Here is a 65,684-nt window from a genome sequence, read left to right on the forward strand (position 1 = left end):
CATCTGTAGATCGGTCCCTTTGAAGTTGACCGCTGTTGCCTTCCATGGACCAGCGCGCCTGGTGCTCGGCCACCTTGTCCTTGCACGCTGCAAATAGATACGATCGCCACTGCAGCATCTGCCCAAACGGAGTCTCTGCCATGTCGTGGCAGTAGGCACGGCACTCTTCCTTGAGCCGAGGCAGGATCCTTAGCTCGTTGTCCCTGCATGCAAAGCAGACCGAGTCAAAGAGCATCAGCTGGGATGTCCAGATGAGTGCCGACAGATCGCTGTTCAAGTTCCCGGGCTCGCGCCACTTGCAAGGGCCATGAGGATCGACAGAGCCGTCGATGCGCTGTACCAAGGATCGACTGCGCATTGCACAGAAGCTCAGCAACGCCGACTGGAACGGCGGGCTTCCCACCGGACAGGACATGAGCGATACCAACAGCTCGCGGATCGCCTTCTTCAGTTGCTCGTCCAGCTCGGCGCTGGCGTCCAGCTGGTCAGCGTCAAGGTGGTAGTCGTAGTCCTCCTCCTCGTTCATAGCCATCGCATTGTCCAGCGCATCTTGCTGGCGCAGCACCTCGATGATGGCGTTCATTGCCTCCAATTGCTCCGCAGAAGGCTTGATCACGTCCTGCGGAAGCGAATGGCCCTCCGTGTTGCTCGTAAAGTGGCCGTCGACGCCGGTAGACGACGCGGTAGTAGTACGTGAGCAGCTGCTTGGTCAGCCGAAAGTATGTTGACCAGCGTCCTTTCGTTCTTGATTAGCGGCGCAAGTAGGACCCTCTCGAGTTCGGCTCTTCACTTGCATCGCCCAGCCGGAACTGGCTGAGCGCGATTGCACGCTGCTTGCGTCAGCTTGTACCGCGCACTAGTGTCGCTGCACAACCGGTACGCGTCTCGGAGGGTGTGCTCGGCTGCTACGAGGATGCGCTGCAGATCGCTGTTGCTTGCGTCCTCGGGAGCGTCGTCAAGAACAAGTTCTGCATCCACGCTTGAAGGCAGCGCATACGAAGAGCGGATCTCAGCGTCCAGCAACCCGTCCAGATGCGCTCCCAAACCCCGTGTTCACCAACCACGGCTCGCGATCCGCGCGGGCATTGGCGCGCAGTGGATCTTGCGCCCTCCGCGCCGGCTCAAAAACCGCCTCGATTTCGCCCTTCACGTCTTCAAAGATGGCCGCCCGCCCATCCTCAGTTCTCGTTGGGGTGGAGGTGGCTGCGGATGTGGATGCCAAAGTGGAAATCGTGCAGGATGGGTCGAGCCGTGCTGTCTGCTGAGGGTGAATGGGCACTGCGTCGTCGACTTCGAAATAATCAATGATGCCCTTGGCTGTAAAATAGGTCTGAAGCCTGCAAGCACGCCAGAGGGGAGCAGCGTCAGAGTGCTCTTTGGGCTTTCGGCCGTGCACACTCATGTGGTGTCGGATCTTGTCGAGTCGTCGTGTCCTGTATTCGCACGCCTCGGCACAGATGCACATGTAGCCATCATAGACGCAAACCCCGTCGAGAGGCCGACATGGCTGACGTAGTCGGCGTCTAGCCGCTGCCCGCTTTACGCAAGTCGTCGACGCTCCTGAGATGGCCAAAGCTGTGAAAATGTTCGACGGTACGAACAAGATGCTCGCCTTTCATATGGTGTGGACGAATGCGGAGGTGACCGACCCAGCTGCTCTCTCTGGGCACTAGGCAGGTCTCACACTGCCGACAAACAATAACGCCATGCTCTGTGTTGTGATGGAAGGTGTCGAACGCCATTGTGCTTAGCCGCTGCAGTCAGAGAGTGTGTCGGTGTCGGTCTCATGCGTTGACGGTCGGTCGGTGAGGATCGATGCCTGAACCGATGTGTAGTAGAGTGGCGGTGGATCGATGCAAGAATCGATGCGTACTAGAGTCAAGGTGAATCGAATGGAATGGAGAGTCAAGGTGAAAGGTGGATGGCAGATGCAAGAGAGAAGCAAAGAGGCACGCGGGTCTCTGCGTTGCATATCAGGAGTGCGACGAGAGATGAGACGAGAAATCAGAATGCGCATCTCAGCCAACGCAACTCACAGTCGTCGTAGCGGATCTCGGCGAAGCGTGGCCTGGCCTGGCCTGCCTTTATTATTTATTTTATTTATTCTTTACTTTGTTCAGAACGCGCCTCCAAAATCAACAAGGCAGCAGACCGCTTTGTCAAAATTTTCACTTTCCTCCCAGCGCCTCCACTAAGTCCGCTGCAAATTCCCAAAATCCGTGACAGGGCAAGTGCCCACCGCGTTCCACTTTCGAGGTAAGTGCCGGGACACAAATTAGTAGATCTCCAACGCCACCCTATTGTCCCTGGCCTACCTTCGCTGGGCTACTGTCCCTGGCTTATTGTCGCGGGCTTACTCTCAATCGCCTACTCTCACCCGCCTACTCTTATTGTCCCTGGGCTCCGGTCCCTGGTTTATGGTCAGTGGTTTTCTGTCGCTGGGCTCTAGTCCCTGGGTTACTGTGGCTGGCCTCCATTCGTTCTGTTGCCTTCCCTGAGCTGCCTTCCCTGCGTTGCCTTCCCTGGGTTATTGTCCCTGGGCTTCCTTCCCTGGGCTCCATTTGCTTGGTTATTATCCCTCGGTGTAAGTACGCTGGATTCGCTTCGCAAAGTTACTGTCGCTGGGTTGTCCTCACCGGGTCTACTTATGCTGTGTTGGCTTCGCTGCGTTGACGTTGCTCGGTTATTGTCGCTCGGCTCTCGTCCCTGGGACTTTGTCGCTCGGCTCCGCTTGCTGGGTAACAGTCAACTCTGCACTACAGCGTTGGTTGTCACGCAGCAGCCTCCAGTTACCTGTCCATCCGGCTACCCACCACTCACAATCTCAGACACGATAAAAGCGCCCCATCCCTGCAGTCAAACAACATCCACATTTCAAGCAAACCATAACAGCATGTACACAACATACATTCAGAGGCACACACACCAACAACAATACTGCTCGACGACCAAGACCGCAAAAGAAGCTCCTCTATACAATTTCGCGTCGCTCCTCTATACAATTTGGCATACCTTCAACGCGGCAGCAGTGATGGCCTGGCTCAGCAACACCCTGTGGCCTGCCAACTGCAACGCTGCAGTGCCTACGCGGCAGCACTGAAAAGACAAGAGACACCGAGTCAATAATGTCACAGTCTAGACCACCAAGGTTCGAAGGTCTTCCAGACATAGTTGACAGTCGCAGGTCCGTTGATGTCGAAGCGTACAAGTGCGCATAGCTGGTGGTCAATGTCGAAGCGTACAAGTGCGCATAGCTGGTGGTCAATGTCGAAGCGTACAAGTGCGCATAGCTGGTGGTCGATATCGAAGCCGAGATGGACGAGGCTGGAACGACCTTCAGTCATGATGGACAGTTGCTAGTGCAGACAGTGGGTGGATGTTGTCGGTACGTACAAGTGCGCATAGCGAGCCGTCGGTGGATGGAGTCATAGTTGACACTTGCCAGTGGGTTAGCGCGTGGTCGATGTCGAAGCGGAGCATAACCAGTGGTCGAAGTTGAAGTCGAGATGGACAGTCGCAACTGTGCCTAGTGGGTGCATAGCCGTCAAGGCCGTCAAGCTGCTCCATAAACGGAGCCTCCCTGGCGCGGCGACATGGCAGTCTCCACTCGAGTCGTGGATCATGGTATGGTGAATGGCAATGCAGGCCCGGTGGAGGATGCTGGTGCCGAATGGAAAGTTGGATGTTACCCGTAGTGGATCGATGATAGTCGATGCATGATCGAAGCCGAGATAAGTGAAGGTGGATGCGCTTTTGACCGTAGTAACCCTGCCCAGATGGTAATTGCAAGACTTGATAGAGACCAAGAGCCGAACACTCGGTTCGTTTCGAGAAGGTGAAGCCGTCGGCCTGTCGTAGCGAGAGAGATTGGGATCCCAGCCCATCGGATCGATCAGTGCAAAGCCGTCAGTGATGTGTGAGAGTAGATCGACAATCGGCCCTAGTCGGCATCTGCCAGTAGCATGACCATGACCATGCCCAATCAGAGATCGACGAAAGAGTTGGAAGCTGGACGTGTACGAAGGCGCTGAAGGCGGAAATGGTGGGAGCCTAGTCGACAGTTGCCAGTTGCAAGTTGCAAGAGGTTGTGCGATGACAGATCCACGGGAGAGTTGGACGCTGGGCATCGGTGAAGGCGGTGTAAGGCAGAGATTGACGATACCCTTATTACTGTAATGATGAGCAAAGACATAGATCCTATGTAAAGCATCCGGGTGAAGGGGAATAGGCTGTCAGCCCATGAGTTGGAGACGAAAGCTCAAGACGCGTTTGTTTTTAGAGAGGGTGACGCAGCCAACCCATCGGCTCGAGAGGAAAGAAGCCGGGAGACCGATAGATCGAGGTGAAACGGCCATCGCCTGCTCGTTCGAGAACGAATCGACCGTCAGGCTGTCTCATTCGAGGGTGAACAGGGTGAGAGCCCCTTGGATCAAAGGTGGAAGGCTGTCAGCCGTACGTTTGGAGTTGGATCAGGCCATCAGCCCAGCCTGTCGAGAGGAATGGCGAGCGATGAACATATATTGTGGGTGAATAGGCAGTCTGACGATGGGATCGAGAGATGAAAGACCACCAACTAGCCACTTGAAGGGTCGACTCGTCGTCAGCCAAATCGATTGAGAGCAACAGGCAGTCAAGCGGTCAGGCGATAGGGATGAGCGTCAAAAGGCCATCCGCCAGCCACTTCGAGCGTGACCAGGCGGTGAGCGCATTGAATTGACGGCAAGAGCTGATCAACCAGCCGTCTCGAGAGTGAACAGGCCGTCAGCCCGTCCCATGCAGAGGTGCCGCCCTCAGCGCAACGCTTGGAGACCCCAATCACCAGCAGCCGGGAATTAGGACAACGACTCGGCCACCAGCTGCACGGATCGAGAGGAGAAAGGCCGTCGCCCCATGATGAATCGAGGTGGTGGCTCAGATCGGCCGCTTGCAGGGCGAACAGGCTGCTACCTGGTTGACTGAAGTTGGAACAGGCAGTCACCCTATTGCATTGACAGTCAAAAGGCCATCGAACAGCTATCAGCCCGCCATCACTCAGTCACTGCAATAGTGAATCGGCCGTCAGCTGAGCACTTCGAAGAGAACCAGCTGGCCCGCCTTGTTGTCGAATGCGCCTTAACGTGTGTCGGATGAGCCGAGACGTGCGTCGGAAAAGCGTAGATGTGTGGCGGGAGAGCCGATACGCGCTGCTGCCCAGCCTTGGATGTACAAGCTAGGCAGCAGCTAAGCCGATCAAGTCGCGCGCATGTCGGGTGATCCCATCCAAGAGGGTGCGCTCAGCTCGGCTGTTCCCCGTCGATCTCGATAGCTCTGCATAGGCAAACGGAACATCCGTGGAGAGTGGCTGCGTCAATGCGGCAGGGTAGGGTAGAGCAGAGGAAAGGGGAGAAAGGAGGAGGGTGATGGTCGAGAGCAAAGCCCAGGGTCAGGTTGCGGGTTGAAAGGCGCGTGGCGTTATCGGAGATGAAAAATCTGCACGCGCGAGGCGAAATCGCAGAGCAAAAATTTCCACCTCTGACACGCGTTTCGGCACTCTCTACTGCTAATGCTGTGGCTGCCTCTGCGGCTGATGATGGGTGCTATGTGCTGAACACTGCTGATGCGCTGATTGTTGCGCTTCTCTGTGTGTGGCGGCGGGGACTGCACGCATGGACAGCAGTGACGGGCAGCAGCAAAGGAAGGGCTGGCACCAATCGCTGACTGGCACGGACAAAGAGATGGGTAGACGACTTTCTTGCCACACTCACACAGACGAATAGACAAACGGATGCTGTTCACAAAGCTTGCACTGGAGAAAATGGGCAGTGTGAGTTCATCAGAGCGGTTGACAGGCGCCGCCACAGTCACATGCTTGTGCTGAACAAAGGGAACCATTTGGAAAGCGTGGGTTAAGGTTGCACGCGTTGACATCAGACCAATGTTGGCGTCCTCATTTCGCAATTCTGACCCACACTCCAACACACATGCACACACAGTCCATAGACGTGCTGACCTATCTGCTGCCATCAACAGTCGTGAGTCGGGAAGTGCACCTCACATCACACCTCTGCAAAAAAAAAATGGTCTAAAGAACGCAAAATGATGGTCCAGAAAAGGGATTTATATTCCAGGTGGTCACAATGTGCTTCACCAATCAGCCATCAACCATCAACCATGCTGACTACTCTGCAATCATGCTGGCTATTTCGCATACTGAGCTAGACCGTACTCATTCCTTCTATCAAGTATGTTGGACTGGGCTATTGGCTGTCTGCTATAGAAGTCGTGAGTGTGATGAAGAATTGTGATACAGTGTGTGATCTTCAAGCGCAACCTCCGTGTGACAGCCAGAATCCCGACTCAGCCTGTCGGGAATAAGCGCGTTCCACCCTGTAGCTACGCCTGTGACAACAATGCGGGTGAGCCAACCTGGGTTTCAGAAAGTCACGATTAAGTTAAAGGATGGACGATCCGTCACCGCCTTAAAACACGTCGCGGTCGCGTGCACAATAAACGCGACTCGTGACTGCTGCTGCCGGCATTCACGATTCACGATTCATTCTCAGACCCGTGCCCAAACTCGAATATGCTTGCTTCTCTGCGTTCTCGTCAAACAGGCTCAAGCGCCGATCGAGCTCATCGAACCAGCCTGCCGGAACATAGACCACATCAAGGTCTTACGTTCTCGCCTATTCAACAGCAGTAATCGCCAAGAGATCGCGTGCATGAGAGTCGGCCAAGGGGTATATGTCCAGGGCATGGCTATCCACGTCCGGCTACCCAAAGCAGACATAGAGGAAAGGCGCGTAATCTCGTATCTCATAGTGTCTTTCCGATGCTGCTGAATTGGACGACGGGCGTGCATCGGTGATATGGTCAGTCTTTACTAGCCCCAAGATCAAGTTCTTTACGGTACGCATGGAAGACGTAGCGGAGTGTGCGTCACCACAGTACCACCTCGCAAATTGACTCGCTAGAAGAGAGTTGCCGCGCACCGCCTCGACACTTTTGTGTGGCTTTTCAATCGCGGAAGGCGAGCGAGGTGCAACAGTAGTAACATGAACCAAGACGAAAGCCAGCTAGCTGTTCACAAGCAGAGTTGCATTCAGGGAAGCGGCGGTGGAGCTCGTTGTGAGCGGAACCGGGCGCGGCATCAGTTGTTACCTCCCGATGAAGAGCTTCGGCAGGACCCCAACGAGCTCCTCAGTCAATGATTGGAACCTTACAGTTCTTCGTGCTTCGACCAGAACGGTGTTTTAACTCTAGACATTGCGACCAGGCAACATCGAGCTGACGATCGAGCTGGCAATCTATATAGGATTCTCAATGAGCCTCGGCCGGCACCTGAGTGAAATTCAGCTGTGGAAGTGCTGCTCCCAGATCATCTCACGATAGCGTGCTGTCGAGGATTGGCCCAAGGAGCTTGGTATTAGGCTGCTCTACTTTCTGGCGATCAAATGTGGATGTGCGGGACATCCATGATTATGATGTAGAACAGGGTCCCAAGCCGAGTGCATCCCCGGGTTAATGCGGGCGATAAATGACGTTGGATTAGGTGCACTATGGTGGAAGAGGACCGAGGGTTCGATGCTGCTCAGCTGTGGTGAATATTCACGATTGGATCATCTCAGAAATGCGCCACCTAGTGCCTGGAAAAATGACTCATCCACGACGGTGATCTTACATAGCGGTTGACACGGGATCATCTCGCGTCGCATACATACGCAAAAGTCCGCCTTCGCGATTTACAATTGGGCTTTTTCGCCTATCGAAGCTACCAAAGCTTGGATTGAGTCACTCGCGACTGCCATCGTTGAGATCACACTACTCGCTTGTTCGAGCACAAGCGACAGCCAAATGGCACTCGCGAGTGGCCGTTAGCGATCGTGGCACAACATTCGAGCCTTTCTTTGTTTTCCTCGTTTTCCTCTTTGGCGTCTTATGTTTCGACCACCATTTCATCCACCACTACACCCATCTCCACCTCGCATCGCTTGCCTATTACAATCGCGTATTATCGTTCTCACCTTGCACTATGACCAAGAAGCGTGGAAAGAAGCGCGCCCACACCGGAAGCGCCCGCGGTGAAACACCTCCTGTTGGGCCTCAAACTGTCTCAGCACCACCGCCCGTCGATTGTGAACAGCTGAGTGTTAGCAAATGCGCTTCTTCGTACGGAAAATGATTCACCTCACACCAAACAAGCCAAAGACTCGGTCAACAAGCTCAAGCAGCTTGACTTGTGGGATATTTTAACATCGGTCCACCGCAAGCTTTGCAACCTAAACAATCCCAGCTTCTCACTGTACACCACTCACTTCACCGATTGCATTTGGGTATCGCGTACCGAGTTAAAAGAAATCATACCTGAGTTCAAGAGTATGACGGAAAAATTGTGCCTAGAAACGGAGGTCAGCAACGTTTACTGGGATCTCGCCGCCAAAATCACCTCTTACAGTGATGTTGACGAGGCACTGTCGCTCGTGCTTGTTCACGTTGCACATTCCTTGCCCATACTTACGCTAGGCCCACAAGGTTCTGGTCCCAACGTTCGTTTATCAGCCGAATTTGGCCGTACCTATCACGGTACTGCGCCAGACCGCTTCCTCCAGTTAATCACTGAAGAGGATCGGAAGTACAGCAAGGGTTATCAATATAGCTGCAATCTCCCTTACCACCGAGGCACTACCATCTTCCAGTCAAGCGGCACCGGCAAGTCGCGCATGGTATACGAATGTAGGCATCGAACTCCTCTTCTCTATGTCTGCATTGGACCAACTAGCGCCGAAGGACCGGCCAAGAAAGCTTATCCCCTTCCTGACCGTGGTGTACGTTCCTTTTTCGAAGAGGCTCAGAAGACCCACAAGGATAAGTGTAACCTTCAGATTGCCTGTTTCCTTGGCGCTTGGTTTCTCGGAGCTTGCTCAACGCCTCGCCAACTTGCCCACTCAGCAGCAAAAACACGACTATCTGATGCAGCTCAACCATCTCCATCTAAAGGATGGTATCAATGCTGAACGCACCGACTTCTTCCAAACCGTTTCCGAGCGCGCTTCTGACACCCTCAAGCGTGCCGACAGCAGCTTTGACGAAAAGTCGAAACATGATGAACTCTTCACCGCTCACCTCAAATCGCCGCTTGCCGCCCTCGAACGAGAGATGAAGTGTATCATAGCTCACATGCACCCGCCCAACGACCACGGCGAATCATCACCCAGACCTCCTGTCATTGTGGCCTTCGATGGGTGCGTCGAACTCAACGTCGGATACGACCCAAACATAAATCAGCTCAACAGCCTTCACCGCGCATGGAATTGGATCAGCATCGAGCAAGCCAGAACCAGGACCACGACGTTCTGGCTTGTGTTGATAAGTACCAGCATCAGCGCGGCCATTCTTGTCACGCGCTCTGCTCCGAGTGGGTCCTCCCGTGGCATAGACCGAGTGCCACAGCCCATTTTCATCGACTTTGGTTTTGACATGCTGCTTTCAGAGCAACCCAGCCTTTCTTGCGCCTCGCAAGCTTCTGCAGATTCTCACATCATTTACTACGGACGAGCGCTGTGGAAGGCATGCAGTCCTGATGATCTCTGGCTGATGGCCAAATTCAAATTGACAGGCGGTGAAAACTTTCGAATCTACGAAACCGCCCACTGCTACAGCGTCTTGGCGTCTCGTCTCGGGCTAAGCCTTTCGCCGACTGAATCGCCAGGATCGGCACTCTTCGAATGGCAGAAGCAATTCGCGGGCAGTGCAGTAAATCGCCACATGCGCATTGTCACACATGTTACCAGCGAGGGTGTCATGCACGTTGAATCTCCATCAGAGCCTGTGCTAGCCATCGCTGCTTCCAATATCATGCTGGCTCCCTACCTCCAGACACGTCAGAAAGCGAGAGGCTACAAGTATGCAGACATTCTCAAGAGATTTCAGCAACGTTGCTTACTCGACCCCGGGGTTCCCTTGGTGATGAGCAGTTTCGGAGAACTTGCCTCGCGGATCATCTTGATGGCTGCTTGCGACGCCGTGAAGCGCAAAAAAATCGAACAGCCCAACCCAAAGGAATCGTCGGACACCCAGCACGTGGGCGCCAGCATCTACGCCAAGCCGGTGCCTCTCGAAAGCGTTCTTGAGAACCTTGCCGACCTCGACGAGGCCAATCTCGCTGCGCTGCGCCAACGCCTTGAAGACGTCTACGATGCCGGCTCGCGCACCGAACGGCATGCGATTCCGTTCAGAGATCAGTTGCAGTCGGCTTCCGCTACGCTGCCGATATGGATCAACTTTACGCATTTCGACGTGCTGCCCAAAGCGATCAACAAGATAACACCCGAATTTCTCTGGCACTGTTGGAAACGTGGAGTAGCCGTGCAAATGGTGCACGCGCAGTATGGCATCGATGGCATCATCCCGGTTTTCGTAGGTCATCTCGACCGGCTCTTCGTTGATGGTTCATCCACTGATGCCTCTAACATCACCCATGAGTCCAGAGAGGCTGAAATGCACGCTGCGCGCTACATGACCTATGTTGTCTGGGAGGCAAGAAGCCGAAAGGATACACAGAGCACCACGGTCCCTGCTAGTTCAGCGCCTGTCGTTGCTGGACCTGTGATCAAGAGCGCCTCGATGGCACCGCCAAACGAGAAGCCACTGACCGAACAGGCTCTGTTGAGCGTGCTTCTCGACCTTGGCACAAGCACCGGATTCAAACGTGCGCCAGACGGCTTACGACCGCAAGTGAAGCATATTACCGGTCAACAGTGTCCTCGGCTGTGTATTCAGGGTGTGCTCGACCCGCACACTTACCCCTGTCTGGACCTTTTCGAGCTCCGCCCAACCTTGGTCGAGATTCTGTCGTCTAGCTCTGATCCCGCACCGAACCCTCTCAACAGCATCGAAAAGACCCTGTGGAATGAGCGCAACCAGCCCGTTTCTGATTCCATCTAGGGCGAGCTCGATCCTCACCTGCTCTAGGGTCATCGCCAAAGTCAACGTTCAACACGGTTCTTCAGGTCCAAGGCGCCACCAGCACACTCGATTTCGTTTCTCTTTCTGACCCTTTCCGCAGCTCTCTCCTGTCTCGGTTTTCGTACGCAATTACAATTGTGAATGGATACGCTTCCCTTTCGCTAGGTTATGTTTTGTTCGAACCTTGCCCACCACAAACACACAAAATGGAGACCCTCACAGCGCGACTCTGACGGGATAAAATCTCCCATCCGCGTCACCGAGCTGGGATGTCTCGGCTTACTAGAGTATTTTCTTCTCTCCTTGCCGCCGTGCACGCTATGCATCCATGTGAACACTGTCATAGTGCTTGAGCATGTTTTTCGAAGCTTGGAAACAATAGGTGAGCTATACCTGGACTGGACCAAACTTGCCCTCTAATCGTTCCTCGTTAAGAGAGTTAAAATGTACCCATTCCAATCACAAGACGCAAACCTGAGAGGGGCCGTGAATTGTTATACTCCCTGAATGGAATGACCCACTGTGTCGCTGAAAGGGGGGACAGAGGTGGGATTTTGAGCCGCCTGCAGCGCAATATATGCCGGCTCAGCAAGGCTTTGTGGTGGCGCCATCTATTCGCACGGCTCAAAGATCGCAACGCTTCCCGTTACGTGGTATTTGGGCTGCAGCAAAAACCTGTCTCATTCCACAAGCGACGAGGTAATAACAAGGGGGACTTTTCATTGTGGGTTTCACCTTGTGCCCTTCAGATCGTGGACTTTGGATCGTAATTGTGGAAGTAAACAAAACCTTGCCTGTTCAGTGAATGGCACTCCTTCTCTGCGAATCAAGCGACCGATACCGTCCGTATATCCCTTGACCACGCCCTGCTCGTCCCGGGCTCCTTGTTCTCCCGTGTGATTAAGTGGCTCGAGCTTCATCCACTCGATCATTCTATCGTAAGCGCGACCGTTGCTCCTATCCAAAGGCGAGCAGAGATACCAATCGTCCATGTCGAAGCTCTCAACCTAAGCTTTCGTGATAACTAGATCAAAATGTGCTTGGTGCTGCGGTATTCATGATTATTGTTCTTCGCCGCTGACCTTGCCCTACCTCACTCAAGTGTCTTCGCAAAATAAAAGAAAATCGTGAATCGTGAATGATAACCCAATAAATAAATACAAAATCGGTTGGAGGCATGCTCTACAAGCGCGGCAGACTATGGCGCGGTGTTCGGCATCGTCGGCGAAGTCGTCGAGGCTCGCAGCATTGTATTGTTCAGCCATAGAAGATGTCGAGCGATTGAAGGTGGAAGATGGTATGGACGGATTCAGAGAGGGACAAGCATGCGAATGGACTCGTCGACGAGTTTCTCGAGCTGGATAGGACCAATTCACGGTTGTGTTGTATGGTTGGCGCGACGACTTGCACGCGCCTGATGTACGTTGCAGTCACGGGCTTCGATGTGAAAAACAACAAAAAAAAACGGACATACACGATAGTTAATCAATCGTGAATCAAGCTCGAGAAAATCAAATCATAACTCGTGACTGATGTGAGCGTTATATTCACGATTATTAATAATAATCAAGTTCAAGCTCAAGCGAAGTCAAGCAAGAATCGGGGTTTGTAAAATTTTTGACTCGAGTCGATCCACACGCTTCACGATTTGTTTTGATCAAGTCTGAAGGAGGCTTTTTTAACAAAATAGAAAACCCCGAGTCGGTCGGTCAAATTCTTTGTCTGCTACCCCAATGAACCTTGGCTTCCCACCACATCGCGTAGGGCTCGGGCTGTTATGTATTCTCGTCTGCATTTTTGAGACGACACATGCCGGCATCGCTCTTCATGACTTAGTAGGTAAGTTGCTTCATTCGTGAACACGAGGTACATCGGCATGATGAATGCGATCAAGCTTCAAGCGCAACAAAAGCGACAGTGTCGGACCACAGTACGGTTTCCACAGGATTATATCCTTCAGCACAGCATAGTTCAATCCGAGAGCCCGCAAGGCTCATTGCGGAGAACCCCTACCATCTAAACGTCTTTCGCTCCTATATGATGGATCCGAGGTCTGCGACACGCCAAGTGCTTCTGCGGCTGAAGCTCTTGGTTCCTGTATCTGAAGCCAAGGGTGTTCATCGTTGCCGATACTCATCTCGACTGAATTGTTGGAATAACAAGCAAACATGGAGCTAATCTTGTTTTGCCTTTGTTCTCTTGACGACTTTTAGGCACAGCAAGTTACAGTCGCTCACAGACCGCACGCCGAGCTGCCTAGGCTGCGCCTGGTCGTAAGGATTGGCAGACAATGTCACGATGTACCCAATTCTTGCTGAATTGACATGGCTTGTTTGTGTTGCCAGAGCAGGTTTGCCGTGAGGTCTTGGCTTGTGGCATTGTGTATACCCAACACTCATGACTGGCTCGTTCTTGAAGGGTTTCATGGGCCGAGCTTGATCGTTCCGAAGCATGTGAGGCAAGAGGCACGATGCCTGCTGTAGCATGCCACCACTCACGACTAGATGTGTTGGTCAAAACGTTTCGACAGAATCAGAATTTGTCCGTGGTCACGTGTGTGAGGTGCTTTCAGGAACAAAAGAATGAATGAGTCGCGCGAATTGCTGTCGTGAATTAATGCACGGGACTCGGACTGTACGGCAAGCTCGTCTATCACATTCGTCAGAGCCATCTAAGTGGGAAAGAAATTGGCCCTCTGACGTTCGTCTTGCTGGACTGCATCCACCTGGTCCAAATAGGCAACGCCGCCCTCGCAGGTGTTCAGGCTTCCGCGTCACTCGATTCTTGCCATGCTGTTCTCATCAAAAAGCAAGGAACAAGATGCGAACGCGGCAAGCACATCGTCGGTTTTGGCGTCTTCTTCGACTGGATCAGGAGCACCTTTGGCCTCACCAGTAAAGCAAGCCGAATGGGAAGCAAATGGAGCAGCAGGACTGGGCTCCATCTCATCACTTTCTCCGAACTGCACCTCGCTCAAGCATCGATATGACTCATGCTTTAATCTGTGGTTCAAGGACTACCTGTCGATTGGGGACGATCAGATCCGAGAACAGCAGCGACAGGGTGAAGCATCTGCGAATCGACCAACGCCAACATTGGCGTCCACTAGCTCCAAGAAAGGATCAAGCTGGTTCTCTGACACATCCTCAAACTCATCAAGCTCGACGGGTGCTTCTTTGATTTCGGAATCGGATGTTGAGTCCAGAAAACAAGCCATCATCCAGCGTTACGACCGAGACTGTGGCAAGCTGTTCAAGGACTATCAAGCATGTGTAAGGGTAAGTTGAGTTTGCCTCAGGCACCAGCTGCTGATGCTGTAATGCAAGTTATGGCTGCGAATGCCAGCTGACCAAGCCACTTGCTCCTTTTTCAACATCTTTGCATTTGGCGCGCATGGACCTATGTCTCATTGTAGACAGCTGTCACCGAAAGAGGCCTTGACGATCTCATCAAGCAGGCACGTAAAGAGAATCCATTTCCATTCGATCACGAGCGTCAGTCGGACCCTCGTCCGAACAACCCACCTTTCCCTTTCCCGGCTGCGAAAGACTAAGAAGCGACCATGCACCAATGTCAATTCAAACAAGGGACTGTCCAGTTCACAAATATGCTTCAGTCCTGTCTTTTGAGATTACAGTCTCAAAGGTTTGTTCATCTTGGGAAGAGATAGCTGACTTTTCCTGCGACAGGCTATCCCACCACTCGTGTTCGCCGCCTGAACTTCGCAAGTCTCTGTGGACGTCATGTAAGCAGCCTTTGGCCTTGTTGCTGTCGCATTCTCGATCCAAATACATGATCAATGCGACGAGAGCCCCAGGGGATTGAGACCTGGCCTCCTTCTGCCCAACGAGTCGCACCTTGGATGTCATTGAGGACTCAAATCATCAGTCACACATTCGCGCTTCTTGGGACAAAAAAGCAGCTGAAAGCCACACAAACAAATAAAAATAAAAATAAAAAACCAACTCTACCTGCCCAGCGTCTTGTGACTGAAGTTGACAAGCATGGATCGTGATTAAAATCGTGAATCACGAATAACTATCAGGTATTATATAGGAACAAAAGCATCGATGAATAATCACGAATAGTGAATGGGATCGGAGAGCGGATTCGAGCGTGCAGCTTGCTCCACATGATTTACATTTCTGCGGTTCAGCTGTTCGTAAATCTTGAATCGTCAAACCAGTTCAAGCCGTCGAGCCGAGCTTTACAGCAAGCTGGTCAACGCCTTGGACCTCCTCTTGGTATCACACAATATACAGTATCACCGCCGAAATCCAACCTTGCGGTGCCACACCATACGAGAAAGCCATCTCCGCCTTAGCCGTAGTAAATACTCTGAACTGCAGCAATGACGGTCCGGAGCGCGGTTTCTCACCGTTGAGCAACTGGCTCGACCCTGCGACGAGCAAACAGGCTGCCCAGCGCCAGCAACGCCGGACTCTGACGCTCTCGCCAACATGTCGAATGGAAGTGAGGGGCCACAGCCCTCAGTGTCGGCTGCGGCACTCCAGACAACTATCAACTCCCAGACCCAGTTTTCTGCGGATCCCATGCCTTCACAAAGGGCTACGTCAGCCTCATCGCAATCGACGAGGCACGCTCTGCTACCAGTCTACTCCGAATCAAGCACCAGCACTACTTCCGCAGTCTCAGAGCCTCTCTCGATTCATCTGCCTCTTCAAAGACCATCTTCCGGTAGCGTCACGAGCAGCTCTGACATCTTTTTCGACATTGTGCCTCGCAATGATTCAACGTCGTTCCAGGTGGGATACTTGGGTCTGAAAGGCTTTCAGGCCTGGCTCAAAGGTGATGTACTTGTCAAACTCGATACAGAGACCAACAAAAAAGGGCGATACACTCGCTGCCTCGTCAAGCTTCAAGCTGTTGAAAAGGCACCAGGCACCCATCTATCAAGTGCAGAGTTCTTGCGCTGCAGTCAGGGGTCGCAGCAACAGCTTGAAATCGAGCTCTTCTCGCACACGTTGATTTTGTGGGACGCCGACAACGAAGCCACATGTTCAAGCGGCAGTGCTCCTACGGTTCCTTCGACGATGCCGTTCTCTTTTCCTCTCACCGAAGACTTGCCCCATTGTGTCCATCTTCGTGATAGCTTCCTTTCGTACACCATCACTGCGCAGCTCTTCAGCGAGGATGCTGGCAAACTGCCTCACGCCATCAAAACAGTGCCAGTGCACCTTGTACGCTACACCCGTCCTGGTCCCCTCAATGAGGTCGAGCTAGGTGACATGGATGGTGCTGCTCTTCCTGACCAGCAGTATACGCTTCAGCCATACAATTGGATACAGCAAGCGCCAACGCTCGTCTATGCACAGATCAATCGCACAATCTTTCGGCGTGCAGAACCCATCGACATTCGTGTCCGCATTCCACCGCCAGATCCGACCAACATCACCGAGAAAGGGCTCAAGCTGCGATCGGTAGAGGCGGACCTCGTTCGCATCATCCAGGTCAAGCGTAGCATTGGACAGAGTGCCAGCCATGACCACTTACGAAACGCGATATCGACTTCAGATGTCGCATTGCAAGATTTGGTGACCAACCCGCACGTCCATCAAGCCTTGCTCGCCCACAGCGGTAAGCTTTGTCGTTTCCACTCGCAACGCCCGGTGCTGCTGCGTTTGACTCTCCATCCTCCCTTTGACCGTGCCAACATGCCACATCCACATCCGGACCATGATGCACTTGCCTCAGGGCCTGTCTTCGGCCGCGGTGGAGGCGGTGGGTGCGAGAGCATCAGTCAGGAGACGCTCATGCACAAGGTCAGCTTCGAAGTGCGGATCAAGATTGGCATTCTGGGTGGCTGCGGTGAACACAGAGACATTGTCCTTCGTAGAGCCGTCCGAATCCTGCCCGGCGCTGCAGGTGCTCTCGAGGATCCAGAGCAAGCTTCTCTAGCCGGCTTCAGTACTCTTTCGGAGAAAGAGAGGCTGAAGCGATCGGAAAAAGCACGCATGCTCTCACAAGACTGCAGTGTCGGTGCTTCTAGCTCACGCAGCCAGGCTCATTCGGACGACTTGCTCGACTTTGACATGGATGACGAATACGACGGCTACGAAGATGTTGGGCGAAGCTTGAATGACCTAATAGACGCTGTCAATCAGTCCAACGCCGCCAGCTCGAGCAGCCAGACCATGGATCATGCCGAACGCCTCGAACAGCTGCGCCAGTTTCTGGAAGTATCAGATCCGTCTGCGCAAGATGATGGTCCCCCGCCTTCTCTTCTGGAAAGCCGAAACGATCTGCAAGTAGAGGTCGAAGTCGAGGGCGAAGGACTGGCCACGCCCCACCACCCACATTGCCATCCCACCGACCGGTGTGTCGACATGGACAGTACGACTGATGGCTCATTTCCACCGCCTCCTCCGATCGATGATCCGCACCCGATGTCGGATGCCGTTCCATCATCTTATGCAGTGCTCTCTTTAGCTTCTGACAGTGCAAGAATGGTGCCCTCAGAACATGACGATCCTCCACCGCCTCTCTCGCCTGCTGTGGATCGGTCAGGCATCTTTACAGAAAATAAGCCTGGCAGTGGTACCGATTCTAGCTTGCAAACAATGCACTCGCTTGGCGATCTCGCATCGCTTGGTGCAGTCAGGCAGAATCTCGATCGCGGCGATGTTTTCTCTGATGCACGGCCGCCGCCTGCTTTTCTGGACCTCTCTGGTGCGTCGTCTTCGTTGACAACGTTGCAGCACAACGCCACTGATTCTCACCCCTCCTACGAAGCGGCTATATCTGATTCGTCAGCCGAATTTTCACGCGAACAAGCAGGGGCGTCTCAATACGAGCCGCCTCCGTACATTGATGGCTCTAGCCACGCCGATCCTGTGCCTTCCTTTGACCAAGCGGTCCGACACCACGTCAGTAGTGGCGGCTTGAATTTAGCTCGCAGCACGCCACCCGATAACCAAACCGCACTCCACAGAGTCCCTCTCGTGCTGCCCCAACATGCGACCCGGCATTCACACGCCCATAGCAGAGACCACGGTCCACCGGCATACGGCACTTCGCCTCATCCTCCTTCCTACGATGCGTAACGTTCGTAGCATAGCATGTACGCTTGTGAAAGTGCCAGGCATCCATTCTCAAACAGAGCAAGTCGCTCGAACAAACATTGCATTGTCTCGTGCCAGGTGCTGTTGCCAAGTTGATTCAGAGCATGGTTTGCATCGAGCAGATTAGAATTTGTGAGCGACTGTTGACTTGAAAACGTGCATTCGTCAGGTCAGTTGATAGGCGGCTAAGCTTTACGTGCGCGACTTGCCATCAGGCTGGCCCTTGAAACCGCCTTGGTTGCTGCCACCGTGTCGCAAGGGCTGCCTTTTGCCCTCCTCCGGGTTGAATTGGGCGGATCTTGCATTTGCGCCCCAAGAGTTCTGCGTTCGAGTCTCAGGATGAATAGCATCGACGCCTCCTCCTGGCCGATCGGCTCCATCGGCCATGGTGTGTACGTTGGGATGCGGTTCGGCTGCCTTGGTGCTGGCGTTGGGTGTCGTCGAGGAGGGGATGGCATTTTCGGATGGCTTGGGCATCTCGGAAGGAGGGCGAGAGTCGACAGGTGCATCCGCAGTGGTGTAGCGTGGGCGCTCGTTGTTATTGCCCTTGGAAGGAGTTGCTGGAGTGGTGCTGCTGAATCGTGTTGGCTTCTCGGCAAAGATGCAACTCGTGGTGGAGAAGGAGCGTTTGTCAGACGAACTGAAAATGGACTTGGTTGCATTTTTAGCCAACTGACCGACACGGTCCAAGGTTCGAGTCTCGGCAGCTTCTTCCGAGCCGGTGACACGCTCTCCATACGAGCGGCTGCCTCTGCCACGATGATCGGCAAAGGCACCCTCGTGACCCTTGGGTGACTCGGGTTCCGGGCTCGGTCGATCAGCGTTGGGACGGTTTGGGTATGGATCGTTGAAAGCTTTCAGCTTTTGCTGTACGCCTGGATAGTGAGGGTCGTCACCTAAGAGAGAGTGAAGCAGGAAGCAAGCAATGTATGGTTTCAAAACATGTTTTACCAGCCCAAGGAGAATCGCGAATGACAAGGCTGACTATCACTTACGACCATCATCAAATTTGTGCTTATCACCCTTAAGAGCAGTAGGGCCTTCACGTTTGAATTGAGGTTTGTTTTCGAAGGCTATTGTGGTAGTCGAAAAGGCTCGGCGCGCAGTTGAAGACAGCACAGCTGCCCTGCAAAGGATTGTCTGATTGAGGATCATATTGACAACTTGGCTTCGTGAACGCTCAGGGATTGTCAGTAAGAAGAGTGATGGTGTGGGAAAGCAAATTGCTCAGCAGCGTTTGCAAAGGCGATACGCTAGATTCGCACTCATGACTTGATCGACATCTACCAAGTGGAGGGCTTTACCTCAAAGAGCTTCCAGAATGCAGACGAGACAAACGGCTTGGTAATCACAAGTGCTTTGTTGCAGGCTGACAGCCTAGCTTGTGCAGAGGCGGACTGAATCCAACGTAACACTACGCAGCAGTCACGAGTTACGGTGGCGCATCACAAGCGCAAATCTGGACAGCACAACGATGTTATGTCAAGGATCTGTCAAAGCGCATCTTGCATGCCAAGCTGCAAACTGGCACTCGTGACTCGTGACTAACGTAAGAAACCATATTCGTGATTCGTGATAGCTGCGTGATTTGTGATTGTCAGCACTGCTGCCTCAGTTCGGACGACGGCAACTTGCCAGTCGCGAGGGCTATCGGCGTCGCAAAAGGGCCCGTCTATGTCATAACGCGTCCCGATGAGCAAAGGCAGTCACGAGTGATGCAACTTATCGGGTCAAGAAGTCTTGGCTTCATCTTGGATCTTCTAAATGCTTGTCAGCATGACTAAGTGAAATCAAATTTACTACCAGATCGGAAAATAGAAAGAAAAAAAAAATCCCAACATCCCCTTCAAATTGTTACTGCTTCTAGGCTTGCAAAAATTGATCGGCGGGTGGGTCTGAAACGCGAGATGCATCTCGTCCCACCGTCACGGTCAGAAGCGCAGCTTGTCAACATCTTCACTTTCCTTCTCCCCACCACCTTCCAGATCTATCCTTCACCTTCGTGCTAAGACCCGTGATCCCTGCTTCACACCTGGCGTGAGGTCTCTCCAATCTACCAACCTCATTCAACCCGGTCGCATTTCTTCTCGCTGTCTTTGTATACCTCGGACGATTTGCAACCATGTCGGCTCCCAACCCCAAGGCTTTCCCTCTGGCTGACGCCACGCTTACCAACCAGATCCTCGACCTCATTCAGCAGGCTTCGCACTACAAGCAGCTCAAGAAGGGTGCTAACGAGGCCACCAAGACGCTCAACCGTGGTATCTGCGAGTTTATCGTCATGGCCGCTGACGTTGAGCCCATCGAGATCGTGCTCCATCTGCCGCTTCTTTGCGAGGACAAGAACGTGCCTTACGTCTTTGTCCCTTCTAAGACCGCTCTCGGCAGGGCCTGTGGTGTCTCACGTCCCGTCGTCTCTGCCTCCGTCACCACCAATGAGGCTCGTGAGCTTCAGAGCCAGATCCAGACTGTCAAGCTTGCTGTAAGTTTCTCGTGCTGCCAAGGCCTCCATCCCGTACGTACCGCACTGCGACACTTACTGACCTCATCTTCTTCTTTCTTTTTTCGGCTTCAATTTGAGTAGATCGAGCGTCTGCTCATCTAGACGGCTAGCCGCATTCGCCTTGGGGTAGTGGCTCAGACGCCAATCGTCGTCGTTCTGTCGTTCCTCAATCTGCATCTGTAACACTAGTTCATTCTTCTGGCATCAACGAATTATCTCTTTTTGTCTCTTTCTCCCCCGATTCTAAAAAGCATTGCTTCATTCTGCACCACAAGGTTGCATGTACGGTTATTTCGGCCAACAAATTGGGTGCATCGCAAGATGCTTAAGGACTGTGCCCTTCCTTCGCGTCGCAGTTCATTGTTGATAGGTGCGCTCTACTTCTTGTAAAGCCTCCAGCTGAAGGTGCGATAATTTCTCCACCAGTGACTGCGGATCACGCCTTGCGGAACTGCCGTCCTGATCATCGAAGGCGATCTCGTCGGAGGATTCATCGTCGAGTCGTTGCAGATTGCGCACCAAGCTGCTTAGCACTTTCCGTCTCTCCCTGGTGTGTCTCTCAAGAGACCCTTCTACGTCGTCGTTGATAGCCCTCTCTGTGACTGCCACCTGACTCGCCCGCTGTAAAAAGCCATCAGCAAAGCAGCCCATCATTTTGGCCACCTGGAGGCTGTAATGCGTGTCGAGACCCGGTCCTAGGTGCACCTTGTGGTGGAAGACAAGATCGACTTGTTCCCTTTTCTGCACCATGCTGACATTGAGATGCTGGCAAACGATGCCCTCTTTCCATCCGAGACCTTCGACGAGCTCGCCAAAGTGCGTAGCATAGAACACAGTGCTGCCCTTTGCATCGGTGAGGTTTTCGATGACCGCTGTTGCAATAGCGCAGCCCTCTTCTGGGCTGGTACCACGCCCCATTTCGTCCAGAATAACCAGCGATTTCGGCGAGCTAAGACTGAGGATGAAAGCAGCGGTGCGCATCTCGGCTGCAAACGTCGAAAGATTCTGTGTCGGATCATCTTCGTGTGTAAGCAGGCTGAGCAGAGCATCCGGAATGGGCAAAGTGGCGCGTGATGCAGGCACAAAGCATCCTATGCCCGCCATCACCGTGATGAGTGCAATTTGCCGGAGAAGCGTGCTCTTGCCAGACATGTTCGGACCAGTAATGAGGCAGACGCGCTCACCAGGCGCCAGATAGATGTCATTGGGAACAAAGACGCCTCGCCTGCGTGTGACTACGCTCGAGGTCCCAGCGCTCAGGATGTCAACCCGATCTAGAATTGGATGGCGTGCGTTGCGAATGTCTAGTCTGTCTCCGAGGACAGGACGAACATAATCATTGGCGCGGGATACGATCGCCATGCTAACAATCATGTCCAAAAGAGCTAATGCTTCCGATACCTTTGGCCAGACCGCAAAAAAATAAGCACTTGCAACGTGAGCGATCCATGTCGTTATACATGGGCTGACATGTTTCGCGACGCCTCACCTTGTTCAGCGACGCAATTCGACCCGTGATTTTCTCGATCAATTCGTCAATGATCGACTCGGACATATTGCAGACTTCATTCATCGAGTCGACCAGTCGAGCATTGAGCTTCTTCTGCATATTCAAACACATCGAGTCAGTCGTTTAGCCTTCGAGATGAGAGGAGAGGGTCACAGCTCGCTTACCAGAGGCAGCGTCGTCATTGTGACACTTTTGCCACTTTTAGCTCGGCTGATGTTTGTGAAGTAGTCCGGTAAGTTTCTCATTTGGCTGCTCTCGAGCTCGGTGCGAAGCTATTTGACAATCCATCGTTAGTACTAGGCAAACATCCCTCTTTGAATTTCTAACTTCAGTAAGGCACTCACTAGAAAGCCAGTCGGCACCATCTTGAGCGCCAACTTCAGGTCGCTCCCACCTTCAAGTAAAGAAATGTACGGAGTGTCACCAAACGGAGCTCCTGCGTGACGCGTGCACGTAGTCTTGCCTGGGCCACCTACTCTCTAGACGTTGCCTAAGCTCTTCGATATCGCTATAGCCGCTCGAGCGAATTTTTGAGTAGGTCAGCTTCAAAAAGCAAATTTGGCAAGGAAATGTGCCAGCAATCACGAATGATGGGCGTGACTGACCTCATGTTTTCCTGGAAAGTCTGCCTTGCCACGTCAAGCAGAGGGCTCCGTTCTGCTCGCACAGCGTACTTCGATGAGAATCACATGAGTAGACGACGGTAGATGGTGTCAGTCGACAATATGATTCAGTGATCTGGGGTAGCAGTTGACCCACCATCTTGGCGCTTCGAGAAGCCAGGCCACCCTTGGCAAAAGCGACGTCTTCGTCAATGGTTTCTTGGATTGCCTCAGCAATTTCATCTACTTCCTCGAACTCGAGAAACTGCGTTCGCCCCAAAGTTACTTCTACATAGATTAGCACGTTTCTTCGTCGACTCGTCAAAGATTCCGGGAAATAGCTTACCGTTGAGATGGATTGCAACAGCTCACTAGAAGCATCGCAAAGTGCAGCTCGTACTGATGGAAGAGGAACCACAGATACCGTCGAATGTCAGAGTTCTTTCTCGGTGTCGACGTCTCTATCCCGTCGCTGAATGCATTTCCGAAGTAGTTTATATACCTGGTTCAAGCGAGCGCAGAAGCGCTCTGAGACTAAGAATGCTGCTGAGCTTCCTTTCTGTCTCCAATCTTGGGTCTGCACCAGCCCTCTGGGTGCATGATAGAGTGTGAATCAGCTTGTCGAGGTCGATCGAACCAAGACGAATAGGTTTGAGACTTTCAGTTATAGCGTGAAAGCGTTCCTGAGAATAGGAGAGACACAAAGGCACATCAGCCATAGGTTCTTTGGATCAGGACGATCGTGAATATGTGTTATCATCTCGATTCACTTACCTCGCTGTTGATGCATTCCGCTACAGCCTCCTGGCGCACTGCAATAGCATCATGGTCTACATTACACGAAGAAGAAAAGCATGAGCCGGGTGTTGAGTTCTGTCTCCTCATAGACTGCCCCCTGTTGTCTCACCTGTCAATGGCTGAAGTATGTTGGTCCTCAAAAGTCGCTGGCCCATTTGTGAAACACAGTGATTCAGCAAACCTGCTTGGCAAAAGAGTATATAGGGTCAATACCGGCACAGTAAGGGTAACGCCATCTGCAACGCTTACCGAAGAGAGAATCTTTTGACTTGAAGTCGATCAGGTTGCGGACAAGCTCGAGGTCATGCGCAGTATTACTGTTGATCAGAATCGTGTCTGTAAGAAAAAAAATAGTATCGTCAATTCACATACTAGGTCTCTGTTCGTCTTTTCGTTGATGTTCGGTGTCTTGCCTTCAGGGAATACAAATCGGATGCGCAGCGTCTTTGGAGTAAAGACACGATTAAAGGTGTCCATGTAGAATCTGCAAGAATATCGGCGATAGAAAGAGTCGTGATCAGCCTCCATCTTTGGACGCTGCCAACAGGAAATCGTGATCACATACTCGATTAGACCCGAAAACGCAGAGAGGACATAAAATTTATCTGCGACAGCGACCAAGATCGCAGCACGCGTAGAGGCTTTGGCACTTAAGTCGATAGACATCCGACCTGTCTGTGGACGGGACGAGGCGGGACGCTGCGATTGCTGGATGGAAGGATCATTTTCATTCACTGGCACCGATACGCTACCATCACCCTCTCTCTTGACTGCATCGACGTCGTCCACCAGTAGCCGATCGAGGTAGCGGGCACCTTCATACACAAAGCAGAAGAGAGACAGATGCGCTCAGCTCATGGTGTTTCTGGTGAATACACGCCATTACACCTCCACAGCTTGCTGTTGTAATGCGAGGCAAGAAGAACCCCGTTTTACTGACCACGTGTGCTCACCTTCGAAATAGTTCCAGTGCTTACGAGGGAAGGGTCGTACCTCGATATCGTAGAGTTGCTCAATGGTGCGTACTAGAACGGAAGCCCTATCCTTCTGCAAGGTATCAGCGTGGCTTCCGGGATCTGCATCGTCTTCTCCGGTAATGTTTGTTTTCGCTCGCTTGCTGCTTCTGGATGCGGAAGAGAAAGTCGTTCTGTTACCGCGACCAGAGGTCGAGGAAGGAATGAGCAAGATACTAGGAGGGTGCATGGACAGATGATGGATGGTTCGCACATAGGTAGGTGTATCCGCCAACTGTGTGAGAGTGCAAAGACCTTTCATGGATTTCGTTTGAACTCAACCCCTCATGTCAGCGGATAATTTCTGCATGGGTTGCGACAGCTACGGGTCTATAGTTTAGGTTGGCGATACATACCAGTCTCTCTCTCGATGGAAGCAATCCCCACTTCGCGGCCGGTGCCTCGGTTCTCGATCAATGCACAAACGTAGTTGCCAGCAGAACCATCGGCGGTGACCAGCTTGCTGCGATGGTAGGAGGAAGCAGTAAATGGACGAGGCTGATCATTGTTCGGCCAGGTGGCAGAAGGACCAGCGCTCGACCAATTCGGCGTCGGTGTTCTGCCCTGTCTACCGACCTTCGGCCAAATCTGCGCGTGAGAATCATTTTCATCAGTGAGGACGAATTGCGATCTGTCGTAAAGCTCTTGAGGTGAGGGACCATCCTTGGCCAACCAGTGCACAGGTGGATTTCGAATGTACTCGTTAGTGTGCCAAGAAATATCATCTTTGTCGGTTTGTGGAGCAAACAGACGAGCAAAGGACACGGGTGGGGAGGGTGGTCGCGCCGTTTGCTGCGAGTCGCGTGCTGCCGTTGGCGCGCTAGGTAGAATGCCAGGAATGCGAAAGCTCGAGGTCGAAGTGGAAATGGAGATGGCCGTGGTAGGGCGACTGTCGTCACCGTCGGGTTGAGTCTGTTCTTGTGGCTGATGCAGCCACCTTGAGGTATCATTGAGTTTCATCTTAGAGCAGCGCGACGTTTGTCGACTGAAGAGAGGGAAACACAGAGAGGCAAGGGAGGATGTGCTCGACGATCGGCTCAGTATTTATCCCTCAGGGAGGGTTCGGCGCTTCCGAAGCTTTACCCACGCACGTTGGTGCGTCGAAACTGCATAACACTGCTCATCGGATCATGCGAAAGAGGTTCAAGCGTGCTTGTGGAGATGCAGCGAAAGATGTGATTAGAAGAAGGAAAGGAGAGAAAGTCATGTGATGGGTATGAATTGCAAAGATCCTGAAATGATTAGATACGGAAAACGAGAGCCACGCCCTCGTCGCCTGCTCCGACGAGCTTCCAGCCCCTTGCATTGGCCGCATTGGTGTAAGCGCCAATTCCGCCAGTCTCAGCACCTTGAGTGAAGCCATCGTCCTTTCCTACTGCCAGTGCCAAAACGCCATCGGTGAAACCTTGCTGAGTGGCGACACAGCCGCCGGTCCTGGCGTCCCATGTCTTGATGGTGTGGTCCGCCGAAGATGTTGAAAAGAGAGAGGTGCCAGGATGCAAGGCGATACCAGTGATGGCGGCATCATGAACAACTTCGCAGCGCATCTTGGCCAATGAAAGGTCCCAAACGATGGCTTTGCCTTCTGTGGAGGCGGTGATGACGTGGCCGATGCGGTTGCCACCACCGACGTCGACAAATTGAATACCTTCGATCGACTCCCCTTTGGCGTGTCCGGTCAGGGAAGCAACCACAGAGGCAGCACCTCCATTGTCGAGCGCACCGATGTTGATGACACGAACATCACCAGCAGCGCCTCCGATCACGACCACCTTGGCGTCTGGAGAGACGGCCAGCTGGGTGAGACCGCCGTCGAGGTGAGTCTGCACTTTGGAGACCACCTCGGCAGTTTTTGGATCCCAGATGATCAAAGTGCCATCCTCGGAGCCAGTAATGAGCCTCTTGCCATCAGGAGTGAAGCTGCCGCACGAAACAGCATCGCTGTGGCCGGAGAAGACTTTCATGACGTTACCGCTTGGCAACTGCCACATCCAAACAGTCGAGTCAGCGCCACCTGCGACCAAAACACTTCCTTTAGGATGCCAATCGATCCATACGACCTCATCGGGGCCTTCGAGATTGGTGAGGAACTCCCAGGTTCGAAAGTCTTGCCCTCTCTTGCGCCAGATGCGAACTTTGCCATCCATGCCACCAGTGGCAGCAAGGTCACCGGCAGCATTGAAGAGGGCCGAGGTGACGCTGTCGTTGTGACCGCCAAGCCGTGCCACTTCAGAGCCATCTTGTGTGTTCCAAATCCATCCACCATCGTCCTCACCACCGCTGAGCGCCAATGGAGGATTGGGGAAAGACGGGTGAAGCGAAACAGAGAAGACCGATTTGCGATGCGAGTAAAAGGCGGCTATCGAGTTGTCGATGAACTCCTCCTGGTCAGCGCTGGCGCCTTGGTGTTGATCGTCTTGATCATCTTCGTCGCTGTCACCATCCATGGGGATATCGCCCTCAGCGTCGTGCTCGGCTACAACCTCTTGGATGTCGTCGTTGGCAAGATCAGATCCGTAGTCTTGATCTTCGTGAGCCTCGACAGCCGGGTCAGGGTTCTGGTACGGTTGTGACGAGCTCATGATGACGTCGCTAATGCAATCTTGTTTTGCGCTACTGTTTGTGGTGGTGAGCAGGAAAGCGTCTGTGGCCTGTTGACTTGGCTCAGCACTAAATGACGATCGGGATCGCAGGCTATGCTGGCTTGGCAGGAGCAACAGCCACCAGCTCGGCGTTAAGAAGACTCCACACAGACGTCGCAACTTTTGTTTCGGTTGTGCAAGAATCACGAATCACGAATCACGAAATTTTTTTATGGCATCGTAGCCGGGATCTAAGCGTGAAGCAGTCACGAGTTAGTGATTCACGATTCACGATTTCAGTGTCAACGGTGGGTTCATGGTTTTGTTCGAGGTTCGTGATTCGTGGTTGAAACGCAATGTTAGTTTGCTCTTCTAACAGCCAAAATCCGTACGCACGGTGCCCGTGACCCGACGCCCGAAAAGGGAAACAAGGAATTTCGGTAAGTTAAGCAAGATCATCAGCAGGACCCTGAATCGCATCGAGCAGAGCCTGTGAGGTTTGTGATCTGGCGTGTTTTAGAGCCAACTTATCGTGCGCGCGCAGCGCGTGTGAGTGCAGCCAGCCGGTGAGTCAGTGACCAGGTTCTCGAGCCGCAGCCACGAGTCATGAGTGTGATGGGAGTGGAGGAGGGCTTGTGTTGCTCAGCGATAAGCCAGTGTCTCTACACGGCGAGATTTTGGTTCGTCACCCTTGCTGCGCGCTCGTGCATGTTTGCACTGTGCAGTACAGTACTGTACTGTATGCAGCTGACTATTGGTGATTCCGTGCTTCAAGATTGTGACTGTGTGCCAAGTGTCCCAGCGGCTGAGCGTTCAACTCATCTCTCCATCTCGAACCATCGACATCATCATCTTGCTTGCTCTCACCTGCCATCACCACATATCTCAACCCTACTGTTATCGACCGTTCCGTCTCTCACCATCTCAACCAGACTCTAGTGTATTCAGAGCACAACCTCTTACTTGAACCAATTGCGGCTCGATCAACACGTCTGCCATCAGTGACGCTATCCTCCGCATCGGACGAGTCTCGCTTCTCATCCCCCGAATCGAATCTCCGAATCAGCTGTACACAGCTCTCTTCGCACGGAACCACAAACGAACGTCCTAGTCTCACATCCAGATTGGCCTCTAGCACGCCAGTCGTGCTTCCTCTCGCCTCGAGGTGATCACATCAACAAGCTCGCACTTTCCATTCGCCCCAACCCGGTGCTTGTGCTTCAATTAGTCCCCTCTTCTCCGTACCGCCCCAACCCGTCAGCTTGGGTATCGCTCGCTGCGAGCATCACCTGTCAGGCTTCTATCTGATTGGCGTGTCGAGCTTGCCGTCCTTACACCTTGAGGCTTAAGCAGACTTCGAGCAGCCCTACGCAGTCGACAAACCCCAGCCTGTTTCCGAGGAGCCTTGGCCGAGCTATCAAGACCGCATACCTCACGCCAGACCCCATGTCCAAAAGCTCGACAGGTCGAGATGAACGTATCGGCGACTTTGTCATCGAGAATGAGATCGGTAAAGGATCCTTTGCCGTCGTCCACAAGGGCTACCGCCTTCAGCCCCGCGAGCCTGTGGCCATCAAAATTGTGATCCGCAAGAAGCTCACGCCTAAGCTGCTCGACAATCTCGAAGGCGAGATTGCCATTCTCAAGGCTATCCACCATCCCAACATTGTTGAACTCAAAGAATGTCTCAAGACCGAGCACCAGATCTACCTCGTCATGGCCTTTTGCGCTTCCGGCGATCTCGCGCAATATATCAAGAAGCGCTTTGACATCTACGAACGCGCTGGCATGGCAGAGCCCGACTCGTTGACCAAAGGGTTTAAGCCTACCTATCCGCATCCCGTCGATGGCGGCCTCAACGAGACCATCGTCCGCTCCATCCTGACGCAGCTAGCTGCAGCGCTCGAGTTCATGCGCGCACGCGACATTGTTCATCGCGACATCAAACCACAGAATCTCTTGCTGCAACCTCCGGACGCTGCCTTCCTTGCGCTCGGCAACCCTCGCGAAATTCCTCAGATGAAGGTGGCCGACTTTGGCTTTGCTCGTCATCTGAGTGTCAACACTCTCGCAGAGACCCTTTGCGGCTCTCCGCTCTACATGGCCCCCGAGATCCTCCGCTTCGAAAAGTACGATGCCAAAGCAGATTTATGGTCCGTCGGCGCTGTGCTCTTTGAGATGACGGTGGGAAAACCGCCATTCAGGGCCGCGAACCACGTCGAATTGCTCAAGCGCATCGAGAGAGGCGAGGACAAGATCAAGTTTCCCGACGAAAGGTCTGCAGGCTCCCTCGCCAGAGAAGCCGCGCGCCGACAAGAGCTTGGTGAGGCACCGCTGCCACCACCGCATCCGGTCTCAGAAGATGTCAAGATTCTCATTCGTCAGCTACTCCGACAACGGCCTGTTAGCCGAATGAGCTTCGATGATTTCTTTGCCAGCCCCGTCATCAGTGATTTCAAGGCTTTCATTCGTCCGCGCGCACAGCCAGAAGCCGTTGAAAGGTACGAAGATCTACAGAGGAGCGAACGAAGTGTCATCATCCCCTCTTCGGGCATCAAGCATGTCTCTGTGTCGTCCATCGAAGCGTCGACTCAGCAACCAGGTGTACAACCACCTGTCAGCACGGCAACATCTCCACCAGCACTAGAATCTCGTAGCACACAGGAAGCAAGCCCAAAAGCCATCACGGGTGAGACAATTGCTCCCAACAAAACACCACGCGAAGACGCCAGGCCACCTAGGACTTTACCGCGAGCCTTCTCGGCGAAGTATGTCACCGGTGAACCACCACAGCCAGAGGACCTCGAAAAGCGAGTCCCGCCAACTATGACGCGAACACCGAGTTCACCTGGGATTCCGGAGGGTTCTTTGCTTTCTGGCGAACGAGATGAAGCACCGCAGGCGACCACAGAACATTTCGGAAGCTCGAAAGGGGGTGAGGATAGCTTCCTCGGTAAAGAATACGTCCTGATCGAGAAACAATCTGTCGAGGTCAATGCCTTGGCAGATGAACTGGCAGCATCGCCTCAGAGTAGGCTGGGGCTGGCCTCGCGTAGACCATCGCGCCTGTCGCGCCTCAGTTCCGGTCCACTTCCCAGCGCACCTGGAGCTTCGCCACCCACAGCACCACCCACAATTCTCAGCTCCAAGCCGATTCGTATTGCCAACAATACCAACACAGCTTCAACAGGAGCGTTTGCGCTGCCTCCAGGTTCAAGGCCATCGTCGTTTCCACGTCGCGCTAGCCTCTCGTCTTCAGGCTCACCATCCACCCGCCAAGGTGGCCAAGTGATCACAAACATGGATGCCGTCGCTAGCACGCAAAGCAATCGCCGAGACGGCAACGCGTCCTCGTTCCCGAAGGACGAAGTCAGCGTGCTTGGACAAAGACTAGCAGGCTTTGGTTTGTCCGGAAGTGGCGTTGGCGGTGGCCCCTCCAGCGCTCTCGCCAAAGCGATCAGCATGGCTTCGTTGCGCCTGTTTGGCGTGCCTTCCGGTGTGTCATTGAGGGACGCTGCAGCACTTGTGCGTACGAGGGCACAGAGGCGCGGTATTGCGAGAGCTACCGATTCGTTGGACGAAGCCGAGATGACTCTGCTCAGCACGCTCGAGGATTTGGGCCAAAAGGCATTTGTGCTTTCGGAATTCGCCGACTCGAAGCTGGCTCACTTTTTCCCAGACGGCCCACACCAGCTCTCGCAAGAGCTTGACTCTTCGACGGCGACAAGCGGCATTTCGCCAAGTCGAAACAGTGTGCAGGGTTCAGCACGGCGTGTGGGATCCATCTCTTCGTCGTCATCATCAGCTGTGGATCCCGTAGCTGCGGAAGCTGCTTCTGCAGAAGCGCTGATGCTGTACGTGCGCAGTCTCGCCTTTTTGCAACGCGCCATCACACTCACAAAGAGGCACGTTGAATCACGCTCGCGGCCCGGGGTACCTGCCGTCACGAGTGCAGAGCTCAACGACGTTGTCCAATGGCTGCGAGCACGTTTCAACGAAGTGTACGACAAGGCGGACTTTGCGCGTTCACGCTGCAGTGAGCTTCCCGAGTCTGCACAGCAAGTGGACAAACTCATTTTTGACAAGGCTGTTGAAGTGGCCAGAGCAGCTGCCACCGACGAGCTAGAGAACAACCGAGAAGGCAGCGGGTGGGATCCGTCGCACTGTCTGTTGGCGTACGAGACGGCAAATTCGATGCTCTCTTCGTTGCTGGATCCAGGCGAGGACGCAATGAGCCTGAGTGAAGGCAGCATCCTGATGATTGACGGGTACGTCAAGAGCATCAATAAGCGTCTCTGGACGTTGCAGGAGCAGTTTGGAGGAGGCGTCGGGGCCGTTGGAGCTGCCGGTGCGAGTCCAGTCGGCGTTGACGCCGAGGCTCGGCCGGGTGTTAGCCGCAGCCGAACCGAGTCTCCCTAGCGGAGTGGTTTGGTCTGAAAGGGATGGCCTAATGGAAATAATCCGCGATAGGTACACTTAGATTGACCGTATTGCACTATGATATCATTTTGTTGACGCATTCGCACGCAGCGCACCTACTCAATGTTTCGCTTTGATCGATCGATGATCAGGCTCACTGGTCCGAACAGGAATGATGAATTGGCAAGAAAAACCTGAGGCTTGGTCAGAGACGTGCGTATATCTGAGACTCATGGTAGCTGATCGGTCTGCTGGTCTACTTGGTACAGTCGACGCATCTCGGCGCCGATCTCGACGCGACGTTTGCCCTCGATAAACTCCATTGCTTCCTTGTAGGTCTGCGGTAGCACTTGGCGGTCGGTCTGGCCCAGATCGAAGCTGAAGTGGAACTGTAGGTGCAAACAGGGGAAGTTGGCATAAGTAGCTGGCTAAAAGTGCCGATGAGGTAGCATGTGAGATGACAACTGAAGCACTTACCGTGTTGCTACGTTTGCGTTCGCCTGTTTCCAGATCGACGACCTCTGCCAGGACAGTGACGCTGGCGAGGGTGTGACCTTGCGGATGGTGTTCCGGTTCGGATGTGTAGGTGATTTGAGACGAAAGCTGAAGCATGGCCCCGATGGGCACGGGTGCGTGGAAGGAGAGTGCATCGAGCGAGAGGAATTGAACGTGTCGGTTGACAAAGGAAGCTGTACGTGGGGGATCGGTCAAGGAATGAGAGTCAGAGTCAGCGTCGGGTGGATGTAGACCAAAGCGTGCGGATATGCTCGGAAAAGATTATGACACGGCGGAAGCTTACCACAAACCATCCAGGCGAGCTCGTAGGCGGATCGCATAAGGAAGCCACCAAAGATCTTTTGGTGGACATTGCGCTGTTGAGGATGCATGTGCATGGTGGTGCTCAAACTGGTGTTGTAGACTGGCACGAGAGTGGGGCCGTCGGGAAATTGAACGGACTCGGACTTGATGGCAGGGCCGTGCAGCTCTTCGTTGGCAAACATGCCAGCATGAAGGCCACGGATGTATTGGCTGTGGAGCAAGAAAGCCTCTTCCTTGCTGGGTGGCACCTTTTCGAGCGAAGAGGCGGCTTCGGTACGTTTGCGCTTCTTGTGACTCTCGCCCATCGCAAATAGGGCTTTTTCGGCGTCGGACTCGAGGATGAGCGGTGCGATGCGCTGACTTGACAGTGTGATTGCGTTTCTAGCGGCCATGGTGAAGCGACCGGTAAGACAGACCTTGTTGGGACGCATGGGCTCGGTGAGCTGTTCGATGCTGACAAAGACCTCCATGCTACTGGAGCCGACGTAGATAACGTGACCACTGAGACGGTAGTTGGCGTCGGCGGTGAGCGGGGCGAGGAGATCCAGTCGATCTACGGAAGCGGTGACAATGTAGATGGGGGCTGATACCTCACCGGGACGACCGCCAAGAGCGTGCTGGTACGAGATGCCTCCGGCGAGACTGTCGAGATCTTCGAGCACTTTGCCAAGACGGATCAGGCCCGAGGTGGCGATGTACTTCTCGAGAAGTTCGGGATCCTCGGTGAAGGGCAGGTAGAGTTCGACATAGCTCTCTTGCATACGTTTTGGCTTGAGCATGGCTTCTGGTAGCTCTGATGACGCGGGACCGGCTGATGCCTCGGTGTGTTGTTGTGATTGCATTTCCTTCATCCAGCTCCTGCGTGGAGCGAGTCGAGCTGTGAGTGCAATGCATCCAGGGTTTCAGGTACGAAGAGCCAGCTGCAAGTGTCAGTTATGGAAGCCATATGGAAATCGAGCTCAACATCCAAGGTCGACTGCTTACTGGGCATGCTAAGTTTGAGCTTTTGCGGATGCGTTCCTCTGACCTCGGCCATAAGTTTATGAATCTCGCGTACCGCATTCGTTTCTTGTAGCGGTGATGCCTGATGTGTAAGCTGCCTCTGTAATTGGTGGCATCGGCTCAAGCGATGAGTTCCAGTGGGCCCGCCGAAACGACAGAACGCACGAAGCAACGACGAGGAGGAAGTCGACATCATGCTGCTAAGACCAATCCTAACGAGTCGCAGCGTGGGAGCGTCTGTTGTTATGACCGTTCACGTCTGTACGGCTTTTCCGATACGATATGGCCAGCGTGGGTAAGAGCGTGATATATAGGACGAAAGACGATATGGGGAGGAGAGCGACCATCTCGTGTCTTTACCTAAAGTCAAGTCCGGCACAGCCGAACCATTTGGATTCAGGGTCTCTCGACGGACCTTTCCGAGAGTCACAGCTGTTCCACGGTCCACCGTCCACCGTCCGCGGCATTCAAAATTCGGTGTGAGATCGTGATGGTACACAATCCAAGACTCGACCCACGTCCCGTGTCCCGTGTCCTCTCGTGGATCTTTCGGAGGCTGCGCGCCTGGCTGTTCCGAATCAATTATAGTTACAGTCAAGATTCATGACTTTAGTCACAGAGTAGTCGCTCCTCATAACTACGGCGAGCCATTTCACGAACTCGTGATTCGCAATTCGTGATTTTATCAGGTAAGCGAGCTGGCAGCGAAAGTCACGAACGTTTCCCTGCGGCCCTGCACAATCACGAATCAACCAACATAAGTCACAGAGTTAGTTAACTTAGCACTTACTGTAACTGAGTTAACTTAACGTTAGCACAGCCGTGCGTGCAGCAAGCAGGATAATCATGAATGCGCCGATATGGCTGAGCTACTAGAGACATGAGAGGTTGGTGGACTTATTATTCTTGCACCCGCAGCACAAGCCGTGGCAGCCGATTCTGGATTCTGAAGCTGATTCACTACATTTGCAACCTCATCGAGGCAACTCTCGTTGCTATTTCGTCTCGTCCACCACCGCTGTTTGCTCCTTTATCTATCGTGGCGCAATATTCACGATTCGCTATTCCCTTAGGCACTCTTTGGCGGATCTGACTCCCATCATCTCTGATTCATCCGCTATCCTCGCCAGCTGCTCACATGAGCTCGTAAACTCGTCGAATACCTCTGGGCCGTCGCCCTGCTACCCTACTTCAACCCTGTGCCCATCAAGCCATTTGCCTGAGTCGGCGGCTTTGCTCGGTGACCAGCCACATGTCGTCATTCCTCCAGCTCCCCGCCTGGCGCACCCTGGCGTCGTCTGCCATGCTTCGACAGCTAATCCTTTTTGCGCTGCTGTACTCGGCCGCCGTCGTGGCTAGTCCAACCTTTACGGAACTCGATGCTCGCTCTCAGTCACCTTTCTCAGTACCAGATGCATCCTCGACGTCCTACGAAGCTTTGGGCTTCCAACGAGTCAATGTCACTCTTGCCGTTATGTCCAGGTGCCCAGACGCTCTCGCATGTGAAGCCGCTTTCGATAAGGTCCTCGACCGTGTCAACGCCAAAATTCGCCTAACTATGACTTATATCGGATCCGTCGACGAGCATAAAACTCACAGCAGATACGGCGCTTTCTGCATGCACGGCGATCAAGAGTGTGCCGGCAACATTCAACAGCTCTGCATCCAAGATGCTCTCAATCCCGTTCGCGCCGGCGAGGACTTTGACCTCAGCCCCAGTGCTGCACAGAAGAAATGGTGGAACTTTCTTCAATGTCAGAACTATGCAGGTCTCTCCAAGATCGGCGACGAAGGCCTTGCTCAAAGATGTCTGCGTGTCGTCGACGGGCCCTCCTGGGACAAGGACGGCATTGCAGACTGCGTTCACGGCAAGCACGGCCGGAAGCTCTTGCAACACAGCATACTGGCTTCCAAGAAGGCCAGCCTCGTCAAATCTTGCACCATCGTTTTTGAAAATGGCAAGAAGTGCATTCGCGATGGAGGCGCTTGGAAGGATTGCGATCTTGGCCATCAGCCCGCCGATTTCATTGCCGAGATCGAACGCATCTGGTCTCAAAAGAATGAGCTTTTGAACCAACTCCTTTCACCCAGCTCGAACAAGACTGTATCACAAGCCCCCACTCGACTCGTCAAGCGACAGTCTTCCTCGTCTCCCTCATCCACCGACACCAGCTTCAACAATCCCTTTTCGGGCTCAAGCACCCCGCCCAGCGTTTTCGTAAGTATTGTCTCGGCTCCGTTGTGCATCTCGCCATTCACCTGGGTCTCTCTGGCGCTCCATCTTATGCTTCGTTCGACCGCCTGACAGCTGTGTCAACCTTAGCGGGAAAGGTCTTGTGCACGGCTGGCTTCCCTTGGACACCAATTTTGGGCGCATCGAGGTGTCTGTTGAAGTTCTCGAACCCCTGGATCTTGCTCTTCATGTAGCCAGCCTCCTGGTCGCATGTCGAGCGCTGATTCTCGCTCGTCCACTTCTTGCCGTTATCATCGTCGCAGTCCACCAGCTCAAACAACGCATTTTTTTGTCCCTCTGTTCCACCGAATTCGTCCCCGCGACGCCTGTCCCGCATCCATCCCACCTGGTACTTGGTAACATCATCTGCTTGCGTCGTTGCAGACACTGATCATTGGTTAGTATATTTCTTACCGCTTTCTTTGCCAATTCCGAATTCACCAATCAGCACGGGCTGCGTCTCTGGGTTCCCTACAGTCGCACCTCTTGTTTTGTTAAGAGACAGAGCAGCAATCCCTTTTCGTCCCAGAGTTCTAATCCCCCGATTCCGTTCCTCTCTTTTGCTGTCACAGCCATCGCTCTGTTTGTCATCGTCGTTTGCTTTGTCCTACTGAGGATCATTATGCGCAACCGCCGACTTCGTCGTCTGGGATTGCTTCCTGAAGGGCCCTTGGATCGCCTGCTCGGACCAACCCGGGAAATCGAAGACACGCTCACCCCACCCAAACTGCTCGAAGCTCGAATCGCACACGACTTTCGGCCTGCAGCTTACGACGCCGAGGTGAAAGCGAAAGGCTGGGACGCCGTCATGCCCATTTCGGCGGCTGTGCCACCTGTTCTCTATTCCGATCTTTTTCCCAAGCCCAACACCGCAGACACGGATGTCCCAACCGGTGTTGCTGATGCAGCTTCAGCCGCGCAGAACGACTTTGCCTATCCACCGACATCCTCACTCGCAGGTGGCTTGACTCGCCACTTGCACATTCCATCCTTTCTGCGCCGTAACGGTGAGGGCAGCTCGCATGACGATGCTGCGGCCGCTAGCAACAATGGCACCCCGAACAATGTTAGCGCCAACGGAAGCGACGCAGAAGCAAAGAATGCGAGAGCAGACACCAGTACCCCAGCCTCGGTCAACGTCACTGTGCTCATCGCCATGCCATGTCAGCGTACCGTCTTCCCCTCAACTCAACACCAGTACAATCATGCAGCACTCAAGTCGCAGCGCTCGCTCAATATTGATGGCGTCGCGTCGAACAAGATTGTCGAGGTCGAAGAGAGCGCCAGCGGACACCAGGGCGGCGGTCTTAGGCGAACCGCCAGCATGAAAAGTTTCCGGACGGCAGCCTCGATCAAGAGCATTGGCGACGCACGCAGGGAGGCTTTCTTCAACAAGATGAACGAGCAAGAAGGAAACAATGCTGCGCAGAATGTTGCTGCGATCAACATGGACGACGAAGATGAGGAGGAATTGCCGGAGCTCGTGTTCGGAACGGCGAGCGTACCGATCTTTGTACGCATACCAGGTGCCAGTGCTAGTGCTGCTGGACGAGAGCCTTTCGCGGGCGCATTGGAAGCGTACCAGCCGCTACGATCCGAGCTGACCCGTCTTGTGGCCAGTGCTCACGAGGCACGCGAGCGCAAGGCCGCCATGGAAGCTGCAGCCAAGCAAGTTGAGAAGGATGCGGCCAACGTTGATGATGGACAGACAACCATCGACGAGAGATCGACGAGCAACAACCCAGGTCAGACTGACGCTGCTATCAACAGTGGCGCCGTTGGCTCTAACGGTCATCGTGTCAGTGCTAGCGAGACCATCGACAGCGAGACAGCCGTCATCCTTGGTTCGGCCGGTCTTGCCAGTGTGCCCGCAGCGGCGCATCAGGACGGACTTGGTGATGTGGTGAGTCGCATGATGGCTCAACCGGCTCACCCCACGATCTCGGAGTCGTCCGTCGTGCCAGCACCTGCGATTCTGAGCGGTGTTCAGCCGGATCGGTTCACTGAAGCACCCCGACCCAGCATCGGTGTCAACTCGAACTTGTCTCGTGACGAGACATTGCTGACTCTACCGGACCACGACGCTGCAGAACCGTACAACACGTCCACCATCACTCTGGACCCGCTGCTCGGCGACACGCACACGCACACGCGCACCGAGACGAATAACGGCTGATGTTCTTTCCGTGTGATTCCCGCTTCACGCTTCACGATTTACGATTTCGCGTCCTCACTTTTGTATTTGTCTGATTCGTGATCTGCACAAAGATACCATTCACAATTTCGGCCTTTGTGACACGCGACTGCTCGGAGTGATGAAACAAACACGAATCATGAATGGTAGACACCTAGCGAGCTTGAGACATTCATGATTATACACGGACGAGCATGGAGAGGACGAGAGAGACCAGGCGGAACGGTGTGGTGGGGATGGATGCGGTGACTGGATGCGAGACGAAAGTGATGGGTGCGAGTACAGATGCAGATGGGTCAAGCGAGGGATGCGATGTTAGCGAGATGCGCGACGAGATGTCGAGACTACGATCAAGTTGGGTGGTAGTGCGACGCGAGCTGATCGCGTAAAGGATCGAGTGATTCAAGTTGATGCGTTTGGGACGAGCATAGCGTTGACGGTGGCTTCCTCTTCCGGGTCCGTTGTGCCCTCTGACAAGGTCTCAGAGATGGCTAGTGGTGAGTGTTTGGGTTGCGCGTCTTGTGTAGCTCGTCCATGCGTGTAGTCAGGCGAGCGTGTAGACGGAAGAGACTTACTGACCCGCTCAACATCATCAGCTGCGTCCAAGACGACGGCCGCATCCAGGGGAGTGGCCTGCGACGTTGGAGTGGAGCGTTTGGGACGACGTCGCAACGGCAGCTCTGCCCAGCACTCCTTGCGACAGGTTGGACAGGTGACCCACTTGCCCACCGTATCATGCTGTTCGTGTCGCGCCGTCTGTTGCGGCTGCGCAGAATCCGAGATGTCTTGATTGTCAACATCCGAAGTCGACTCATCCGAGTCAGTGTCAGCAAGGATAGTATCTAAATCGCTCGTGCCAGCGAGGTGGTTCTCGACACGCATGCTGGTGCAAAGACAGTCAAGATGCACCTCGTGATGGCATGGCGCTAGCTTGACCAGGTCGGTGGTCATATTATCGCTGGTTTCGGGGAGTTCGAGGTGGCCGTCGTCGGAGCGTGAGGTGAGAGGATAGCGAGGAAGACATGCTGGCGCATCACAACGCCATCCTTGCTTACGCTCTCGTGCTCGAACCTCGTCACGCAAGGTTGTACAAGGTACAGAGGCAGCCGAAGCTCCGGCAGACTTGGAGCGCGGCGGCGAGATTGCGTCTTGAGCGGCGCGATTGGTCAGGTCTGGACTGATGCTAGCTCGGCAGAAGGGACAGGTCCATTGAGAAGGGGGCAGCTTCTCGAGCCATTCACGCAAGCAGCCAGCGTGAAGTGTGTGGTGCCCCTGGCACGGCACGGCTACGACGGCTTCGTCTTGAGTTTTGGGGCCATCGATCCATTCGGGACGGTCTTCGGTGTCGTAGTTGTCGAGACAGATACCGCATCCTAGCAGCGCATCTTGCTCGGCTGCAGAGGGGGAGGAGTCGCCAAAGCCACCGATGCTGCCCATACCTAGACGCGCCATACGAGCTCGAAGTTCGGCATCCGCACGCTCGAGCTGTTTGACGTAGTTTGCCGCCTTCTGTGGATCGGGCTGTTCGGGCTGGGGCGCTGGGGTAAAGTGAATGTCGAGGATGATGCGGAACGGCGGACCAGCAACGAGGCGAGGCTGTTGTGATTCGGGTGCGTCAGGCGATGGACCTCCAGGTGGAGAACCGGGCGTGACCTGGGCGATTGGCCAGGCGGTTTGAGTGCTTGGGTCGTAGATGAAGGAAAACGGCAAGGGCGATGCACCAAAGGGAACAAAGAGAGGAGCAACGGGGACGTGGCCGTCCGGGTGAGGATGTGAGTGCACTCCGGCAGGACTTGTTCCAAGATGGTTGCTAGATGAATCGATCGGCCGCGAAGCGGGCTGAGCAGAGTCTGGCTGACTCGGTTGAGGTGCTGTTGAAGTATTTGGCGATCGCGGTGGCTGGCTCTGGTTGTGGGTTTGGTTCTGGTTATGGTTTGATGGTGAGGATGCCAACGTCGCCGTGGAAGATGGCTCACGTTGCGGCAATGGCTGCGGATGGAAAGCGAGGAGAGCGGGATTGCCGTCCGGTGCAGCAAAGGGAAGGCGGAAAAAGATGGGTGGACGCGGTAGGTCGGTCGTGTCTGTGTGCGGCTGTGAGGGGGAGGTGGAGGTGTGGGAAGCTTGGGAGGATGATGATGGTGTGACAGATGGAGCTTCTGGCTGCTGCGCTGCATTTGTATCCTGAGTTTGCACGCCGGAAGCGCCTGTGGAATCAGCCGCGTGGTTGGCTGTGGATTGCTGGTTGGGAGGAGTGGCTTGGTTTACATTGGCGTGGATGATGTTGAGGAAGCTGCTCATGAAGCTGTCCCATAGGGTTGTGACAGGCGTGGTTACGCCTTGAGCTGGAATTGATGTAGATGAAGAAGGTGACGAAGATGAAGAAGATGGGGAGGGTTGTTGTTGGGTTGCGCCTGGAGACGATGGTTGTGGTGGAGGTGGATTGTGGTGGTCATGTGTGGGGCGGGGTGAATGAGGACGATCGGTAGACGAGTTAGAGTTGTCCATGTTGATCAGATGGGTGTTGGCATGGGATGCAACGGAGAACTTGGAAGTGAGAGATGGATGGATGCAAAGAGGATGGTTAGGGTGAAGAGCTGATCTTGACAAGGTGGAGGCCAAGAAGCAGATATAGCCAGCCAGTCAAGGAGGGTAGCCGGTGGAGGGGAACTGCGCTGTGCGGTGAATTAGGCAGATTTGAAGCCTTTTCTTATTTCCGTAGTCGTGAGACGTGAGTGACTCTTGACTGGCGTGTGTGCGTGTGCTGTGCTGGGATGTGCTGATAATTTGAACTCGTGATTCACGATTGATAGCCGGTTCCACACACACATATTCCACGATTCGTGGTTACACGGTTCTGCACGATTCTCCACCTTCACGCTTTTTGGTGTTTGACTCAGACAATCACGAGTGGCAGATACGAATGCCGTTGCAACTTGCACCAGGTCGGTGCTAACATTGATGACGTTGGATGATGAGGTGGACGATTGTTGTACGTACACCAAGTGTAGCAGTCACGAGCATCGAGTAATCGTGAAAGGAGACTATGAATCACGAACGGATGCCGGCAACTACAAACACAATCACGAATCACGAATTTGATGGTGAGTCGTGAATTGCGACTGCCGACTCGTGACTGACGTTCCACGAGCTTCTCGCAAATTTCGTGTTTGCGTCACGCGTGGCACGTCAAGCACCAAGGCACGAGGCATGTGCTCTCGGCTTATAATTCTGAGTGTGAGATCTTGAAAATCCACAGTGTATGGAGAGACGCACGACTCGTCACTCACTCTGGCTTGTCCAACACAGCGCAGCAGGGTCCAATCACGAATCGTAAATCGTGAATCGTGAATCTTGCATACTCACGACTGTATGCTAATCGTGAATCACGAATGTTAGTTACTCGTCACTGGGTTGACAGTCACAGAGCGGCGGAACATTCACAATTCACGATTAGAATTACACGATATGAAAGAATCACGAATTACCGAGTTGAGTGGGTGAATCGTGAATCTGCCAAGTTGTGCGTTCAGTTAGGCTTGAAAGTGGAGTCATGAATACAACTCGAATGCTGTTGAGCAGTGCGAGTATTTTAAAGTAGAGTATGGTGCATGCACCCTGCAGATCCGCGTATGCAAGCCACTCGTGCTCAGGGGCAACTTGTGTTGGTTGCTTCTTGTGTTCTTGTCCTACCATCAACCCATTGACCCCTGACTCGATCCCGATCTCGTTCTCGACCGAGCCAGTCGTCGTGGTTGCCTGCGATCAGCTGCACTTTTGGCACCATGTCGAGTCTATCAAGACTACCGTAGATGCCTCGCCTTCCATCTGTCTACAGTCCCACCACCATCATCATCCTCACCTCCTTCAGCGCTCATCAATGTCGACCGTTGCCTTGTCGTCGAGCACGTCTCGACCGCCTCACTCCTCTCGCTCTTTGCCTGTCATCACCGTCTTCAGTCATCCCGCCGCCCGTCTCATCAAGACTGTGCCGCAACTACAGCCTCCCACTCGAATCAATGCGCATATCACCCAAGATACCCTCGGCGTCGGCCGCACTTCTCCATCCGATCTCGTCTTGACAGACGTCTATGGTCCCCTTTCACTTCTCGTCGTCCCTGATCCGCTTGATGCCTCCATTGCAACTCTTGTCCTCTCCGTCGGCTTTCACGACCCTAACCTCCAAGGTGCTGCGCGACGCTTCGTGCTGCCATTCCGCTCCTTTAAACGTGATCCCATCTCTGGACAGCTCGTCTCCCAGTCCCAGATCGACGGCTTTGATGCCGCTGACCGCACCATATATCCTGGTCTAGGTGCAGGTCTCAAAGGTCTCGACGGTGGAAGCTTTTGGTTTTTCGAGGACATCGGAGAGCATGGTGCCTTGGATCGCTTCCGCTGGGAAAGTCACAAGGTTGCTCGCCGCGCTATCTGGACAGTCTGGCTCATCAGTACTCCTGCGCCCGTTGTTCTTCACCTCCAAAATTTGCTTCAATCCTACCCCGCAACCGTACCTTCCCTTCCACCATGGCTGAAAGAGCGCAACGGCTACCCTTGGCAAGACAGCTACTTGGTGCATATGCTTCCACCCTCTCTCTCAGCAGAACAGCATCAACCTCGCCACCAGCCAACTAGCCCCACACTCGTCCCCACCAATCTCGCTCCAGCAGACGCAGCTGCGATCGCCATTCCACTTGATCACATCGCTGCCACAACTCTTCCGGATACAGACCAACAACCATGTGCAAATTCCAACCCAGGCTCTTCTCTATCCGTCCGCGCAAACCCCCTCGGCAATGGCTCTACCTCGATTTCCATTGGCGACGCTCCCGAGGTCATTTTGCGCGCACCAAATCGCACACCCCCTCCTCCTTCGCAATACAGAAATAGCTTGGTTGCGGTCGACAATCTCACTGGACAGATCGTTGGCGTTTTGGCCTCCCATGTCGACCTCGGCGCCACCACAGACAGCAGCGATGATGTTGACGCCGATGCCGACGAACAAGACGAAGCAAAGACCCCTCTCGATGAACAGCCACACTTTTTACATGAAACCACCACTCCCCATGCTCTCGGCCTGCACAACGAGTCCAAGCTGCTGCCCGAGCTGCCACCTGATCTGCCCGACAGTATCACACAAGCCGACTCTCCAACTCCTCGAACCAGCACAACTGTAAATCAAAATGCCTCTGTCTATCACATTCCAGCCGACGTCAGCGACACTTGCCGTCCACCATCGATTCTTGCTGCCGATACCTTTAGCCCTCCTCCCCTTCCAATCAAGCAGCAAAGTCCAACAAAAAGGGAAGCTGTGCCATCGCGTCCCACTAGCGCTGTCTCGGCTGCTTTCTTCACAGCCGAGTCTGATCTAGATACCATGTCCACCTACGACTCGGACGCCCTCGAGATCGACGCAAGCACAATCACTCACGACAGACTCTGCGCCAGCGTCACCACAATTCCGCGAAACGCTGCTGCCAACGACGTTGAACGACATCGTCCGGAGCTTCTTCGTGATCTTGTCCTGAACGACGACGATGCTGCTTCAGACGCGAGCGGCAGCACCGTAGGTGGTCCTGCTCTTCGTATGTGGCGCAAGGCAAGAGGCAAATCAAAGAACAAGCTGACGTCGCCCGCAACTGCTGCCGCTGATAACGCCAATGATTCCAAATCTCCCATCAAGTCATGCCGAGCCAGTGAGTCATCGCACCGCACCAGCAATGCCGAGACCGCTCTCGAGACGTTTTCGGATGACGAAATGGCCGAAGAGAGCCAGCTACAGCAACACGAGCAAAAGTCGGTTGGTGATGACCGTACGCGTGCCGAGCTCAACCTAAGTCGTCGGTCTCACCTTGCTAGATCGGCAATGTGCACAGATCAGGTGCGTCACATTGAGGATCGCATCTGGCGTGAAGCTCTGGAGGGCGGTCACTTGCCCATCGATGCACCTTACACACATCTGGCTGCCCGTGGCAATCCAGAGTTGTACTCATCATCCATCGTGTCCAGTGCTCGTTCCATCACCGATGGCTCTGCCATCGAGCTTCTGTCTGTCGATCACAAGGCTCCTAGCAGGGAGCGCAAGCGACGCCAGCACACTCAGCGTGCTGAGAGACACAATTACATGCAGGGCGGCACCGTACTCATCGAGTTTCTCGCCGGATCTAGTCGGATCGGTGCTAGTCTGATTCGCAGCGCTGGTCTCGTTGCTAGTGGTAAAGATGAACAGTCTGCCGCCCAAGAGTTGACTGTGCAGGGCTCGTCCGGAACAGCCGAGCTAGCCCTCAATGTGCTCGACTATGTACCTTTGCTGCCACAGCATTTGTTGTCTTTTTTTGGTCTATCGTCGAGCTCGCACGTCTCGGGGACCGCACCTCAGCCTCCTCGGCTTACCGCCTCCTCGTCCACCTCGTACCTGCCGAGTCTAAGTCTGCCGAGCTTGCCGGACTGGTTCACCAACTTTTTCGGCTTCGGTTCTTCCACTGTGGCTGGAAGCTCTGCCACTGAGGATGAAACGGTGGAGACGATGGGCGATCCGTCGAAAGCGGAAGAGTGGGAATACGCGATCCCCGAGTTTGATCCCAACTCTTTGTTCAGCACTCCTCGTCCTGTGTACCGTCGCAAACGTCCCGTACCTTGCGCCATGAACGGCTTCAGCATCTCGGCGGCTGCGCCGTCTTGCGCTTCCAACGCAACCGACGACGCCCAGCTTGGAGCTCGAGACGCTGCGACGCTGGCGCGCTCGACACCCGAGACGGCAGCAGCCAATAGTCGATACTCGATCTTGCACTTTGATAGCCTCGGGGTGGGCCGACGAGCGTTCCTTCGTGGTATGCCTGCAGTTAATGCCGCCTGCTTCTAGATCCTGTTGCGACCGACGTTTGTGAAATTGATCTTCTACTTGTGTATTGCACGTTGCACGTTTGTATCTGGCGATGTTTCGTTCTTGGTCTTCGTCATTCATCTTGGAGCCACTATCACGGTTGATTCTCGTCAAGTTGGCCACAAGGCTGCATGCATCGAATTGGTAGATGTCGTGTGAGGATGAGACGAGGAGTTTGGTTGAGTTCAAGATGCGCGTTGCGTTTGGGATTAGGATTGACGTTGGACGTTGTTGGGCTTGGTATATGCCTGGGTGCCTGTGGTTCTTGGAATGAGCGTTGGGTGTCGCCGAGGGGAGCTGGGAGTTTTGGTTGAGCGGCGTTGGGTTTGCACAATCACGAATCCATGGATGCGTTGTGGTTCTCAGCGCGAAATGGCGCCTCTGAACGCACGATCTCGAGAGCAGTTGAAACGGTACGGTATCGACCTACTCGTGACTGTAGCGGGATACAACTCAGAACGGCTAGTGTCGATGAATGATTTCTCGGCCTTACATTCGTCCTTGTTGGCGAGACAGGAATCACGAATCGATCTTGATGTGTGTGCGAAAGACGCACGACGGTCACCGTTCCGAATCGAGCCGGCCGTCAGAAAGCAGATCCTATCGACGACCCATCAACATCCGCAGTCTTTCCAAGTGGCACAGGCACACAAGGCGATCCAAGTACAAAACAGTGCGAGCTTAACCCAATGTCAAGTGTCACTGTATCACCTCATGACGTTCCAACGGGAATAATACACTCAAAGAACAACCATGCACGCACACGCGCACTGGCAAACGGCAACGACATGTCAAAAGGAATCGCAATGCAAACGAGAAAAAACTAAAGTACAGATATATAGGATGCAGAACCAAAGCGAGAGAACAACAAAGTCAAGCAGAGTATGAGTGGTGATCCAAGTATTCAGCCAACGAGAATTAGAAGTCTTCCTCCAACGAGAAAGTGTGTGTGCTCTTCTGGGTGCCATCGCCAGAGTCGTTGGCGTCCTTGCGCGCAACGCCAGCTTTTGCGTACTCTGCTACCTTTTTCTCAAAGAAGTTGGTCTTGCCTTCCAACGAAATGTTGGTCATAAAGTCAAACGGACATGTGGAGCCGTAGTGCACTGGGTTTCCGAGCGATACCAGCAAGCGATCGGCGACATACTCAATGTATTGGCACATGAGCTTGCTGTTCATACCGATGAGCGCGACGGGGATTGATTCGCACAGGAACGCCTTCTCAATTTCCACAGCCTCAGTGATGATCTTGAGCACCGTGTCTGGGTGCGCGCGCCTCCTGAGGTGGCTGAAGAGAAGGCAGGCAAAGTCCGTGTGAAGACCCTCGTCACGCGAGATGAGCTCGTTGGAGAACGTGAGACCGGGCATGAGACCGCGCTTCTTGAGCCAGAAGATCGAGGCGAATGAGCCCGAGAAAAAGATGCCCTCGACGGCGGCAAACGCGACCAGACGCTCGGCGAAAGTGGCACGCTTGTCGCTGATCCATCGAAGAGCCCAGTCGGCCTTCTGCTTGACGACCGGGATGGTCTCGACGGCGTCAAACAGATATTCACGCTGCTCAGGCTCACGGATGTAAGTGTCGATGAGCAGCGAGTAGGTCTCCGAGTGGATGTTCTCCATCATGATCTGGAAACCGTAGAAGCAACGAGCCTCGGCGGCCTGAACTTCCGAACTGAAACGCTCAACGAGGTTCTCGTTGACGATACCATCCGACGCAGCGAAGAACGCAAGCACATGCGAGATAAAGTGGCGCTCATTGTCGTTCAGCTTGTTGTCCCAGTCGTGGAGGTCCTTGGAAAGGTCGATCTCCTCTGCGGTCCAGAAGGAAGCCTCGGCCTTCTTGTACATTTGCCAAATCTGCAAGTAACAACGATCGAGATGCATGTCAGTACTGCGCGATAGGTAAAAGATATAGACATGCTCAGCTCGACTAGGGATGGTGACTTACCTCGTGGAAGCGGATGGGGAAGAGGACGAAACGACGGCTGGTCTCGACAAGCAGCGGCTCCTCCTCTTCGGGCAGATCCACGTCGCCGACAAACTTGCCATGCACTTGGTCTTCCGAGTCGGCAGCAGCGTCAGTGGCAGGCGTGGACTCTTTGATGGGCTTTGTGGTGTCTGCGAGCTTGCCCTTGGTGAGGAAACCAGGTTCGGAAAAGTCGTCGTCGTCGTTGGCCAACTTGGAAGCCGCCTTCTTGGAAGGAGTGGCGTTGACGTCGATGCCAGCGAGGCCAGCAGTGACCTTCTTAGAGGGGGTCTCGGGGTTGTGTTGAGTGACGGCCGACATGATGTAGGATGGATGTGCCTATGGATGCAGAGGTACAATGAGGGTGGTACTGAGGGTATGCAAGCAAAGAAAGCTGCGACGATGGGCTCAAGTGAGGCAAGGTGTGAGAGGAGGAGAGAGAAGGGATACAAGGAGGTGATGCTGTGGTTGGAAGGAAGGGACAATACGAGGGTACAAGGAGCGATTTAAGTACGTTTGGTTGTGCTCAGAGACGCGCTCTAGCAGATGAACAGGAAGAGCGAAGCGTGAACAACTCGACCAAGCGTGATCAATCACGAATCACAGAATGTTGGACAGCAGAAGACGTGTGTGTGGTGTTTGAGCGGACGGATGCGCGGGCGCGCGGTGACTGAAATGATCAACGCGTCTCTCTCTACACAGTCATCCACGCCCACGACTCGCTCGGCGTTTCTTTCTTTTTTTTTTGTCTTCTCTTTCGTTTTCACTCGAAATGACTCAAGAACGACACAGGCTGACATGAGATGAGACGAGTGAGGACAGAGCTGTGCTGCCTCGCTGCTCTGCTCTTTGACGAAATATACGCGCTCTCTACACGACACGCGAAAAATCAACGTCGGAACAGTCTAAACCAAACACGAACGTGACCAAAATTTGTACACAGCTCAGCGCGATGGAAATCATCGTGAATCACGAATCACGAATCACGAATCACGAATCACGAATGGGGCTTTCTTTGATTTACGATTCCCGACTTGGGCAGACGCGTCGTTTACGCCACGAGCAAACATCCACATGTAACGTAAAGTTACAGTCGTGAGTAACTGCGCAGCGAGCAGAAGACGTGTCGGTTGGACGACGCGCTTGACGTGTCTGATCGCCACGCTCTGTTTCTTCTGACCAGCCTTGAGCTTGAGCAAGGCTGCCTCTCATGCACAGCGCGCCGCAAGTGCAGCTGCGTTCGTGATTGTACTGCAGCTACTACATTTGGCTTAAGTTAGCTCAAACTCCGTCGACGTGTCCATCCCCGAGTTGTGAACGCGTCGGTTCGTGTCGGCCCCTGATCTGGACGCAGCTTGGCGTAAACGAGTCAGCTCATTTGCTCGCCCTGGTTGTTGCGTTCAATGTCGTTCCACATTCCTGATGGTGACAATCGGCTTTTCATGCGTCAGCTTACAGCTATGCTGTGACGAGCAAGTGTATGACTCGGTGACTGTACTTGGTCTTTGTATATCACTTGGACGCCGCTGAGCAGTTGGGATTCACGTCCACTCAACGTATCATGTATCATGGCACAGTCTGACCATCCATCAAAAGCGGAGATGGTGTAGCATTGAGATCATGTTTAAAGCGGACAAAGATACACGAGGATGTTGAACTTGGTGACACTTGGCGTCTTGGGTTAGAAACCCGATCTTGACCCAAGTCGGTTGCCTCTGAGAGAGTGGACAGCAAACATGACTTGGCTGCACGCAGTTACCAAGCTCGGTCACATTCGGACGATCGACCAACTAGCCGTGCCACTTGGCACGCCTGTGCAACGCCATCAAGTCGTCACCGCGCCACATGATTCTCGCGTCTTGATTAAGCGGTCAAACCAACAAGTTCGCGCGCTTCTGATGGTATGCAACTGTATGCAGCCCATCGTGCGCTCAAAGGCTAGTGTGTGGACTACGCGTGTGACACAACGACGCAGGCTTGGCACGCATGTGCATTGCTTCCTGATCTGATAAGATCGATCCAAGTCCGCTTTCGTGACCGAGACGAGACTTGGACAGAATCAGGAACACTCACGACTGGACCCGCACGATTAACTTGAGTGAAATCTTGTCAAGATCGGCGATTCTGTCTGATGCATACCCAAGCCTTAATTGCCCGATTCAACCGAATCTGTGACCGATCACGATCTTGTTCGACCCTTGGCTGTGTCCACACCGAGACAAGCATGAAGCGGATGCAGAGGACAGTTTGGTTTCTGGTCACGAGTCGTGTTGGGGAAAATCCGGAGAGTGAAGCTCGCTTGAATTCTTGAACCGTGGCTCGTGAATTATTATTTACGCTTGGTCTGCCTGTCAAAATCATAACTCAAAATTCACATTCAAGCTTACTCGCCTCTACTCCTCAGTACGGACCCCGGATTCACGATTCACGATTCACGATTCACAATCCTTCATAGCCGGTCATACCATCCGTTGCAAAACACTTCTGTGCTGCCAGCTTGACGTACGATGCTCTGTTGGCAACACGCGATCCTCTTGTGCGTTGACTGTGGTTGAATCGACAAGTGATGTTGAGAGGCGCTTGCTCGCTCGTGTTTCAGCTCGCCGGCCACTCGGTATGTGTCGTTCTGGTGGAAGCGCCAACGGCAGGTCTGAAAGCCGAAGCCGGTCAGGGTCCTCGTTACTCTCACAAAGACCTGGGTTCGTGTCTCTCCTTCTTCTGCTACTTTACTTTCCCTTCCGCAATCAACGACGTCGAATGCGTCGGCGGCCTGTCATACCTACGTGTTCCATCCTTTACCCCTCGACAGCGCGACTCAGGCATCCGCCTGCCTCGTGTACCGGTAATCGATAGGACCGAACCAGAATGACCGACTCGATTGAAAAGATCACCACCAGGCACACAACGCCGGACAACTTTCCTCTGGCGCTTACCATCTTCCGGCCCAAGTCGGAATCTGCCATCAGGGCAAGCGTTGTCTTTGCCAACGCAACCGGTGTTCAAGCGCGATTCTATCACAATGTCGCTGCCTGGCTTGCCACTAACGGTGTCGCCGCCTACACTTTTGATTATCGATTTTCAGGTGCATCCTTCCCGCTCGAGTTTGACGCGCTCAAGCTCGCCGAAGACGAAGATTATCTGGAAGCAGCTTTGCGCCAGTGTCCAGAGCATGTTGACCTCACCACCACCTGGTCCAAGGTGGATTTCGCTTCCGTCGTCCGACTCGCTTACGAGTCGAATCCACACGTAGACGTTACCATCATCGGGCACAGCTTGGGTGGTCATCTCATGGCCGTCTTGCCTTCTGACCACCTATATGGTCCTAAAGCAAAAGTCAAGCGTCTTCTCAACGTCTGCGGTGGTAACGCTTTCGTTCAGAACCAGAAGGAGCCTGACGCAGCCCAATTTGGCTTTATGGAAATCATCGTCAAACCTCTTGCCGAAGAAAAGATCTTTCGAGCCGCAAACTTGGGTCTTGGATACGATCTTCCCTACGGCCCAGGCGTCGAGTGGGTCCAGTGGTACTTTCATCCCCACTTTGCATTCAACCGCAAACATAATCTCGACTTGGTACGTGATCTCAAAGGTATCCCGCTACTCTATGTAGGCTTTGAAGACGACGACAAGATTGGCAAGTAAGTATTCTGCCATAACGTTTTGACGTGATCCGCGCATCATTAACCGTGCTCCCCCTCTTTCACCACATGCCCTGTTCGCCGCACAGAAACATGATGGAAAAATACCTTGGTATGTTTGACCACTCTGATCGACTCAAGCAGAGCCTCTGGATCGATCCTCTTAAGAAGAATTGGCCCGCTTGTGGACATGTCAACGCCTTCACAAAGAGCAAACATGCCAAACTCGTACCTGTCGAGCATGGCGAGGCATACACCTCCCAAGATGACCTTCAAGATGCCCTCTCCAAGCACCCCAAACCACCTCGCAACACGCTCAGCAAAGAGGAGACTATCTGGAAGCTTTTCCTCGACTATATTCTGGGAAAAGAGGTAGATAAGTCCAACGCTGAATACAAGGTCTGGACACCGCAGGATGAGAGGGATGTTTTCCGCGAACGCGAAGAGGACGCCGAATCACGCGCAAAAACTCCGCGACACGAAGATATCATCTTAGGTCTAGTCGCTCCAGGAAAAGCCAAGCTGTAACACCAACACCACAACCAACACGGAACAGTAACATGAGTTGATTGCAAAACAGACAGAACATCTCGATTCACTTTGCCATCGCCAACGTGTGTGCTAGCTACCAGTCCACTCAAGCTTCGCATCGTCTCAGCTCTAGATCAGCAATGCAAACATGTGAGCAATGAGTAGGCAAAGTATCGGAACGACGTAAGCCAAGAATCGCGAAGAAGCCGCAATGTTCTTGCTCTCACTTGCCGAGTTCGTGCGCGAGCTCGTACCTGTGCCGGAACCGGATCCAGATCCAGATCCAGATCCAGAATCACCGTCACCCTTCCACAAATCTGGACTGCGAGCTGAATCGTCACGGATCGCAGTCTCAATCTGCGTCATCCAAAGTAGCCAGCTGCGCAGATAGGCGTCCGTAGTCTTTGTAACCGTACTGGGAACGAAAAGCGGGGTCGATCCGTTGCCCAATGTCAGGGCCGCGGCGTGGAACTGAACCCTGGCACTTTTAGCAGCTTGAATGAAACGGAAGACTGTTTCTGGTACGCTTGTACCCACCACGGTAGCGCCATGATTACGCATGAGCACCAGAGGTCGGAATCCGTCGGTCTGATTGATAGTATCCACGGTAGCGCTCGCAGGTCCAAACTTCTGCGCTAGACCAAATCCCTTGATCACATTGTCCACAGCCAGAGACAAAGTGTTGGGGTCAGCATCCAAGGCGTCGAAGATCGGAGCAGGATGAGCGCCCATGAAAGCGGATCCTGAAGTAGCCGAGTACAAGCTCGTCATGTCCGACGCCGTTGCACCAGCAGAGGTGCCATTTGCGCGGTTAGCCCGAAACATCGCCCAAGGTAGAAGTTGTTCGGTCTGGTAGAAAGCGATGCTGTTGACGGTGCTGTTGGGGAATCTCTGGTAGATGGAAGAATGAATAAAGACCTCGGCAGGGCGATTTGGTATGGGATAGCCGCTGAGCGCCGCCGAGGTGACGACCGAGTCATTGATTCTAACCACGGCGATGTCGGCAGGAGTCACCTGTGCGGCAGTACGGCTGTCAGTGGTGATCAGGAATGCAGTGTTGGGCGACAGAGGGTCGCGGATCGAAATGTGACCAGCTGAATCGTCGGCGATGCCTTGTTGTGCCAGGATTCGAGAAGCATTGACCAGTTGATTGACAGCCAGTTGGCGCGGTGTCAGCACCGGAAGACTATAAGCGCGAGAAGCAGAGTGCTCAAAGGGTCAGTGACGTGACAAGAAGAGACGTGATACACTCCCACTTCTAGACTTACGATTGCGGCATGACCACGATGGCAGCAGCGAGCAGAAGCACGACCTGTGTGACGTGAGCAGAGTATCTCATCTCGGGTAGATCTTTGTCGATGCAGCGTGACGATTTTGCGACTGTCTAGTTCAAACAAGCCCATGCAACAAGTGAATCAGGTCATTGGCGTTCCACCTTGGCCTTCTTATACCCTTCTCTAGTGCTAGCAGCTGGCCCTTGTCAACGGCGCGCATCGTATCGCGGCAGCGGACGGTCCGCTTGCTTCGCTCTCGCATTTGAAGCTTCTCAAACTGCATTTCGCAGGCCTGTCAAAGATGAACGCAAAGCGAGACACTGCCACAAACCCCCCGAGTCGGGAGCGCCGACGAAGTTCCACCGCGCTTCGGGTCTTCCGTTCTTGGACGATCCGTCATATCCAAATCAGACTCAATACTGCGCACAGTTCGAACAAAGAGTTTCGTGATTGGATTGGATCCGATGCAATACCGCGTTAGATTCATCAGGCCACGACCCTCAACAACAACCGCTCAAACATGCACAGACAAACGAACAAGGAGGTCCTCAAAAGTTCCAAAGAGACTGCAGTCACGAATCGTGAATACGACTGGAAAATATTGTTACATCTAGCATTCCATGCAAGTCCAGGATCCAGAGGGCGGCAACAGTTTAGAAAGGGTCGGCATCGACCGAGCACGAGCACGACAACGTAGGAGATTCCGAAGACAAACCAAACTAGGACGAGGACGTCGACTTTTCCTTTTGCTGCTGTTGCTGCTTCTTTTGAGCTTGCTGACCCTTCATTGCAGAGCTTCGCTCGTAGTGCATCCAGATGGGCAAGGTAAGCATAACGACGGCGAGCCAAGCCCAGAGAATACCGAACCATTTCAGCATCTCGACTCGCTCGCCGACGTCAAAGATGATCTTTACATAGATCTGGCGAATGCTATAGAAGGGCATCGAATAGCCATATTTGTAGAACGATGGAGAGAGCTCGATCGGAAGGTTGGCAACCGACACGTTGATGATGATCCAGAAAACAAGCGTGAAGCCGATAAAGCGGGGCCCGACGATAGAGATGAAGCACTCGGTGACGAAACCAAGTACGCACATGGCGATGAAGGTAGCGCACCACCAAGTCATGAATCCTGCACCATAGCTGAAGGTGCGTCCGAAGGGCACCTCGAAAGGAATATTGAGGAGAGAGATCATGAGCGACAAGAAGAAGTAGCACACAAGCGGAGCCGCAAAGCGCATTGCAACAAGCGATCGGAAGCGCAGATACGGTTGCAGAGCTTGCCTGGCGCCAAAATTTGCCATAGTAAAGACGAATGCCAAAATGCATTGGTAGATAAGACCAACCACCAACACTGCAATGGCAACGGGCACATCGTAAGGGCGCAGGTCACGTTGATTGAGGATAATGGGTTGCGTGATCGTCTGTGGGGCGTTGGCCAGATTGCTGATGGCGGTCTGGTTACCAGCTACCGTGGAAAGATATTGTGCAGCCATTTGCGAGCTGAGCTGAGCGACGGCCTTGTTGAGCGTTGTCATGGCGGGAGAGAGCACCATAGATGGAACCACCTGAAAGTTGCGTGAAGTGGCGTATGTGAGTGATACAAGTGAGCGAGGATCCCAGGATGAATCGCCGTTAGCACGAGCCTGTTCCAATTTGGCGGTCGCATTCTCGACAACAGTGACGACCAACCAAGTGGATAGAGCATTGGTCACCTCGTAATCGATCTGGTCCTGAGTTGGGAAGCGAGCAGGGTCGATGACAGTCCACGTGCTGCGCGGCCTGGCGGCGCTGTTGTTGGTATCCAAAAGAGCCTGCTGTACAGCAGAACCTACCGCGCCGGTATCGCGATTGATGACCCACGCGTTAAGGTTGGGCGAGAGATCGATCTCCTTGTACACGGATCCCCAGTAGATCGAGACGATGGTCCAGATGACAACCATGATAAGCATGGCAGCCCCACCCACGGCCTTGAGGTAAGCGCCACGTTGCACTTTGAGCCGTGGCGACCAGAATGTTTCCTGGCCGATCTGCGGTGGTTGGCAAGCCGGTGTCGCCGTGTTGGTTGTTTCGTCAGTGTTCATCTCCTTGTGGTGGGTAGGTGAAGAAAGAGCAGTGGAGCTGGCGCCAGCCGAGGTGTGTGAGGAAGTGCGTTGAACGGAAGACATGAGACTGAGCTGTGATCAGTCCGTAGTCCAAGAATAGGCGAGACGCACGAGACGGGAGAGTGTGAAGGTGTCGATAGGTGTAATGGGGATCTAGCGGACTGGGTCTGTGTCGGTTCTATTTGAAAGATTGAAGAATCACAGATATCGTGATAGACGGATTCGGTCTCAAACAAGGACAAGTCGACAGCTTATATGTTGTCGATGCTCAGACGACACGAACGTTGGCCTACGTTGCTCATCCCTTGTGGAAGGGAAAGAATTTTGTACACCATCATCCCAACGGGAGCAACACGAATCGTGGGTTCAATGCTGTTGATCCGTGGACTATCCGAGGACCTCACAAGCAGAGCCTGCGCCTGAATAACAAATTTCCGCGGGAGGTGAGGTGCAAGGAAAAACAAAGCGTGTCTGGGTCATTCGCAGCTTGTAGGCGGAAATCGTAACTGGACAAGAACAGCGATCCAACGTGAACGACTCACGACTCCAGGTAAAGGGGTTAAGGGATAAGCCCACAATAAATCAATTAATTAAAATAAGTTCAGATAGCAAAAACTTTAAAAAAAAATCGCCATCCGTAGGTCCGGCGACTGTAAAGATGGCTCACAATCACGAATACTTCCCCTACGCGGCGTATGGGTAAGATTGTTGTGGCCGATAGCGAGTCAGGTGTAGGGTCCCAGGATCCCAGTCAAGCAATCGTGAATCGGAAACGCTGGTTCTCACCATTTTCTTTGTAATTGTGTGTTGTTCAGATTAAGTTAGCCCTTCGCCTCTTCCATGGAGGTTGTAAGCTCACGCCTTGCTCTTCTGAATTACAGCACTGCACGTGGGCTTTGAGATAACGCGGCAATTTGTTTCGGCTTTTCCGCGGTGGTCACGGGTAACGCAGACCTCCAAAAAATGGCCTTCCGTTTGCTGTCATCGATTTATGTAAGGTAGCGCCGAAGTTCACCGTTTGGCGAGCGACAGCGCGGCATTCCCGAACTATTGCCGGCGTGAGAGACCTCAACTCTCCACTATCACTCACGACTAAAGCAGCCAATGGACTCTGCTTGAGCTTGTCCCACGCGGCCAGAGGCTTTTGGGCCAGGTTTGTCATGCCTGAGAACCTTCTGAGTGTCAAGATTCCTGCTGGAGGCGCGCTTGCTGTGATTGCTTCGAGAGGTTGATATGGATATATGAAATGACAAGCGAGATCGCCAACTTGGTACAATCACATTCAATATCGAAACTGAGCCGCCGAAGATCAATAGCCGCCACGGTGCAACTCGATGGCACCCAAGATGAGCAGCGCGAAGCCAAACGGAAGAACCGCAGCAAAGACGACTACATCCTGGTAGATGCGCTTTCCACGAGTGCGCCGCTGCATTTCGCGCTCCTTGCGTGCCAATAAGATGGTCGTGGCTTCGTCCATGTCGTCGCTGTTCTGCTCGGTGAGATGACTTGGGATCGAGGCCGACTCTTGGTCTAAATGGATTGATGTACTATGTCGGTTCGAGCCGTGTAGATGAGTTGCCGACACGCCGACTGTAGCTGCTGCTTGTTGCCCGTGCTCGTTCGTCTTAGGCTGCCTCGCTTCAGACAGATCCTCTCCTTGCTCATGCAGGTCGCCTAGCAGCGGCTGTCTGTCGGCTCCTCCACCGTCTCCCTCTCGAGATCCAAAAAGGAACCGACGGTTGCGTGCCAACAGGGAGAGTGGACCGGAAAAGTAGGCTGACGCAGTTTTTCCAATCTCGCTTGCAAAGGGCGGAAGGATGGCTCTTGGACGTCGGATGTGGAAGAGGATCATCCAGACCAGACCAGGCATCACGAAGCCGACGGCGGCCCCCATTAGTCCAAGCACCTCGGCAGCTCGTGTGAATCTTGCTTCTTCGCCTTCTTTCTCGCTCCTTCGGAAGCCTCCGGCACCAGAGAGGTAGGCGCTTGAGGCAGTGATTCCCCATAGCAACACGCCCGCAAGGGCATTCCTGGCCGGCTTTCCCCACTTTCGCTTCCATTTTCCAATGGATGACCCGCCCTGCGCCGCATTGCTCCCTGTCGCTTGTGGCCCGACTGCAGACGCACTGGCATCTGCATCGTCCACTGGAAGCTCGATGGGTTGTTGGCGCCTGCGCAGCGGGTTCAGGTTGAGCAGCCGCAGCAGTCGACCCCAGGAAGAGCGCGCTGTTGTCAAACAGATGGCCAGATGTGTGGCAAGGATCGCCACGAATAGAACCCTGGCTACATTGATCCAGTCGTCGTTGCTCGGAAGCGATGCAAACAAATTGGGATGCACATCCTTGCGCAATTTGCCCTGCACACCGTTCACCCCGGCCACGATACCAAATAGGATAGCCATGACAATGATGAAGAAGACTTGTCCCGCTTGTGCGCCGAGAAATGCTTTGACGTTGGAGCGCGACGTTCCGATACGTCGCAGACTACGCTGATGCGCCAGAATTTGCAGCGGACAAGCGCTCAACGTCAAGAGCGGTAGCAGTGAGATAGGCGCCCAGATCGAGGGCGGATAGAATGGGTTCATGTTCGGGGATCGGCTGCGTCTTTCGGTGTCGTACACACCTTTATAGTGCACATCTGATACCGTGTGGTGAAAGGTCGAATCGGTCCCAAGTGGCGGTGATCTGGCGTAAATCTTGACGAGGACGATAGTTACAATAATCGGGTAAAACGCCAACGAAAAAAATGTGTTGAGGCGGATGATGTTGCGCTTGGCAAGCGGAAAGATAACCAGGGGCACCGAGATGAGGCCTCCAACCACCAGTGTCACAAACGCTCGATCGTGAAGCGGCACGCCCCTGGGTGCATAGTTAAAAAACACTTGGAGGAGCAGGTCGGCAAGCGCAAAGTAGCCAATGATGGCGCTTCCGGTTGCATACAGTGCCAGCAGCAGTCCTGATACGACCCTGCCAAGACCACCCTTCCATGGCGTGTACCTGCCGAAACTCGCTCCTACGATCGCTTCAATGGAGCTGCCATTGACGTATCGACTGAGAACGACCCATAGGCCACCACCGACACCGCCAAGCACTGCAACTCCCACCAGCGCTACGATGCCTACCGGTACCCCGGTGCGTGCAAAGTAGTGCGGCATGGAGAGTAGCACTGCAGGATGAAGGCTGGCGGAAAAGAGGTTGGCGGAGACATGAGGAGCCGAAAGACTGGCTGGTGTGCTCGGGTTGGTGAGGAGCTTCCACCATATTCTGCGATGCTCTCTAGATGGTCGCAAAGACTGGAGCACTGACTCGGACTGCCCTCGTTTCACTTTGCTCCTCCTCCTCCGCGCCGCGCTGTTGCCTGTAGCGGCAAGGGGCAAGGTTCGATCTTCATGCAGAGCTGCCTGTCCTTGACCCTCTTCATCGCTACTGTCGTCCCATGCTTGACCTACTTCTATACGGCCTTTGCGCATGAATGCGTCGAACTCGGACGCCCCATCACTGTCGGCTTCTTCGAGCTCGTCTGTGTCTGCAGGCCGTGACAACGGTCGCAGCAACGCAGTTCGAGAAGATTCAGCGCCCGTATCACTGTAAACAAAGCTCCTAACGTCGCCCGTCGATCCATTGGTGGAGAAGGCGATGGGTTGCGAATCGTCGTCGATGGGCTCATAGTGGTGGATAGAGAGATGCGACGGCTGCGTTGAGACGGTGGGATATTCAGCCTCTCCCCCGCGCTTTGGGGAAGGAGAGGTCGACATGGTGTAAGCGCTCCGTTGGTCTGTTGGAAGGAATCAAGGAAGACGTCTTTCAGCGCTGCCTCCTGTTGTTTGCTGTGTTCTTGTGATGTTCGAGAAGCAGGCTGGTGGCTGTCCAGAGGCGACGATATCAACCCTTTTCGGATCACTTTACGTTGAGTCACGAGTCGTGAGTGGAGCAAAATCAGAATCTAATCCTTGAATCACGTTGGTCTGTGCAATACTTTCCTCACAGACTCCCGAATGACGAACGAACACTTTGTGCTTCTGAACACGAAACTAGACACTCTACGCCCGTGTGACCATCAATTCTGAATCACGAATGACGAATGTACAGTCGTGAGTATTTCTCTAAAAATCGAAAGAGAGAAACAAGGCACAAAAACATCACGCATGTACAGTGTTTTGCATAAAGCAATGCGTCAGTAAAATTGTTGGCCGCAGCAAAAAGTTGGGGGCCAACCCGGAATCGAACCGGGGACCTCTGTCAACTTAGTGCAACCTCAGATGAGGTAAAGCCCTAAGACAGCATAATAAGCCACTATACGATTGGCCCACGAATAATTTGACAAATGGGGCTGTGTATTATTATCCTATAGTTCTTTTTTTCCGCAAAATGGATAGTCCTTTCCTATATCATTTATGTTATCGACGTAAACTAAGCTTCCTTCAACAACCCCGAACGTCCACTCCCACCGGGCCCTTCCCTCTGGCAACGTACGACTCCTTCAGCAGCGTATCATAACCACCGATTTCTTTGCGCTCACCATGCCGGACGGAACTACCACCCCGACCGAGGCTCTTCTCGATCAGCACGTCGTCCACCGGCCCGCTGCCGCACCTCAGCTCGGCGACTCCTTCGTCACCCCGCCTCAGGAGCGCTACATGCGTCTTCGCAGCGTTCCGGCGCCAACCCAAGACGTCAAAGAAGTCGAGCATATGCTACCTCTTCCGCCTCACCTCCTCGTCAAGGAGACTCGCGCTTTGGAACCCGAACAGTTCGCCGTCTTCGACCCGAGCTCAGGCGATGATGTCGAGCTTTTCTGCCGTCGTATTCAGGACATGGCGTACGTCAAGGGCTCAGTCGCTGTATGCGAAGTCCTACCGCGGTGCCTGCATAATAGCGCCATGTACTGGTACATGAGCCTCGACGAAGTCGACCGGACGCAGATGCGCTAACCGACGTCTGGATTCGCCTCTTGCGCGAACGCTTTGGCATCAGCATTATTGAGGCTTACGACGAGCTCGTCTCCCTCGATTACGACATCAACACGGACTACGACGCTTATTACGAGCGTAAGATCCGTCTCGCCAGGCTCGCGGGCATCACGAATAAGGAGCTGATCATTCATCACCTCTTCAGAGGCCTGCCATTCGAGATGCGGATGGCTCTCGCTTGCTGGCTCGAAGGCTCTGACGCCGGCAACCTGAACCTCTTCCGCCGCCGTTGCCGCGTCCTGCGATCAACGCTTCTCACCAAGCGTTCCAACCAGCATTTGTACTAGTGCCCTAACCAGGCGCCGAAGTCGAACGTCCAACCCTGGCACCCAACTAACGGCGCCAATAATCGCTCAACCTTGCAACCTCGTGCTCTCACCGATCGTCCAGCTATGCGCCAGCGCTACGATTCCATTCACGCGCCGCCACCCAGCCTCTCGGTAGGCGACTGGGACTGGCTCGAGCTTTACGACGGTTACTCGCTCCCTCACTCCCTTGCTCCCTTGCTCCCTCACTCCCTCACTCCCTCACTCCCTCACTCCCTCACTCCCTGCTGCCGCCCGATCTCCGTCCAGGCGTTCAGCGGGTCGACTCTTACCCCATCAAGCGAGTCGTCAGCACCCCCGCATACGAGCTCGACCTGCCGTCCTCAAGTCGTCTGCATTCGGTACTCTCGATCCAGCACCTCGAGCCTTACATATCGTCCGACAAGCCGATCACTTCCGCGACGATCGCAGCGATCCTCAAGGAACGTCGAACACGGCGTCGTGGCCGTCAATATTTGGTCCGTTTCGACCACGCTGGACACGACAAGTGGGTGCCGGAAAGCACTGTCACCAACCCAGCCGTGCTCGATCGACCCTGACGCCGGCTTCTCGAAACGGTTTTGGGTTGGTCCGTATCTGCACCGCACCTCGCCCCGAACTAGCATCGTCCATGTCGCTCCTCACTCATATCCTTTCTCGTTCGTAGTCTCGTCTCTTCGGAGGGTCAGTGTCACATGCGGATGTCTTCTCGCACGTGACATCCGACATGACCTCACCCGAGTTCCGACATGTAGTCGCAGGCTAGCTATCGGCTAGCCTGCTTCTCACGTTTCTGTCTCGCAACCCATCATCTTTATCTCTCGTCATCTCGTGCATGTACGCACAAGCGTGACAGTTTTCTTCTAAGCTACTAGATCGACGTAGTCATTGAAGGTCACGCGGTGACTTTTCATCAACCTGTGAAGCACACGCTCTCCAGGCTGCATTGACTATTCTCATGGTTGATTCCAGGGGATTGTGGTTGTATTAGGTGGTCACCTCAGCTCTAGTGCTTTGTGCGCGAGAGGATGTTGGCGCTCGGCACGCCAGACCAGCGGCGCTTCTCGGCATCGGCAAGGCTGGCCACCATGTCCTGCACAAGATCCTTGAGCTGGATGTAATTGAGGCCGAGCTGGCGTGTAGCTTTGGAACCGTCGAGCCTGTTCTGCTTGACCGATGATCCGGTGCCTTGCTTGCCAGTGGGGACCTGCTTCTTCCATTCGACAGGCACGCTGCTGTCGTTATGGATGATGTCGACCACGTCCTGCCAGACAAAGGAATTGAGAGACACAGCAAAACGGTTGCCACCGGCGTCGTCGCGGACAAGAGACTCAACATGTGCATACGCGACATCGCGAACATCTACGCAGCTCCCGGAGGGCGTAAGCAGGTCATCTTCTGTCTTGGACCCGTGCAGCAAGCCCCACACGAAGCCAACAGACGTGTTGAGCTTCTCAGGCGAATTGACCTGGTGGATGATGGGGCCGAAGACGAGAGGAGGGTTGATAGTGACTAGGTCCCAGCTGGGCTTGTTCTCCTCGACAAATTGCCACGCAGCACGTTCGGCCATGGTCTTGGATGCGCGGTAGGCATCAGATGCGTCCTGGTCCTTGCCCTTCTTTTCGACGTTCTCGACGCTCGAGATGTTCCAGTCCTCTTCCGTGTAGACAATAGTTCCCCGACGTGTAGAGTCAAGAATGGCGGCATAGGATGAGGTGATGACGACGCGCTTCACGTTGCTGCCGTGTTTTTGAATAGAGGAGAGCACGTTGCGTGTGCCGTTGACGGCTGGGTTGATGAGCGTTCGCTTGGGGTCTCCCTCGATGTTATAATGGAAGGGCGAGGCGGTGTGGAGAACAGCGTCGACACCCTGGACGGCATCATCAAAAGCACCTTCCTTTTCGAGGTCCTCGGCGATGGTGTAGCTCAGCTTGTCGCCGTACTTTTCAAAAACATGCTTGAGGTAGTTGCCCTTGTCATCGGAACGGACTGTTGCTCGCACATTGTGACCGCGTTCTAGCAGCTGATAGATTGTCCAAATGGCAATGAAGCCAGACCCTCCGGTAACGAGCACATGTGATTTAGGCTGAATGGCCGGCATTGTCGACAATGTGGAAAGAGAAAGTATGAACGAAAGTGAAAGTCACTCACACAAGATGAAAGTGATTTATGGGGAAAGAGGTGGGCGGGGCTAGGTCACAGAACATAAACTGACGGTCCGCCTTGGGGCAGCGCTTGCTTACTGAGGCCACCATAACGGCTTCTCACGCGGAACACAAAAGCGGCGTGTACTACACGCTACAGTCGTGAGTGTGGCTGGCTGATGTTGTGTCATGCCAAGCACTTTTGTATTGCCGTCGTTTCCTAGGGGCGTGCTGCTGAAAGAATCACGAATCCAAATTTACAGTTAAGGAACCCTCACTCACAGGGAGTTGCCTCCACACAGAATCACGAATCTAGTGTTCAGTCGCCGGCTGGTTCGTGATTCGTGATTGTGGGTCTGCACTGGCGAGGAAATTCGAGGCACACTCACGACTGTCGGCCGGTTGTCACACTACAGGATGGGCGAGATGCGAGAGCGACTCATAACTCACAGACTGACTCCAAGACCTTCACAAGCTCTGTACCCTTTCGCAGCATCGAATTCGTGCTTCTCGATATCACCTGCACCGGTTGCCCATAGCATGACGGAATCAAGCACAGGCTCGACATCAAGGATCGTTGTTGTGGGTGTTGGAGGGGCTACATGTTCTGGCAAGACGACGTTGGCCAAGCATCTGATTCAGATCTTGAATCCATTGGCAGATGCCGCCGGCTGTAGCAGCGGTAGCCACCGAGGCGGAATCACGGACGCTTTCATCCTGCATCAGGACGATTTTGCGCCGCCAGAAGCGACACTGCCGGTGAACGAGGAGTTTGGCGTCACTGACTGGGATCACCCGCCAACAGCAGTGAGTAGATCTATGGGGATTAGAGACATGTACAGATGACGGTGAACAAAGTCAGCTGAACCTTGCCAGATTCAAGATGCACAGATCGACTACAAGCGAATGTATGGAACCATCAAGCACATCAAGTCTACAGGATCGTTCCCGCCCGAATTCACGTCGCATGACCATCTCAACTCGCAGCCAGACTGTCCTATCTCTGAAACGGTCTCTAAGACGTGGAAGGACAAGTTTGGCTCTCTAACGTCATTAAACACTTTCTCAGCAGGAGACGTACGAATACTGCTTGCTGACGGATTCTTGCTCTACTACGATCCAGACGTGCGCTCGACCATGGATGTCAAGGTGTTTCTGCGCACACCACGGGCCATACTCCGACAGAGACGAGAAGAGCGCTTCGGCTACGCAACCGCAGAGGGCACCGTGTGGAAGGACCCTGAAGGCTACTTTGACAACATTGTTTGGCCGGCGTACGAGCTGGCGCATAAGGGCGTCTTCAGCAACCACGATGTGGAAAAGGGCGAGACACTATGCGCAGGTGCAGGAGAGAAGTCGATCGCTGGTGGACCTGTGGAAGGGCTGAAGGTGCTGGACACGGATCCCACACGATTTGAAGGAGCACAGCCAGGTCAAGACTCGAAGGACACGACGTTTTCGAAAGAAATGACTTGGTTGGTGGACCAGACGTGCGCTGCGATATGGGATTTCCTCACCACAAAGCTCTAATCTTCCGTGTAGACTCGATGTACTGATCAGTTTCTCAAGTGGCGTCATCCGACCAGCCTTGTAGGCTTCGCTGCCGTAGGCTTCGCTGCCTTTGCGATCATGAGCGTAGAGAAAGCATCGCATGCATACAGGAAACAGCAATTCATCTTCTATCCATTAAAACGGTGTGATAGTGCGACATCGGGCCCGATGAAAATCGATCCAAACGTGAAAATGCACGCGCCTCTTCCAATTTTAGGAGTCCCTTTAGGCTTGCTGCCCGCCGAAAAGTCAGCAGAGTACGTGTCACCACGGCGGAAACACGCTGAAATCTACGCAAAGGCCACGCACGCCACTTGGGCGAATCGTGAATTTGCTTCGTGAAACTCGTGAACACTGTCGCACCCGCGGCGCGGAGACACGAGAGCTAGCCAAGTTAGCCAGCTAAACCGTGCATGATGGAGTGTGAGGGAGAGAGTCGAAAGCGAAGAAGCGCTTAAGCGTTCGTGATTCGTGATGTGATTCGTGATTGATGATTTCACGATTCACGATTCACGATTCACGATTTCACGTTTGAAATGTGAAATCACGATTGGTTTGTGTTAAATGAGAGTTTCGCGGTTCAGCATAGTGGTGAGTGGTGAGTGGTGAGTAGGACACTGTCTCTTGCGTTATGTATGTGGATCGATCCGTGTCAATTTCGCGCTGAGCACCGTCCAGCTTTCGACATTGTTCATCGTCTTTGTCATCGTCATCACCGTCAAGTCAAGATCATCTACATCACCCTCCGTCTGATTTCTGCGCCACCGTCGGCTTCTCCACGCAGCATTTCGTATTGCTGATCCGTCGTCGATTCACGCTCGCCACTCCGCGACCCCCTTGATTTCAAGCACACAGAACAAGCCGATATGTTCATCATCAACTGGTTCTGGGTAGGTATTCCTTCAATCACGTAGGCTCACCAAGCATTCTTCAACGGCGTTGTCTTACGGATGGACACTCTAAGCGGCAAAACGCTCATGGACTGCGTGATCTTCTCAACAAGCATGACCTCTCGAAAGCCTAAACTAACCAAGGCATTCTTCTCATACCATTCACTCAACACGGCCTGCAGGACATTCTCGCCCAACTTGGGCTGGCGCACAAAAACGCCAAGATTCTGTTCCTCGGGCTCGACAATGCTGGTAAGACCGTACGTATCGTCTGAGCATCGTATGTTTTCCATACTGCTTCACGCTCACTAACATTGATCGGCTTGCCAACCTACTGGTCTCATTTGCCGCGACTCTGATACAATGACGCACCTTCCGGCTCGCTCCACAACAGACGCTTCTTCACATGCTCAAGAACGACCGCCTGGCTACATTGCAGCCCACGCTGCACCCAACCTCGGAAGAGCTCGCCATTGGCCAAGTCAAGTTCACCACATACGATCTCGGTGGACACCAGCAAGCACGTCGACTTTGGAAGGACTACTTCCCCGAGGTGGACGGCATCGTATTCCTCGTTGACACGCAGGACCACGAGCGATTTGCCGAAGCACGTGCAGAGCTCGACGCTCTGCTTTCGATCGAGGAGCTCTCCAGTGTTCCCTTCTTGATCCTGGGCAACAAGATCGACGCTCCCGGTGCTGTGTCCGAAGAGGAGCTGCGTCAGGCTATCGGGCTCTACCAGACTACCGGGAAGGGTAAGGTGCCGCTTAAGGACATCCGTCCGATTGAAATCTTCATGTGCTCGGTCGTCATGCGACAGGGTTACGGAGAGGGCTTCCGATGGATCTCGCAGTACATTTGAAGAATGCAGACACATGGTCAATCTTGTCGTCGCGCCGGCGACTCGAGAATCGCACATCGGCACCCCGCCCCGAGTCGACGGTTGCAGCTCTAGCTCGAACTCAGTTGTGCTTCTCTTTGACAGTTGGCAAGTCTACCACCGCCCTGCTCTCTCTCCTTCTCTCTCTCTTCACGTCATCCGTATCACGAATGCTTTACTTCCCAACATCTTTCATATTCGCTTGTACGCCACCTTGACGTCAACGTCGAGTTTCGAAATGCCAAATATCAACGTCTGCAATGCTACGTGTGCCAGTGTCAGTTTGCGTGTGACTGCGGACGATCGGTGTTGGTCGATGCACGTCTCACTTTACCTGTTGAGCGCCATGATATGCGACGCGAGAGAATCAGCGAGCAACGCTGCTCAGCAGAAGCTCTTGTACGGTCGAGATAAGTGAAAACAATGCCAAAGGAACCAAGGTATGTACACGCAAGATACAAAGAGAAGTACACATTTTTGTGAGAGGGACTGAGAGCAGAATTGGGAATGCTTGTGGATGCAAAAGAGGCGGGCTGAACGGGGGTGTTCAGGGCGGTGTGCGGGGGTGGTGCGAGAGCGAGATGCTTATGGAGAGTGTCTGCTTTAAACGATGGTCTTTTTGCCCTTCTTCTTCTCGCTCTCCTTGTGGCTCTGGAACTCGACATCGCTCGTCAGACCGGCGCCGATCTTGGCATCGATCTCGTAGCCCAACACATTCACCTTGAACTGCTTGCCAATGTCGAGCAGCTTGGCTGCCAACTCGTCGGTGTCCTCGGCTTTTCTTGTCCAGATCGCGATGCGGTAAAAGTTAGCACGCGCAGACATGATAACACCCGTCACCAGCTCGTCCTCGGCACTG

General features: G+C 53.7%; 24 protein-coding genes and 1 non-coding gene across 25 annotated transcripts in view; 13 read left to right on the forward strand and 12 right to left on the reverse strand.

Annotated features, from left to right (window-relative positions):
• Positions 1-8,011: 8,011 nt before the first annotated feature.
• UMAG_06356 (uncharacterized protein) lies at positions 8,012-10,923 on the forward strand (the record flags this gene model as incomplete). The annotated part of the gene is given in 3 exon segments (XM_011394349.1): positions 8,012-8,114; positions 8,134-8,804; positions 8,824-10,923. The coding sequence occupies 3 exon segments, from the start codon at positions 8,012-8,014 to the stop codon at positions 10,921-10,923; spliced, it is 2,874 nt and encodes a 957-aa protein (XP_011392651.1).
• Positions 10,924-12,677: 1,754 nt separating this feature from the next.
• Positions 12,678-13,204, forward strand: UMAG_06357 (uncharacterized protein; the record flags this gene model as incomplete). The annotated part of the gene is made up of 2 exons (XM_011394350.1): positions 12,678-12,783; positions 13,158-13,204. 2 exons carry the CDS (start codon positions 12,678-12,680, stop codon positions 13,202-13,204), a joined length of 153 nt encoding a protein of 50 aa, XP_011392652.1.
• Positions 13,205-13,733: 529 nt separating this feature from the next.
• Positions 13,734-14,497, forward strand: UMAG_10993 (uncharacterized protein; the record flags this gene model as incomplete). The annotated part of the gene is made up of 2 exons (XM_011394433.1): positions 13,734-14,222; positions 14,360-14,497. 2 exons carry the CDS (start codon positions 13,734-13,736, stop codon positions 14,495-14,497), a joined length of 627 nt encoding a protein of 208 aa, XP_011392735.1.
• Positions 14,498-15,404: 907 nt separating this feature from the next.
• On the forward strand, positions 15,405-18,008 carry UMAG_06358 (uncharacterized protein; the record flags this gene model as incomplete). The annotated part of the gene is made up of 1 exon (XM_011394351.1): positions 15,405-18,008. One exon carries the CDS (start codon positions 15,405-15,407, stop codon positions 18,006-18,008), a length of 2,604 nt encoding a protein of 867 aa, XP_011392653.1.
• Positions 18,009-18,218: 210 nt separating this feature from the next.
• Positions 18,219-19,181, reverse strand: UMAG_06359 (uncharacterized protein; the record flags this gene model as incomplete). The annotated part of the gene is made up of 2 exons (XM_011394352.1): positions 18,219-18,922; positions 19,022-19,181. 2 exons carry the CDS (start codon positions 19,179-19,181, stop codon positions 18,219-18,221), a joined length of 864 nt encoding a protein of 287 aa, XP_011392654.1.
• Positions 19,182-20,148: 967 nt separating this feature from the next.
• Positions 20,149-20,631, forward strand: UMAG_06360 (putative RNA binding protein SNU13; the record flags this gene model as incomplete). The annotated part of the gene is made up of 2 exons (XM_011394353.1): positions 20,149-20,508; positions 20,611-20,631. 2 exons carry the CDS (start codon positions 20,149-20,151, stop codon positions 20,629-20,631), a joined length of 381 nt encoding a protein of 126 aa, XP_011392655.1.
• Positions 20,632-20,886: 255 nt separating this feature from the next.
• Positions 20,887-25,412, reverse strand: UMAG_12336 (uncharacterized protein; the record flags this gene model as incomplete). The annotated part of the gene is made up of 16 exons (XM_011394457.1): positions 20,887-21,930; positions 22,019-22,132; positions 22,204-22,311; positions 22,384-22,433; positions 22,516-22,547; positions 22,645-22,712; positions 22,799-22,906; positions 22,988-23,040; positions 23,144-23,324; positions 23,416-23,471; positions 23,549-23,620; positions 23,689-23,775; positions 23,853-23,923; positions 24,005-24,254; positions 24,393-24,707; positions 24,809-25,412. The coding sequence occupies 16 exons, from the start codon at positions 25,410-25,412 to the stop codon at positions 20,887-20,889; spliced, it is 3,213 nt and encodes a 1,070-aa protein (XP_011392759.1).
• A 281-nt stretch (positions 25,413-25,693) lies between these two features.
• UMAG_06362 (uncharacterized protein) lies at positions 25,694-27,034 on the reverse strand (the record flags this gene model as incomplete). Its single annotated transcript, XM_011394354.1, has 1 exon — positions 25,694-27,034. One exon carries the CDS (start codon positions 27,032-27,034, stop codon positions 25,694-25,696), a length of 1,341 nt encoding a protein of 446 aa, XP_011392656.1.
• Positions 27,035-28,480: 1,446 nt separating this feature from the next.
• Positions 28,481-31,453, forward strand: UMAG_06363 (serine/threonine protein kinase ATG1; the record flags this gene model as incomplete). The annotated part of the gene is made up of 1 exon (XM_011394355.1): positions 28,481-31,453. One exon carries the CDS (start codon positions 28,481-28,483, stop codon positions 31,451-31,453), a length of 2,973 nt encoding a protein of 990 aa, XP_011392657.1.
• Positions 31,454-31,683: 230 nt separating this feature from the next.
• UMAG_12337 (uncharacterized protein) lies at positions 31,684-33,467 on the reverse strand (the record flags this gene model as incomplete). The annotated part of the gene is made up of 4 exons (XM_011394458.1): positions 31,684-31,842; positions 31,931-32,142; positions 32,253-33,149; positions 33,257-33,467. The coding sequence occupies 4 exons, from the start codon at positions 33,465-33,467 to the stop codon at positions 31,684-31,686; spliced, it is 1,479 nt and encodes a 492-aa protein (XP_011392760.1).
• Positions 33,468-34,526: 1,059 nt separating this feature from the next.
• On the forward strand, positions 34,527-37,683 carry UMAG_06365 (uncharacterized protein; the record flags this gene model as incomplete). Its single annotated transcript, XM_011394356.1, has 3 exons — positions 34,527-35,492; positions 35,892-35,904; positions 36,080-37,683. 3 exons carry the CDS (start codon positions 34,527-34,529, stop codon positions 37,681-37,683), a joined length of 2,583 nt encoding a protein of 860 aa, XP_011392658.1.
• Positions 37,684-38,103: 420 nt separating this feature from the next.
• Positions 38,104-40,206, reverse strand: UMAG_06366 (uncharacterized protein; the record flags this gene model as incomplete). Its single annotated transcript, XM_011394357.1, has 1 exon — positions 38,104-40,206. One exon carries the CDS (start codon positions 40,204-40,206, stop codon positions 38,104-38,106), a length of 2,103 nt encoding a protein of 700 aa, XP_011392659.1.
• A 1,372-nt stretch (positions 40,207-41,578) lies between these two features.
• Positions 41,579-44,557, forward strand: UMAG_06367 (uncharacterized protein; the record flags this gene model as incomplete). The annotated part of the gene is made up of 1 exon (XM_011394358.1): positions 41,579-44,557. One exon carries the CDS (start codon positions 41,579-41,581, stop codon positions 44,555-44,557), a length of 2,979 nt encoding a protein of 992 aa, XP_011392660.1.
• A 939-nt stretch (positions 44,558-45,496) lies between these two features.
• UMAG_06368 (putative ribonucleotide-diphosphate reductase subunit RNR2) lies at positions 45,497-46,862 on the reverse strand (the record flags this gene model as incomplete). Its single annotated transcript, XM_011394359.1, has 2 exons — positions 45,497-46,432; positions 46,524-46,862. The coding sequence occupies 2 exons, from the start codon at positions 46,860-46,862 to the stop codon at positions 45,497-45,499; spliced, it is 1,275 nt and encodes a 424-aa protein (XP_011392661.1).
• A 2,544-nt stretch (positions 46,863-49,406) lies between these two features.
• Positions 49,407-50,704, forward strand: UMAG_10996 (uncharacterized protein; the record flags this gene model as incomplete). The annotated part of the gene is made up of 2 exons (XM_011394434.1): positions 49,407-50,176; positions 50,266-50,704. 2 exons carry the CDS (start codon positions 49,407-49,409, stop codon positions 50,702-50,704), a joined length of 1,209 nt encoding a protein of 402 aa, XP_011392736.1.
• A 132-nt stretch (positions 50,705-50,836) lies between these two features.
• Positions 50,837-52,046, reverse strand: UMAG_06370 (uncharacterized protein; the record flags this gene model as incomplete). Its single annotated transcript, XM_011394360.1, has 2 exons — positions 50,837-51,893; positions 51,976-52,046. 2 exons carry the CDS (start codon positions 52,044-52,046, stop codon positions 50,837-50,839), a joined length of 1,128 nt encoding a protein of 375 aa, XP_011392662.1.
• Positions 52,047-52,700: 654 nt separating this feature from the next.
• On the reverse strand, positions 52,701-54,149 carry UMAG_06371 (uncharacterized protein; the record flags this gene model as incomplete). Its single annotated transcript, XM_011394361.1, has 1 exon — positions 52,701-54,149. The coding sequence occupies one exon, from the start codon at positions 54,147-54,149 to the stop codon at positions 52,701-52,703; it is 1,449 nt and encodes a 482-aa protein (XP_011392663.1).
• A 1,246-nt stretch (positions 54,150-55,395) lies between these two features.
• On the reverse strand, positions 55,396-57,840 carry UMAG_06372 (uncharacterized protein; the record flags this gene model as incomplete). The annotated part of the gene is made up of 1 exon (XM_011394362.1): positions 55,396-57,840. The coding sequence occupies one exon, from the start codon at positions 57,838-57,840 to the stop codon at positions 55,396-55,398; it is 2,445 nt and encodes an 814-aa protein (XP_011392664.1).
• Positions 57,841-58,291: 451 nt separating this feature from the next.
• UMAG_16110 lies at positions 58,292-58,393 on the reverse strand. The gene is made up of 2 exons: positions 58,356-58,393; positions 58,292-58,327 (listed from the first exon to the last, which is right to left on the reverse strand). It is a non-coding gene; the product is annotated as a tRNA-Pro (tRNA).
• A 212-nt stretch (positions 58,394-58,605) lies between these two features.
• On the forward strand, positions 58,606-59,016 carry UMAG_10997 (uncharacterized protein; the record flags this gene model as incomplete). The annotated part of the gene is made up of 1 exon (XM_011394435.1): positions 58,606-59,016. One exon carries the CDS (start codon positions 58,606-58,608, stop codon positions 59,014-59,016), a length of 411 nt encoding a protein of 136 aa, XP_011392737.1.
• A 431-nt stretch (positions 59,017-59,447) lies between these two features.
• Positions 59,448-60,137, forward strand: UMAG_10998 (uncharacterized protein; the record flags this gene model as incomplete). The annotated part of the gene is made up of 1 exon (XM_011394436.1): positions 59,448-60,137. The coding sequence occupies one exon, from the start codon at positions 59,448-59,450 to the stop codon at positions 60,135-60,137; it is 690 nt and encodes a 229-aa protein (XP_011392738.1).
• A 229-nt stretch (positions 60,138-60,366) lies between these two features.
• UMAG_06374 (uncharacterized protein) lies at positions 60,367-61,461 on the reverse strand (the record flags this gene model as incomplete). The annotated part of the gene is made up of 1 exon (XM_011394363.1): positions 60,367-61,461. One exon carries the CDS (start codon positions 61,459-61,461, stop codon positions 60,367-60,369), a length of 1,095 nt encoding a protein of 364 aa, XP_011392665.1.
• A 583-nt stretch (positions 61,462-62,044) lies between these two features.
• UMAG_10999 (ribosylnicotinamide kinase) lies at positions 62,045-63,034 on the forward strand (the record flags this gene model as incomplete). The annotated part of the gene is made up of 2 exons (XM_011394437.1): positions 62,045-62,311; positions 62,396-63,034. The coding sequence occupies 2 exons, from the start codon at positions 62,045-62,047 to the stop codon at positions 63,032-63,034; spliced, it is 906 nt and encodes a 301-aa protein (XP_011392739.1).
• Positions 63,035-63,921: 887 nt separating this feature from the next.
• Positions 63,922-64,807, forward strand: UMAG_06376 (putative Arf family GTPase SAR1; the record flags this gene model as incomplete). Its single annotated transcript, XM_011394364.1, has 3 exons — positions 63,922-63,945; positions 64,128-64,205; positions 64,340-64,807. The coding sequence occupies 3 exons, from the start codon at positions 63,922-63,924 to the stop codon at positions 64,805-64,807; spliced, it is 570 nt and encodes a 189-aa protein (XP_011392666.1).
• Positions 64,808-65,428: 621 nt separating this feature from the next.
• UMAG_06377 (uncharacterized protein) overlaps positions 65,429-65,684 on the reverse strand; it is a gene marked incomplete at both ends in the record, with an annotated part of 843 nt that continues 587 nt past the window's right edge. Inside the window, one exon of the mRNA XM_011394365.1 lies at positions 65,429-65,684. This exon is cut by the window's right edge and continues 587 nt beyond it. Within this exon, the coding sequence (XP_011392667.1) occupies positions 65,429-65,684 (256 nt within the window).

Source organism: Mycosarcoma maydis, chromosome 23 (genome assembly GCF_000328475.2).
Source record: "Mycosarcoma maydis chromosome 23, whole genome shotgun sequence".
In the NCBI taxonomy this organism is placed as follows: Eukaryota; Fungi; Basidiomycota; class Ustilaginomycetes; order Ustilaginales; genus Mycosarcoma; species Mycosarcoma maydis.